This window comes from Drosophila novamexicana, unplaced genomic scaffold (genome assembly GCF_003285875.2).
Source record: "Drosophila novamexicana strain 15010-1031.04,08,12 unplaced genomic scaffold, DnovRS2.1 tig00000770-arrow-pilon, whole genome shotgun sequence".
Taxonomy (NCBI): domain Eukaryota; kingdom Metazoa; phylum Arthropoda; class Insecta; order Diptera; family Drosophilidae; genus Drosophila; species Drosophila novamexicana.
Window position 1 is genome coordinate 1,335,001 of NW_020824821.1, and position 62,109 is coordinate 1,397,109.

The following is a 62,109-nucleotide window of genomic DNA, read 5'->3' on the forward strand; positions in this document are numbered from 1 at the left end:
CAGCATCTTGACTTACACGACCCAAACCCAAGGCTCGTATCCTGCACACCCTTGCTCCTTGGCCGTGCCGGGCAATGATCGTAATTGTTCAGTCAGTCGACACGCCCAGCCCAAGGGGGAGGCAGGGCAGGGCTGGGCTAGGCGTCGACGCTACCATTGTTGTGCATATCCTTAGATCGTCGTACTACAATCGCAGCCTTGTTCTTTGCTCAGCTCTTTGCACTAATGAGGGTCCTTCGGTGAAGTCCTTCTGCCATTGACACATTTTGCGCCGCTTTCCTTTTGTGTTGTTTTTTGTCAAATATTTTTGTCGTTACTCGAGGCAAATCTTGAGTCTCTTTCAAAGCGCATAAATATTTATGCAATGAAGTAAAAATTTTAAAGTTCGTGAGTCGTCAGGCAGGGTTCGCATACAATAAATGATTTTCACATTTTGTTTGCGGGCCGACAACAAGTCGCATTTGTTCTGCATGGGGCTTTGAACCTTCAGCTTGCCTTAATTTTCCTTGAATGGATTTGAGTTTTATGATTTTTGCAGTCTGACTTAGTTTAAGATATGCAAATACTGTTCCTCGCACTTTTCCGCCTTAAACACATTGTCTAAAGGCTTTCTGTTTCGGGTAATCATGAAGTGTTTTGAATAAATCCAAAATGAATTATATGTTAAAAAGGCATCGACTTGAGCTGAGATGCAGTTCGGTTCGTTTCAATCTTAAACTTGTACGAATTGTTTCATTCCAAGCATTTCAGTGGAAACAGAAACCGGAAAATTCTTGCTAAGGCTGGATTAAGGTATTTCCTTTAGTTTTCCATATCGAGGTGTGTATATATGTATATATATAGGTAAAAAGAGTATTGTGGATTTGTGGAACTGTTTTTAACAGGCAGTATATAAAAACTATGTCTATACATTTATCCATATGTAATGTTGATCGCAGGAAGAAACTAGAGATTCGAAATCAAACCAAGTTTATTTCAAAACATCGATAACTCGCAGCATTCCCACAAAATCGATATAAATCGATTTCGACCTCCTGGTATTTTGATCAAATCTCGGAACTAATAAGAGCTAGAGACATCAAATTTATTATAGACAAATACATATTGTAGACAAATACAGAATATTTTACTTCGTGGATTTCTATCCCCGTTCCAACCAATATTAACCCTTTCGGAGACAGCTTTGATATTTTCATTTGAATGCCATATTTTTGTCAAAAAAGGTTGCAGCCAAGGCTCCATAAGTATATGTGTACTTGATCAGTATCAACAGCCTATCCTATCCTATTCTCCTTTTAATAGATTTGTGCTTTTCCTGTTTCCCTCCCGCTCCAACAGCTTATCGAAGTCCAAATTCAATTGGGAATTTCGGGTTGTAACTCGCCCTTTGGGACAGTTCTTAATTAACTATAATTAATACAGAATTACTAACTAATTGAGTTCCTACAATTTGACAAATGCCGCGGCACGAAAAACAAACGCAGCAAAAGCGAACACCAATGATCCTGTCTGGATGCTCCGCAGGATATCCCTGTCACTTAATTGTGCGACACTTTATTGGATTTTAAAAAGAGGACAGCAAATGTGAAAGGGGAGGGGAGGATGGAACCCGTTGCCAATGCCCGCATGCACATTGATATCCTGCAACAGGGGGTAATTAAATTTGCCGAGGAGCAAACGCGCCCAGGCCCGATGACGCACTGGTTGAGCGTGGAACATGGCGTGGGGCAAATGGATTTGATTGAATTAAGGCGCTGGGCAAAAAAGGCAGCTTAAATGCCGCCAATGATGCTGCTGCTGCCTGACGACAGGATATACGCCGCCTGCGGGGCGTCCTGCAAGGGCCAAACGATGCGCGAACAGCGCGAACCAATTGCGTTCTGGGGCACAGCCGACGCCTCCAACAGGCTTGCTCCAGCTCCTCTCTCACGCTCTCTCTGTCTCTCTCCGTGTGTGTGTGTATTCGTCCTTATGCTGCTTTTGTCCTTTTTGATGTTGCCTGCCTGGCCGCATGCTGCTCCCCTGCGGCGGCTTCGCTCAAATTTTGGGGGTGTATCAATTTCAATTCATTGCCATTTGCCATTCGGGGGTGGATTTTCGATATATAAATTGTTGTTTCAAGCTCTTGTTGCTGTTCACACTTAAGTGGGTGGCCTTTGTGCCGTAAATGGGGGGAGGGGGTTCGCTTCCTGTAACAAAAACAATAAAAATCCATCGGCCTGCCATATGCTTGACTCTAATAGCATTTGGCCTGGCCTCCGCCCACGTTTGCTACTTTTGCCACTTTATTTGCGGCTGCGACAACTTAATTGTATTAAGTAGGCTGTAATACGCAGCATCATCATATGATTTTATTATTAATTTATGGGCCTTCAACATTTACTATGACGATTAAATTTAATTGAATTCTCTGGCCCACTAATCGATGTATTATTTATGGGAAAGTTTGGGACATTATGGGCGTATAGAAATTTACTTGTCACAAGAAATGTTATAATCAAATAACTGGCAAATCGCTTGAACATGAAGTTAAAGGTTCGAATTTCCGCAAAAACTGAAGACAGAAAATGCAAAATAATAAGCAAATAAATGTTTTGCAGCAATTTATTAGATGTACCCTATGTTTCTATATCTACCAATTGCTTCTATGGTACCTATATGATATGGATGGGATTTTGTTTATATATAAGCAGCTTGGTAGAGTCTCGTTAATGTCAAGTTGGTTTGGGTTATATTGGTAAAAAGAAAAAGACTTTTTATTGAAGATGTTCATTATCGACCAACTATTTCTTCAGGCAGCTATATAACACAGTAATCCGATTTCATATAAGAATTACATTTTTGATCAATTGTTCCAACAGGCAACTATATGACTACGATATATAAATACAGTCCAAAGTCCGACCTGTGCCTGGATTTATTTACCTAGGAAGTCAGATATGACCATATCAACTAGGTGGTTGCTACGGATCAAGAATATATGCGTTGCATATTTCCTAACAAATTGTAAATGCCCTCAGCAAGAGTATAAAGAGCATGATCTAGTTAGGCTATCGCTAAAACAGTCTTCAAAGATTTAAGAGAGTCTTTCTAATAAATTATGATATATATACAAAATTCGAATATATATATATCTTTTAACTTATGGTATTACATATATATATATATATTATATATATATATATATATATATATATATCTTTTAACTTATGGTATTACATATACAATATGTATACATTACATCTTGTAACTTTATGATATTTCACGCTTGCTCTCTGATTTATTGCGCACCTCCTGGAAAATATTTTGACTGGATCATCTATTACTTTAGCCACATTATAGCTCTGCTGCCCACATTTAGCACTCACAATGCGCAGGCTTAACGATTACAAATTGGTAAATAAAAAACAAACAAAACAATTACAACAAACATTAAACGACGTAACGCCCCGCACATAAAAAATAAATAAAACTGAGGGAAGAGAATTCAATAAAAACTAAAACCTTAAACGAAAACAGGTGTTTTTCAATTCACACAATTCCTGATAAATACGATCGAAGGTTGAGTAACAAAAACAAACATATTTCAAATATATATGTGCAGCAAGCACGAGTCCCGGTCCCGAGTGCCTCGACTGATGTCTGTTAATTAATTTGGCCAAAAAGGGCAGCAGCAGCAGCAGCCGGAGCTTGAGTCTTGGCCAGGTGAAGGATCATGGTGCTGTCCGTCTTTGTTAAATATGGCAGGCAATATTTTAAACTTAATTAATCAAGCGTGCGATCCGCCTGCTCACGCGTTCCCCTCTCTCACTCTCACCCATGATTGATGTGCCCAGTTAAAGCCAAGTCCATCTTTAGGCCATAATTGGCAGCGTTTAACGGGGCGGACAGACGGCGTGCGTTTAGTAGCTTTATTAGGCCCACAGAGCAAGCGTCTCTCGCTATCAACTGGTAGCGCGCCCTTATCGCACCCTCACGAAAAGGGCCCTGAACCGAACGCTGACAAGATAAGGCGACAAATTGGCTAGAATGCGGTTCCGGCTGCTCGTTCCGACCCGGGAACGGGCGCGCATGCGCCGTATGTGTCGTGTACGCTTGTTTGTAATGTGACACCTTCGTGTGAAAATTTATAGCCCCCGACAGGCCCAGCTTGTAGGCTATAAATAAATAAATATATATATATAAATATATTTATATATTGTATACTACCGCAGGCCCACATACCAAATACCAGATAGGCTAGTATATGGCAAATTGTGATAATTCATCAAAGGCAAAAGCGCACACACACGCACTCATCAAAACAAGTCGGCAAGCTGACGAAAAGAATACCTGACTACAAGATGACCTGTAATTAGATATGAATGGTGGCAGATATGGAATATGGCATGAGCGGATGTAGGTATTCCATGTTTTATATAATTTCAATTAGTGTAAGCCTTACAAGAATTTATATACCAAATTTAAAGAATCTAGCTGCTATAGTTCCCGAGTTAACCTAGGCTGTGGATAGTAGGTAAGGGCATGCCTAGGTTTTCCACGTTTTATGTAATGTATGTTGTTCTAAGGCTTACGAGAACTGACATAACAAATTTTCTAACTAACATACGAAATTTAATGACTTATTATTGTTCTCCAGTTCACATAGGCTGATGTATGGAAAACAAGATCGGGTGTAGGTATTCCATGTTTTATGTAATTTTAATTTGCGTGAGGATTACAAGAACTTACATACCAAATTTGCAGGATCTAGTTCCTATAGTTTCTGAGTTAACATAAGCTGATTCATAGGAAAGGTATCCATATCATATACAATTTCTAATAGGGCATGAATTATTTAAACTTGCACGCCTAATTTTCTGGCCTGACCCTTACTCTTATAGTTCCCGAGCTTACATGGACTCCATAAAAATTGCATATGACTAGATAAAAAGAATCCTTGTCTACCTGTTACGTAAAGCATCTCAACATAATGTTTGCCTTTTATTCCCGTTTTGTACATGTACAGGGTATAAAAAATAAACAATCTAATAGACAACCCGTCGTCATTGACGTATTACAAGACGTCATGCAAGCTTTGTGCGTTGCCAAGGGATAATACTGCCCTCTCTGTTTATACCATATTTATGTAAAATATGCCCTGACAGAGACACTCCATAAAGTAAGACTTATGCGGCGTAGCGAATTTCTAGACCCAAAACAATATCAACTTGTCGGAGATGTGGGGGGGGAGGTGTGTGATTAAGTGACTTACAGGCCCTGCGAAAGCTGATGACAAATTGGGGAGCGCAGAGCAGAGCCTGCAGATTGGTTGCATTGTGTTTTTGTTTTTTTTCCTTACTAATTTTTAAATTGGTTGCGTAGACCACTTGAACGCAGTCGGAATCGGAGCACTTAACCCAATAAGTAGCCTATTATGAATTATGAAAGTGTAGCAAAGCTTGCTTCTCCAGATGCTCTGTAAAAAAAGCGAAAGAAACGAAAGCAAAATTTTGAGTCTGTAGAGTGGCAAGCCAAAAGAAATAGTGAAAGGAAAATCTAGCTCAAGTCTTGTGATCTATTTATGATGAGGAAAACTGTAGGCAACCCAAATTTACAAAAATATAAAACTAACCCGCTTATGGAATGCTCTTAAAATTGAGATACTTTTTGTTAATAATAAATTAAATTAAGCTGGCAGCACTTTTTCCCAATGATGTTTATTTTTCTTTAATTATTTCAGTTTTAAAAATTTAACTTCCCCATATATAATGCCCCATTCAATTAACGTAGCGAATTGCGCTTTTCATCTAACTTGTCATAATCAACAAATTTCAGCTCAATTTTTGCGCATTTTGCGGCTTTTTGCTTATATGGGATATATTACCCCCAACAACAACAACAATAATAATAATCAAAAGGCCACCCTCATTTTGACTAATTTATTTGATTTTGTTGATATGTAAGCGGGAATTGTCGTCTCATAGCGACTTTTTGTTTAATCAAAAGCAATTGTTCATTTCAAGTTGTTTCAATTATTCATGTATCTATACCCTGTAGATGTAGTCGCTAAGTAAGACAGGGTAGTATGCGTAGCATGGGGGTCTTTGACTATCAATGGTCACATCTCGCTGTCGGAGGCTTTAAAAGGCACTTGAATACCCTACACAAATCCAATAGAATTAAAAGTTAAAATATTCCCTGCTGTTACCTCGTATATATACATATTTAAAGATACAAACTAGCTTTAGGCTACTTCAGAGCTGCCTGCAGGGTATCTGCTAGTCGAGCAGATGCCAGATTTTTGGTTTTGCATGCGTTGATTGCAATTGTTGCGGTTTTGTTTCGTCTGCGTTTATGCGGTTGCTTTGGCAATGCAAACGATTTGCTCCGAGCTAGGCAAATGAGTTGGAAAACGATTCAAAGTGCATGGAATATCATTTTTGTGGATTTGAAAAATCATTCGACTTGTCACTGGACACTTCATTAATATTGTCACTGTCTATGAAATGAATTAATAAAAGAAGTCGAGGTAAAAACCTTCAGGCACCACAAAGTGTAACTAATTTAGGGGACCATAACACTTAAGCCGGCCGAAAGACATGACAAAAATTGAATGCAGCGCGACAGCAAGAACTTCGGGAAAATATTATGATTAAAGTTAAGATGAGCCGGCGATGAAACCAACACTACTACGTTATACTCTACCTTTAGAAAAAAGAAGAACATTACGAAATGTATCTTTCGTAGATACTAAAAAATTACACCTTGTGTGTTAGCTTTGAATTGATTAGTAAAAGTTACTTCTTATTAATATAATTTTTTATGTTATTTGAAAGTCTCTTAAAGTTAATAATAGCATATCTAACAGCATATATATATACTTTACATAATGTTTCAAGTAAACGCATATGTTAATGGCTTTAGCATAACCGTATATCATCCGTACGTTAACAATTATATGCCTTTTAACATTACATAGGTCTGTTAATAAGAGCTCCTCATTATAACATTATAAGTTATTAACATTTTAAAGTCTCTTAACATTCATAAGTGTGTCAATAACACCAAAAACCATTCTATTTTATATGACACACAAATTTTAACTTATATCAGATAAATATAGCTATAGGAGAAATATCATGATTTTTCTGTTCAAACCAAATTCATGCTCGCATTCAGAACTGTTTTTCCAGTAAATATCAAAACATTTGGATATAAGTACACACTACAAAACTGATTGCAAATCCATAATAAACTAACCAGATTGAAGAGCATTTCATAAGAGCAACAAATAAACGAGCAAATGAAAGAAAAAATATGTCATTAATTTACGCATAAAGTTTTATAATTTATGACAATACGAGGTGTAGCTGGAGCGCCGGCGCACCACTGCCGGGGAGAGAAAGAAAGACAGGTAGACAAAAAGGTAGAGAGAGAGCCAAAATATGGCTAGCAAATGAAGTCGAGAGTCTGGCTAAAACCGGGTCTCGGACTTTGGCTTTCAGATTCTACGGAGCTGACGTGCGCTGCAGCGCGGCTTTTATAATTATGTCTACGCATAAAAATCACATAAATTTGTGCATAAATGCAGCAACAACAAGAAAAACAACAACAACGAGCCCAACATAATAAATGATGGCGCTTAAAATTTTCAACATCTCTTTGGGGACAAAACGTTCGAAATTTGAAGCAGACGCCAAAAAAAAAATAAATAAATAAAAAGAATCTGGTCAAGTGCTGCCCCTGCCACTTCGTACTGCCCCAACGTCTCTTATGAATGAATTAATGCATTTTTTTTAGGTCTTTTTTCGTTTCTTAATATATTTTCCCTGCGAGTTTTGGCCACATAAAAAGTGGCCCGTTGCGCCATTGCGCTTAAGTCTTTTTGTGCGTCAATAATAAATATCGAAAAAATATAGATTTTTTGTTATTTTTCGTGCATCTTATAAACGGTTGGTGTTTGTATTATTTATGATTGTATTTCGATTTAAAACGACAGGCGCCATAAGACGCCAGTTTATATCGTTCGTCCAGACATTATGATCTTAAGTCACTCAAAATGATGATGAGCTTCGCCAAAAACAACAAAACAACAAAAAAAAACATCGGTTGATGCTCATGTAATGCTGCAAGATTGATGGCGACTAACACTGCGACCAGAACTCTGGCTCAGTTGGTGGTCTTTGTTGTTATAGCTCTAATAGTTTTCTTGTGGGTATTATCTGGAATGTTGGAGTGTTTAAAAAGATGTTGCTTGTTTTTAAGACTCTTTAACTTGCGAACTTCATAATTAAGTTAGAGGTCAGGTTCATTATGCTACATAAATTTACTCAGGATATCTTTATGCTAGAATATTTATATAAATTTTATGTCTATCTAATTACTTGTCTTTAAACATTACATAAATTATTTAAAAACAGCGAATTTTGCTTAAAATCAAAATTTTTTATTAACTATTGAGAGGTTTTTGACACACCTGAGTATTAATATTATAACTTATTACCATTTTAGAAGTTCTTAACACTCCCAAGTATGTTTATTAGAGCGTGCCCTACTTAACATTATACATCACTAACAGTTTCGAGTGTCTTAACATTCCTAAGTATGTTAAAAAGGAAGCCGTACTTCACTTTATAAAATATTAACATTTTAACATTTAAAATTCCTAAGAATATTAATAAAAGCGTGCCTTCCTTAACATTATAATCCATTAACAGTTATGAGGGTGTTAGCATTCCTGAGTATATAAACAAGAGAGCCGATTACTTAACATTGTAGCTTATTCACATATTCAAGTTTTGTAACATTCTTATGCGAGCGTGGCTTACTTGGCATTATAACCCATTAACAGTTATGAGTCTCTCAACATTCCCAAGTATGTAAACAAGGGAGTTGCTTACTAAACGTTATAGCTTATTAACATTTAAGAATTCCTTTAACTTACCAAGTTAGTAAATCGACATTCTTATATCATAACTTATAAACATTTTTAAGATTCACAACATGTCTTTGTATATGTATAACAGCGCCTTTTTCTTAACATTATAACATATAAGCATTTTAGAGTTTCTTTACATTCCTAAGTAACAGCATCGTTTACTTAACGGTATAACCTGTTTTAGTGTTTCTAAACAGTTCTATGTATGTTAATGTGAGAGCTCTTTGTTTAACATGTTAGAGTTACTCAACATTCCTAATTATGTTAATAACAGCATCGGTTACTTAACATTATAACTAATAATGTATGTTGTTTTCATTTAAAGTTGAGCTTCAGCTTATCCATATAAATTGATATAAAGCTAATTAAAATGCTGCCAAATTCGTGCATTCCAACTATTTCATAAAAGCATCCATTGGTCTTTATAGATGGGACTGTGCCACCCGGCAGTTGCTTGATTCTCACGCACAGTGTCCATTCGATATGATGATTCATTTGTTGGCCAAGTGCAATGCTTCATTTATATATTTTTCGCTCATCTTTCGTTTTTTATATGTTCAACTCGCACCGAAAACTCCACTCAGTTTTGACATTTATATTTATTTCAACGTGCGCCCGTCTGAGTCCTCAATGCGTTTTGAGTTATAGCCAATGGACACGCGAAGGTGGCCAAAACGTAACTCCTACACACACACACACACACTCACACATATTCGGGATGGATATGGGTTGGGAGCCATTGCGATGGATGGTTGTGGATGAGCGTGCCGCTGGCGCTGGTTCCTTCTATCCAAGGAATGCCAGCGCCAGCCTCAAATAAAGTAAAATTAATAATATCGCACGTTCTTCTTTTTGTTGTTGTTGCTTCAATTTTTATTGTTGTCTTTTTTTCGCTTTGAGCAGAAATAAATGTCAAAAAGCAAAGCAGCAAAAGTCTTTCTGCAGACCGGGGGCTACATTTTCAGTTCTTCCTGGTTACCGCCTCCTTCTCTCAGATGCGTGCGAGTCCAACTTAAGCGTATGTGGACTGAAAGTTTTTATATGAAAAATTACACAGATTAATGATAAATAACGTAACTCAAACTGAAAGCTATAAAAAATAGTGTGGAGGCCAGCAAAGTGGCCATAAAGAAGTTGTGGGAGCCACAACTGCTGTGTGCTCTCCGGACCCAGGACCATAAACTAAATTGGGGATTAATAGACCGAGGTTAGGAACAGGATACACAAACAGAAAAGGCGAATTCAAAAGGGGCCAGTAGCTGTTTAAAATAAAGAGTAAATAGAGTAAATTTAGTTTAATAATAATAGGTAAAGCCTATCCGACTTTCTTATATTCATAAATGTTGGCTTAAATATATTTGTTTAGGCTTTTTAGACCTGAGCTACCTCCCAAAATAATATATGGAATGGTTTTACTTAACATAAAAACAAATCTAAAAGAAAAAGCTTTTAATTTAAAAAAACAATATTCAAATGCAATAAAAAAAGGTTCAATCATAGAGCAGGAAATTTAAACATTTTAAAAATTTTATAAAAATTTAGAGAAACAAATAATTAAACAATATTAAAATGCAATAAAAGCGGGTCAATCATAGAGTAGGGCATTAAAACCTTTAAGATAAATAATAAAAATTAAAAGAAATACATTAAATAGAGATTTTACCGTACACAATAACTCTGCTGATCCTGAAAAGCTCTTCAAAATGAAAAGCCCAACAATTAGTTTTTTTTTTTAAGTAACCTTGACAGCTGCGCTGCTACTACAAATGATCAAATATTGTATTTTTAAATTTAATAAATATAAAAATGTATAAATACCTTTACGCAAGCCCCCTCCCCTCTCCTTCTCCTTCTCCTCTCCCCTCACCCAGCCGAAAACGCTCGTGCAATGACGCAAATCGCAGCGTGTGATCAACGGAAATGGTGAAACAGCGAAATTTCACGCCTTCTTAAGCAGCGTTTTATTAAAAAGAGTATTTTAGAAGGCGCATAGAGCTCGACTGGAACACAGGAGCACGGCCCATGGCAACATACACACACACACCCAAAAGTGAAGAGTCAAATCAAAGCAACGGCTCGGGCCACCCGCGGGGGTTGTGCCCCGGCAACGGTCAGTGGCGGTCTCTAAACATGACATCTGTGATACTTTTTGCGCTGACAAACCGACAAGCAAAAGGCAACAACAGGAACAGCAGCAACAACAACAACAACGGCGACAGTGTAATAATAGTTGCCAAAAGCAATTAGACAAACTAATAAAGGGAAACGCATAGAAAGCCGCATATACACACACACAAACAACACACGCACGCAGGCACCGAGAACAAGAGAGAAAGAGAGCAGCTCACAAGAGAGAACGAGCGAGCGAGCGCGAGGCTGTGCCTTGCGTAGGCTCAATGCCAAACCCCCAATGGCGTTTGCTGAAAAGCAGCGCTGCAGGCACGAGTGCAGAAACGAGCGAGAGTGCAAGAGGGAGAGCTAGCAAATGCGAGAGCGCAAAAGCAGCGCGTGAGAGCGAGTGCAGCAGCAGCAGCAGTCGTTGCGTTGTTTTTTTTATCTGGTTCACCTGGGGCGAGGCTGAAAAGTGCTAAAGCGAAGAAGCCAAGAAAAAATTACAAAAATTCCCGAGCTGTGCCCTAGGCAAAAAAGTGTTGCTTTGTATATTATGTATACATATGTATTTATATGTGCGTATGTGTGTATGTATAATGAATGCCTTTCATCATTTTGATTTCATTCAAAGTTCAACGCATGCATGTAATTGCGTTTAGAAGTGCGTGTACTTGTATTTCGCTCTCCCTCTCTCGCTCTCACCCGCTTTTGTTCGATCTATTGTCGGTTTTTTGCCGTTACAAATATGTTTTCAAAGCAAAGTCATGCTCGATCACAATAGCTATAGACACACACACCAAAATCTCAAGCATTATACACTCCCGACCCTTTCTAATGCTCAAAAATTAGTTTTCTGGAGTGGCTCGGATTGTTGATACGCCTCACTTGGCAGTGAAGTGAGTGGAAGCTAGTTTTATAGATTAAAAAAAGTATTGGATGAGCTTGCTTGCGGGAGGTCCCGGTATACTTCAGAGAATGCGTTTTCCCTTAAAATAACACTAAAACGTTTTTAATTAATACGTTTTCCGCTTTCTATTTTATTCAATTCTGACTTATGAAATTTTAATGCCCCAACAGGTTCTCCTTTGTCATGGATAAAAGCCTTACAGTGAAAGTCCAGCTCTAATTGTTCAGCTCAGAAAGATTTTCGCTTAAAGGAGACGTCAAAGAAATGACGAAGCCACAATAAAACATACAGAAATACCTCTATTAACTAATATCTATGCTTCTTCACACTTTAGCTCAACATTTTATGTAAGTGCTCACACTTTTTTTATAATTTTACATATTCTGGTCAATCCGAATGATATGGCCAGAAATTATATGATTCAGTCAATTTTTGGATTAATTTTTTAAGTTCAAGGAATAGTTTAGCATACTTTTTCTACATTCTTCGAAAACGAATTTTGGACCTAAGGAAACTGTTCCTTATTGCCGGGTTTACGGAACAGACTTTAAAGAGACCTCCACATCCAAAATATTGTTCCCATTGCTCACTCAATTAATTATTAAGTCGTAACTACGCCCTATTTCAACATTTATTAGATATAATTAGTTATAATTCCCTTACGAATTGCCCATAGATTCCATTGTCGACACTCCCACACAGACTTTCAAGCCTTGCCCCATTACAAGCTGTAATAATTTTAATTAAATGCATCAAAGCGAGACCAAGAAAAAACAAAGGTACGAACAAGAGAGACAAGCTGACAAGATGGTGGAAGCGGGGTGGGGGCTGCAAGGAAATAAATCCAAAATGAGTTGCAAACAAATTACGCCGCAGAAATGAGCTCCAGCGGTGACAAATTACAGGGAAACAAAAGCAACGATGAGAAATGATGACAGGCGCAGCGCAACGGTAAAAATGACACACGGAGACGACAATAAAGGAGTGACTGAGAGGGCGCGAGCGAGAGGGAGACCACAACAGGGCTGGACACACAAAAAGGGCTGCAAAGCTGCAAAAATTCGGGACATGCTGTGTTTGCGCTAGTGTTGGCCTATTTAGCTTGTTTTACGATAGATTTGGCTTTCCGGCTTCTATTTTTGGCTTTTTCAAATGATTTTAAAATAAACAAGTAAGAGGTTCTAGTCGGGAGCTCCCGACTAGGGAATAGCATTACAGAATACAGCATTTACCATGCTGTTAGAATGCGAAGCAGACGCGCATGAATGTGTGTGTGTACATGTATACAGAAATTCTTAAAGCTGCTGCCCCATCCAATTGCGCAGTTGCATATAACTTTATTTTATTCTTAACCGATCTTTATGAAATTTTCTACACTATATCTTATTGTACCATAGAATATTTGTGTATTCTTGAAAAGTCAATTGCATTTAAATTGTGGCTTAAATTGGTTGGCAATAAAAGTTTTGTTATTAACTTGATTTATAGCTCTGTGGTGGTAACGGGGAGGTGGCGATAGGTATGAAATGAAAGAAACTTGACATATATATAATATTCTAGAAGCAACATATCATGTTTGGTGACTCAAGCTCCTATTATTTACCCAATTTGCTCAAAAAATATGATGTCTATATCGATTTTTATCGATCGATTTCAAACTAAGTAAGTTATCGATTATCGGAAACAAACTTGATCTGCGCAGGCACTAGGAGCATCTACATAAAAAATTTCAAGTCTCTAGCTCTTATAGGTTCTGAGATTCTTGCGTTCATACATACGGACGGAGGGACGGACAGACAGACGGACATGGCTAGATCGACTCGGCTATTGATGCTGATCAAGAATATATATACTTTATGGGGTCGGAGATGCTTCTTTCTGCCTGTTACATACATTTGCATTTTGCACAAACACAATATACCCATTTTTAATGGGTTCAGGGTATAAAAAGAAGACCAACGAAATAAATCAAGGCTAAACGTAAAAATTCTATCGCTTGAGAATTTTAAATACTTATTTAAGAATTTTTCAATACTTGTTAAATTACCTCGCGAATTTATGCACATAGACAATGCCATAAAGTATAAAATACTTTAAATATATTAAAAAAAAAAAAAAATTTGTAAAAATATAAGCAAAAAGGGGAAACACCTAAACGCCATTTTTGCTATTCTAAAAATATTATTTATCATTTTTAGCCATTTTTTCAGCTAGAACTAGAGTATTTTGCAGCTGGCTGGCAAAACGTGCTGCCTTTTCGTACAATTCACAGAACTTGGCGAACTTTGATTGCATAATTTGTGAATGGACACGGGGCGTTGGGAGGGTGTCGCAGCAGACCAGCTGCTTTTGGCTTGGGCTCCTTTTAAGGAAACAAACCTAAACAATTGGTCCGCACTTCCGTTCGCACCTTTGGCACGCGTTGTCTGTGTTGGGCCCGTTGTAAGGCCCCGCTAACTGTGCCTGTTTCCGCCCTTGCCATCATCATAAAAATCAGGTCTATTTGAGGCCAAACGCATGTCCTTCTAATGCATTCGTACTTGACCTATTTTACCCGCCCCCGCTGACTCGGTTTATGCCTCATGCCTCATGCCTCGTGCCTCATGCCGTGCTTTTCATTTTCTCCTGCTGTCTTTCAGGCCACTTTCCTGGCCTCGGCCGCTTGTTGAGCTGTTTTTGGTTATTGGGTTTTACGCTCGGATTTACATCTGTTTGCATTTTGGCTCGGCGAACCGAGTCCGATTCCTTTCAGTTTTTGCGCACAAATGGGCGATTTGTTTTCCATTTTCGATTTTATGTTGCTTCTCATTATGTTGCTACATTTTTCATTATAATTTCTCGGGGTTTCTCGCATTTGCGCCCTATTATAGAGTCATTTCAATGTGTTAACTCTATTAGCAGATGGCTTTTCCTATTACAGCACAGGACACATCGACAACTCTACCGAATGTCGGGGCTCTTTTGTTTGTTCAAAGGAATCACTGATTTTGACTAATTTTGAATAGATTGTGTGCGGAATCATGCATCGAACTACGCCTAAGAAGTTAAATTGGGGCATTGTATTATTTATTTATTTAGCATTTATTAATAATAATTATTAATTAATTTAATATTGCTTATTATCTAGTATTTATTATTTTTTTTTAAACCTTTTTATTATTTAATGTTCCTTATTTATTTATATAATATTTATTATGTATAATTAATAATTTAGTTATTTTTGATTTTTGATTTATTATTTAATTTTTATTATTTCTTATTAAATTTTTATTTTTTATTATCGATTAATGAAATGCTATATTCGTTTTGATTTGTCATTAGGAAAAGAGTTTGTGAGATTCTCCCAAATCAGCTGAGAATTTCAAACAATTTTAAAGTTGAAACTTTAATCTTTCTATATAACTTTAATCTTTCTATAAGCCAAGCTCTGAATCGTATCCTTCGCAAATATGATTTACAAATATTATTTTACATTTTAAAACATAATTTAATTGTTTTACTAATATATAGAATTAGTTTGAGTTCATCTAAAAGACACAGTTACTCGAGCTACCCAATGAAAGATAGTCGCTGGTTCGACTCTATTTTGAGGTTCAGTTACTAGGGTAACTTTACGACAGAAATTCTTTGGTTCGACTCTATTTAGAGTCGATCTAAAGGACAGAATTAATAGAGCAACCGTAAAACAAAATTTATGGTTCGACTCTATTTTGAGTCCATCTAAAGGACTCAGTTACTAAAGCTACCTTGTAAAAGAAAGCCGCTGGCTCGACTGCTTGTTGAGGCTCAGTTACTAGAGTAACTCTACAAAAAAAGTCGCTGGTTCGGCTCCCAGCTTAAAAGGACAGCCAAATATTCGATAATAATAAAACAAAAAGGATCCAATCGGGGCACACATATATCATGAATTCATTTCTATTGTTGGTCATACCAATTCCCCCTTGTGCTTAACCTATGACTTTTGACAGTTCTCTAATTCAAAACTTCGTAAACTTATGCGGTTTTATATGGTTAATAGTTCCTTTGACAAGCACTGAGCTGCAACTAATGCCACACAGCACACACACACACGAATTTCTCGCTATTTGTTTTCAGGATCGTCGCGAGGTCTTTGTATTTTGTTTTTTTCGCACTCCAGAGTGAGGGCCCCAGAGAGGTCATAAAAAGCGAATGCAAACAAACAAAAGCGCAGCAGCACGCAGTAGTTTAGAGACTTCTCTCCGTACTCCTCTCTCTCTCTCCTCTTCTCTCTCTCTCTCTTTCTCTGCTCTGTTGTTATTATTGAAATGTTATGCGTGCGGAACAATGGACCCACTACCAGGTCCGATTTGGACGACATCGTCGTTGACGTACTTTTTGTTGGGCCGGTAAGTGAACAATTGGCCCCGGCCCAGGCTCAAGGCCTGTGGTACACTCTTTTAGTTCTGATTTACATTTCCGCTTCATTAACTGCACACACATCAACTAAATGGGTATAACATGGACTACACTCAGAGAAAATGCCATACGAAACGCTAAAATTGATGATTTCCTATTGACTCCAAAGTATGCCTAAATTAAGTGTGCGCCATCCTTGAACTAAGCACAAAATAGAGTCTGTTCTAATGAAATTATATTTTGCCAGATTATGGTTTTTATTTGTCTTAGATTTTGGAACTTAAGGTTTCTTTAAACACAAATCTCATTCTAAAGTAAGAAAATACGTAATGCAAGAATTTGTATACTTGAATTAAGCGTTGAAATATTCAGACGAAAAGTAATCATTTCATAGACGAACTTCTCTATTTGTGTCTGGAATTTCGAAACCTTTTAGGTTAAAAAAATCTTGATCTCATGTTAAGAAATACTTATTTCAAAATTTGTGTCTTAAAAAAAGGAAAAAATATTTTCAAACAAAAATTCAACCTTAGGTTGAGCTTTGCATTTGTGTCTCGAATTTTGGAACTTGGGTATTCTTAAAAAAATTTCTTTCTTAAGTTAAAAAATAATTATTACAAGAATTTGTGTACTTGAAATAAGAGTAATATATTTTCAAATGAATTATAATCAAGGGGTCTAGAATTTGGGAGCTTTGCTGTTTTCAAAACTAAAAACTTGTTAAAAAATACTTATTACAAGGATTTGTGTACTTGAAATATGCCTTAAATTATTCAAAGAATATATAATTATTCCGTGGAATAAGTTTTGAATTTGTGTTTAGAGCTTACGGACTTTAGTTTCAAGAAATTCGCATTCTTAAGTTAAGAAATACCTATTTCAAGAGTTGTTATACTTAAATTAAGAGTAAATCATTTTCAATAGAAATGGAATCCTCTAGAATTATGAAACCTTGTAGGGTTTAAAATAAAAATCTTACTTTACTAACTAACTACTTAACTTAAGTCCGATTGGGAGCGTAGTTTTCTCCCAGTGTATACGCTTTACTGCCAGTTCAATCGAATTTTGCGTTGGTTTTTTTATTTGGCGCGCAAAAGATCCTTAAACCAATACGTTTTTGGCATTAATATAAAAAGGGCGTGAGTTTTGTGCCCAACGCAAACTGCGCAGTTCGCGTCATTTTATGTATACTTTTAACTTTTTTTATTAATACTTTTTACCCAATCTGTGGTACTTTTACAAATTACAGAAAACTCATTAGTGTTCATTTTGGGTTATTTATTTTCAGACCTTTCGTTATTTATGGCAGCGCTTGCAACACCCGCAGCACAGGCGGCACCACCTCCCCCCTCCCACACACACACCCCCAACAGTTACAGGCATGAATCTCATTTTTATTTTCTGATTCATTAAATCTTGACATAGCTTTTAGACACAAAGCCCTCCGTGCCCTCATCTCTTGCTTTAATTGTGTGTTCCTCAAGGAAAGCTAAAGGCATGCAATTTTTATATGTATAGTTAACAACTTTATAGAAAATGCTTTTCCTAGACACCAAAGTCTCAAAAGTTTGTTAATGCTTGGCCGATTTTTATAGTCGGTAGCCTGATTTTGTTCATGACTTGAGCTACGCTTAAATATATAAATATAAATGTTGAATATGTAGAACAATTATTGTGCAAATATCATATGTGATACATCATATATCATAACACATATATATCATAGATATATGTGATATGTGATGAAAAACTATTTTTATAATTTAGAATCTTAAGACGTTACTGTTAATCATATTTGTTAGTCAAATTTATGAAAGAAAGTATTCAATACAGCTATAAAGAAACTTTAGAGTCTCAAAACATTACTTTACTATACATATATATATATAGCTAAAGTCCCAAGACACTTCTTTTAAAATTACTTTTTAAACTTACTTTTATTACTTTGTATATGTGTGTGCTGGTATGTAAAAATGTAAACAAATTATTTTGAATAATTTTAATGATAATCCTAACCCGAAAACTTAATTAAAACTTCCAAAACTGCACAAAAAATAACAACAATTTTTATAATGAATGCAAATTTATTTATAGAATGTGCTCTACTTTTATTTTTATTATTATATTCAATTATATTATTATTTAATTTAAATGTAATTCATCTTCCACTTCAACTAGTTAAACTTTGAATATTAGCAATATTTCAACAAAAGAAAACCAATTTAGTAAATTGCCGCATCATTTATGCATATTTTGCAAATACTTCTTGAGCATTTTTGCCACTTTGTAAATTATAAATTAATATTTTTTTATTTTGTTGTGTTATTGTTATTTTGTTAATTATTGTTTGGTTTGCCGCTGTGAAGATTGTTGGCAAAATTGTTTTGCTATTGCAGCTCATTAATTTGGCGCTCGTTTCGAGCTTTCTACGTACATTTTCTACAACAATTTACTCGTGTTTCCACACAATTTTCCACACAGTTTACGCGGTGCATTTTCCAGCACAGCTACAAAAACAACAACAACAATGAAAATTGCTTCACACTGTGCTGCATAAATTAATGAAAATACTGATGCGAGACCAAGAAGCAGAAAGGGTTCGCCATGTTGTCGCTGCAAAGCAAAAAATAATAAAATAATTTATGATTAAGCTGGAAAATGCACTGAAAATTCCGCTGGCAACCACAAAGACATGACAAATGTGTGCATTAACATGAAATTAAAAAGAGAAGGCAAATGTGCTGCGGTTGTTAACTCAGTTGGAGTGGATTTTGGACTTAAGGAAATGAGAATAAGCAGCTTTAACTGTTTTCTATAACTGAAAGTCCAGGGAATGATTCACACAGGACACTATGTGCACCTCAAGCTGTACTCTACATAAAATATAAAATAATTGAAGTATTATATGGATTTGTCCTTCAAAATGCATATTATATATATAAACTTGTGGGTAGCTCCTATCCTTCCTCTACTTTAAAGTTGGGATGCATTGAAAGTCTCTATCGCAAACATTGTCTGGTAATTTTTGTCCGCTTAAGAGAGGGTACACATGGTTTTAGAGTCTTTATATTGACTTAAGAGAAAATGTGAGCGGTGCCTGCCCAAGAGGTGTGTCCGTTAGGAGAGTTTTTGCTGTATCACTTGTTCCGACAATGCCTGCCCTTGGGAAATACTATTTGGGGTAACGAAATCACAAACTACATTTTACCGACATATAAAGTGAGTTTGAAATTGTTTGAATGAAGAAAGTTGAAATCAAAATATTTTAAAGATTTTCCATTCAGGTGGGATGGATTTTGCGAAAATGGGTTTTTCGCCAATTTTCCGCAATTGCGGGTGGAATTCTCGAAATTTTTATTAAGTTGTAAGCTGTATGTAAATTTTTGAAAATAAATTAGAAGCCAAATGGCAACCAAAAAACATGTGAAAGGAATCTTCCACAGCTTCAGATTCTTGATCAAAGCCAAGCCATTATATTCACGAACTTCTATATATCTTTTTATATCAATATATAATACAACAATCGGTCGAAACAATGCAACGAAATGAAAAACTTTTGTTTCTCTTTGAAAAACTTTTGTTTCTCGACCAAACAGCGCAATTACGAGCTGTACTAAGCTCCAAATATATTGTCCATTGCCTTGGAGGGAATACAAAGTAATTTAGAAGTTGGAGTTTCTAGGAGTACAATTTTGTATAGTAAGAGTCAAGAAATATATCGATCATTTTTCTTACTAAATTAACTCTTTCTTATTTCAAAGATTATGCGAGTAGCAATTTAACATTTTTTTAACCTTTTGATTAAAATATTTAAATTGAGGTACATAGTTAAAGATTTATTCTTACCTGAGTTATTACTGCTGCCATAATCTAGCCTGAGCTTCGAGCCCGGAGACTTGTTGTGTATTTTCAATCATATTTTCGATTTCTATATGGAGAGGCATGATGGAATATGCAATTGACCAGCAAAATCTATTAAAAGCTGGTCAACCACAAAACTAATTAAAAGCTGAAAGCTTGGCATAAATGTGGCCATATTCAAAAGACTGAAACAGCAAAATGGCTGCCAAAACGGAAATGAGTTTTGTGTAACCGCAAAGCAGATGCACTCGATGATGATGATGATGATAAACTGGCTGATGATGATGAGCGTAATTAATAGCACTAATTAAAAAAGCAGAAAGCAGGGCAAAATTGCATTTGCATTGATAAAGGCAAAGTCGAAATTTCAACGGCTCCTGCCACATAAAAGCCAATTAATTATTTTTATGGCTACTCAAGCAACTGCAGCAAAAGGGCGCTGCCCGAAAAAGAAGCCCCAACAGAAGCCAACACACACAACATCGAGCGTGTGTGCTTGTGTGTGTGTGTGTGTCTGAGTGTGAGTGTGTTTTGCAGAAGGGTCCAGGGCCGAGGCTCTGTCTGGATAATAAAAAATTATGGCCACGATTTGGCGCACTCAAGGAAAAATGCGCCACTGACCAAGCCAAATGCATGCACAGAAAACAAATGGGCTAAAAGTGCACAAGTGCAAAAGTGGTTCATATGTGACTAGCAGAGACCCTGTAAATGGCACCAAAACCTAAACTGTAAACGGCACCTAAACTAAACTTGGAATAACAAGCTTATCAAAAAAGTTAATTCAGAAATTGAAAGCAAACACGCTTTTCTGTAGTATTCAAAAAATCATACATCTGTAGCTTTTAAAGTCCTTGAGCTCAGATAGATTTAACACTATTATGGAACTGGAAAAAAAAAAAGTTCTTGTGTCCTTTAAGTTATAGGCTTTTATTATTAGCAAAATTTCTTAAGATCTTTATCTATCTTTCTCAAAATGAAAAGTTCGTACTTAGCTTAAGAGTATTCGAACTTTGCACCGAGTACAAATACTTGGTTGAACTTTTCTGTTACATGCCAATTGCTGAACGCAACAATACCTTTGCTATGCAATCTTAACTAGAGGGTATCAAAAAGTCCAACCTCGTGCAATGCTCACAAAAAGATGGCGCCTTGCTGTGTACAAAATTGATCAGAGGATTCCCTGCCGTTTGAACTATGACGCGATATGTCATCATATTTCCTCCAATGCAGTCTCTCGGCCACACTCTTGGCTCTCGTTCTGGCCCATATGTCCTGTGTCCTGGCCGATGATTGTTGTTGCTCCTTGTTGTTGTTGCTGCCGTTGTTGTTGGTGTTGTTGTTGCCATGCATATTTCTCACTTTGTCAAAAGGCTTTCCATGCACTGCGCAAGACCACAAATCCAGTTGCTCAGTTGATTTGCGTGTCCTCCTCCTGCCGACTGCCTCCTCGTGCTGCACTCTCCTTGTCGTGTTTAGCTCGTATTTAGCATTTGGGCAAAACATTTATTGCCTCGGCTACCGCAAAATCAATTTTCCACATAACTTTTATTCGAGTTGTTGTGGCGCTTTTTGGCAACTGTGTCCAACGGTGGCCCCTTTCGGCCATCTCCGCCGATTTTATGGCCATCTCTCCGGCAATTTTATTGGCCAACTCTGCCCTTCGCTTTGACTAATGGCCGCTTCGTGCTGCTGCCCAGCCCCTGCTGTCGGCGTCTCTTTTTGGCCGCTTCTTTTATATTTGCATTATTTGTTTTGTCATCTTTTTGGCAGCACTGCTCCTCAGCATTTTGGCTATGATTTATTAGACCAAACTCGCCTGAAGGCAAGAAATCAAATTTTGGAACCACTTGGCAAAAAAGAGCGGAAAAATGGATATAAAATTGTGGAAAGACTCAAGAACATATTTGTATTTTAAGTACTAGAACTTTATGGGTACCTAAATAAAACTATTTTTCCTGACTGATTGACTGACTGACTGATTGATAATGTCTATTGTAAAAGGTACACTATTAAAACATTATTTCTACATGTGTTCAATCATTTTTCCTGACTGATTGACTGGCTGACTGATCGATATCGTACGCACAGATAAAACCGAAGGAGCTGTATTTTTTTAAAAGATGTGCACTTTTCTTGAGATGTATACTTTATAAACGATTAGAACATTAAATTGACTGATTGACTGACTGATGAATGATTAACTCTCAGCGAATACCGTAAAAGCTAGGCAGCCGAGTTTTTAACAATATTTATTTCTTCAGATGTATTGCAAGAAGTACAGTATTAGAACATTATATCTATATATGTAAAACTATTTTTACTAAATGATTGGCTGATCAACGCTCAGCGCGTACCGTAAGAGCTAGGCAGCTGAATTTTTCACAATATCTATCTCCTGTAATGTTAATTCATAGTAATTTGGAAAATTTCATGCTACTCTGAATATTTTCAGCCGACAATGTGAAAGATGGGCGGAAAGTGTTTCCATAAGACTTTATTGCTTTTTATCCAATTTAGCATCAAGCTCAGTTTCAAAGATCCTTAAGAAAATTCGTTGGAGACGTGGCCCAAACTTTTCGCAAAACCCAAACTCGCCTGAAAATTGGGTGGAAAACTGTTGGTTCAAAATCATATGAAATTTAATTAAAAAATACTTTTGGCCGGCTTAAGTTAACTTATCTAAATTTATGACTAGTTAGAAAGCCTCACGGCTCGATAGGAAAATAATTCTCATAATCCTCTTACTACAAAACCCAACTACGCTTGGTTTCTCTTTGTTTTCGCGTCCATCAGTTCATTAAAAAACTTCATTATCCCATGCTATAAAGCAAATCAATTTTGATTTACAAATAGACATATATCAATATGTTCGGGCCCCCCAAATGGCGCAGGCGCATCGTCTAGATGCTTGAGGGGGGGCGTGTGGGGAGGGGGGAAGCGCTCTGCCAGACCTGGCCAACGAAACGTTCCATCATTCCAAAGTGTTGATGATGGAAAGTGTCCCACTGTGCACAACAGAAAAACAACGCGGATGCGGCCAATGTGTCTACAATGGAACTTCGAGCAGAATAGAGAGAATAAAACAACAACAACAACAACAACAATAACAACAACAATAAGCGCTAATAATGCTTAATCAATGTTACACTTTACAATAAAGAAACGAAAAATAGATGAGAAATAAAATATGGCAGCGAGGGTTGTAGCTAGCCCCCAACAAAAAAATAGAAGAAAAAAAAAACAAAAAACTCAAATGCTGAACTTCATTTGTGCCATGATTTATGGTTATTTCATAACCAAAAAAAAAAAAGAGCCCAAGAAAAACCCACTTCAGAACACAATTCACACTTGCGAACAAGTGGAGGCCCAGGCAACTGTAATTGAAATCGCCAGAGAATTAGAGATAGAACGAGAGAGAGAGAGAGAGAGAGAGAGAGAGAGAGAGAGAGAGAGGGATGATCTAAATCGAGTTGTGCATTGAACAATTCGTTTTACGAAAACAATGCGCTAAATTTGTTGCGCACAAATTTTTGTTTGAGTGTATATTCAATAATCATTTATCATGTGCATTCCGATTTCTTGATTATAAACAACCAAACATTGTTAAAGTTCATTAGCTGCAAATGGGAAATCGTTAAGAGTACAGCTAATTATAATTTCCCATATGTTTAGCAGCCATAATTGTGGGGCCAACTATGTTCTATAGCTTAGCTGATGTCACATGCCAACTTTCAATAGAAGGCTTTTAATTCGCCTCTAATAAGGCGGGCTTAAAATTCGCTGTGCTGTTAGGCCCTGTTCTTACGCTTACTTGAGCCTCACAGCACGCAGCTTTTGTCTGTGTTAATGTCAAATGCGTTTGCGTCAAGTTTTTTTTGTTGGGCGCTTTGTTAAAGCACGCGCTTCTTGGATAACTCAACAGGAGACGCCGTCGCGGCCGTCGCGCATCGTCGCAGCTGCGCCCAAGATCTTGAAGCCAGCAGCAGCAGCAGCAGCAGCAGCAGCGGGCCACATGTCAATCCACAGCCACTCATCACGCCTGAAGATTTTCATAGCCCATAATTGAGGTTAGGAGGCATACGTGTTGCCCAAAAAAAAAATCAAATCAAATAAAAAAAAAGTGCGCCCAGCACGAGTTAAGATTTAATTTAGTGAAAATAATTTGTTTAGTCGTTCCGCAAAATTGCATAATTGTCAATGGTTGGCCACTCGGCTCGAAGGACCTCAACTTCTCTATGTCCTTAATGAGCGCACGACGCCAGTTGGCCGCTGCTTATTATGTACTCTGTTCAGAGTGTGAAATGGGGTATATTCGGTTTTATTTGCGCTATGTCTGTGCGTTCTATTGTAGCTGCAGACTAAAAACTTGTATAATGTATGGTTTATAAGACCTTGGCCACGCCCTTTAGAGGTCATGCGACCTGCCCTAATCTATATGAGTCATAGTCCTCTAGCTGCAGTTACTTAACTTGGCAATTCGATTGTATTTGTATAGTATATATATATTATATATAATCGTTATCAGTTCAAGGAAATGGGCCGTAACAATAAAAAATTTAATAATTTAATATTGGTAAATATTAATTTGTTTATTTTTACTCTGGTTTTGGTTGGTTGGCATTTTTTAAGTTTTTTTTTAGCTACTTAAAATCGTTTTGCACCCTTTTGGCTGCTACGCCATAAACAGGGTATTTTGCAGTCGTTTGCAAGCGTTTCGCGTCTTTCCGTTTGCCTTGTGGCTGCGTCCCACGTGCGTTCGGCATCCGCTGCGCCATTTTGAGGCAACGCGCACAACACATTTGCATATTGGAAAATTATAGCCTGCGCGGGCACAGCCAACGCCTGTCCAGCTTTATATATACACAGATATATACATACATGCATGTGTATGTCAATGGGTGTGTGTGTGTGTGTGTGTGTGTGAGTGTGTAGTTGCTTCTGGCTTTTGTGGTTGCGGTTGCGCAGAAGGCGACGCGCGTGGCTGCATGGTGCCGCAATGGGAGGGCGCCGCTGTCGACGATGACGACGACCCCCAAGCGACCTCCAGCGGTGCGAGGACTTGACTCTTGGCAGGCGAACAGACGGACAGAAGGACTGGCGGGGACAGACGGACGGGCCAAAAAGAGTGCACAAAAAAATGCCAACAATGCGGCAACGTTTCGACTCTGATGAGCTGTAAAACACGCGTTTTCATAATGTTATTAAAGGCCAGTCAATGGCTGAGAGGGCGGCGAAACGGGTGCAGCTCAACGGCCATTTGACATGCCAAAAAACACTTCTGTCACAGCAGCAGCAGCAGCAGCAGCAGCAGCGGCAGCGACAGCGACAGCGGCAGCGGCTGCTGCGGCGCATCCCTAGGTGGTATCCAGAGGAACCAGTCCGAAGCGTGACTCCGCGTACTCGTAAATTGTGCACCGCATGCGCTTTGGCAATTATTTAGCCATAATAAACTTGATACCGATGCGCGATCTATGATTAAAGATTGGCTTTTGCGCCAGCGCACAGTAGCTTCAATTATTTTATTTAAAATGAAGCTTAATGTTTATTGAACAGCACAGCAAACGGCGGCAAGTCAAAGGAGCTAAAAAAATGGAGTAAAAGCAGCTTAAATGGCCACAACATGTTAGTCTCTATCAAAGTACTTGGTGTATTTGTAATAATTGTGTCAAATGATTTTCTCGAAAATTACCATTTTAAATCTAATATGCCGCTGCGTAGCTATGTGTCAGTGCTGCCACCTAGTTGAAATAAAGTAAAGCACGTCCAATTTGTGTTCCCTAAATTTGGTCACACTTATTGTGCTCAAAATAAAAACCGCGTAATGAGCAGCAAACAAGCAATTTAAGCACAAAAAAAAATGATGTCAGTTACTATGCACTATTAATGATAAAATTAATCAAGCATTATATAAAATTTTAAATTGATATTAGAAAGAAATTTGTCACCCAGGTTGAGGGAAATTGGAATTTAGATACATGTGTGTACACACTGCATACTGAAATTAAATATTTTCTGCAGATGTTTGTCAAATATTAAATACACGTATTAACGAAAAAACAATATAAGGTCAAATAAGGGTGAATTTCTTGTTTAAGAAACACCAATCGGCCAGCTGCATTTTTAAAGTAAAGTAGCGTAGCGCTCAAAGTCCTCTGCGGCGCAACTGTTGAGCTCTCAAGCCATCAGCTCAGTGTGGTGAATACAGCAAGAGACTACAGCTGCTGATGAATGAACATGCAGTAGTGAGGTGTAAAACATAGCAAAACGTAAAAATTTCCTCGTTTCTGGCAAAAAACGACAACAAAACAAATGCAATTAACAATAAACGAAGTGCAAACAGTGATGTGAAAGCAAAATTGATAACAACGGGAAGACCACAAAGTGATTGTGCATAAAATAGTGATACAATTAGGACCGGTAAATGCCAAGTAAAAAAAAAGCAGCCACAATGGAAGGCAAAGTAGTAGTAGAAGTATGTTGAATAAATTTGTAGTAGTGTGTAGTTGTACGAAACAGCGTGCAAGCCGAAACTGGCAAAACTGAAAAGAAGAAGAAGAAGCGAGACGAACACAAAAAGTACACAGACACAAGTGCAAATAGGTAAAAACAAAAAAACAAAAAATGTTAAAATAATTTGATGAAATAATTGTGCGTGAGACAAAGGAAAATCAAACGCCGGGCATGTTAAAGTCGCCAGCAAAGCAGCAGCTGACGGAGCAACAACAACTAGTGGAGGCAGGAGTGGGAGCAGGCGGAGCAGCAGCAGGAGCAGTGGGCAGCTGCATTTACCAGCAATAAGAATGTTGCTGGCGGCAGCCGGGCAACCAGCGCCCTATACCTACGACTCGAGCGCGTCGCGCAAGATTAACAATAACAACAACAACAATAGCAGCAGTAGCAACAACAACAACAACAATGTCAGCGCAGGCACGAGCACACCCACCCAAACAATTGGAGCAGCGGGCACGCTGGCGGCTCGTCCCACAACCGCCAGCAGCATAGCCAGCAATGCGGCCTGTGCGCTGATGAAAACGCTCTCAGTGCGCCTGCATCGCGGCACCGAATTCATCAAGGACACGGTGCAAAAGGCGCTGGTCTTGAATGCCTCGACGCCAGTTTTAGCACCGCCGGCAACAGAGGGAGGCAGCAGTCACAGTCATAGCCATAGCCTGAAACGCAAGCTGATTGGCGCCGGCGGCATCATGAGCTCCGTTACCGTCTCCAGCTCCGGCTCTGGCTCAGGCACCACCTCCAGCTCCAGCGCCAGCAGCAGTAGCAGCAGCAATCGCCAGCTTGTGCTCAGTCAGCCATATGTGGCGGCCACGGCTGCCTATTTGCGGCAGTTTACGGTGGCGCCATCCATGCTGCATCGCTCGGCAACGGCGCGCAAACGTAATGCCAGCACAGACAGCTTACTCATGGATCTGTGTCTATTCAAGCCCATACGGCCCATGCCCATAACACCCATCAAAATGTAAGCATTCTCTCAGTTTCACTTCAGCCATAACAATGTCTGTCCATTTTAGCAACAAAGCACGCGGCTTTGAACTGAAGCGACCCAAATTTATGCCGCCCGCTGCAAATGTGTACAGCGATGCCGATGACGACGACGAGGAGGAGTACGAAGAGGATCCAGCACACAAGGAGCAGGAGCAGGCACTTAAACCAAAGCTCAGGTAAGCTGTCGTAGTTTATGATTAAAGCACTCCAGCTCTAAGCATAGCGCCGGCTTCTCGCTCTTGCAGCACACTGACATTGCCACAACATGCCACCGCGTCCGCTTTTGTGCCACATGAGCCCACTCAACCACAGGGCCACACCAAGGACAGCAGCAACACACTAACCTCAGGCACAGGCTCAGGCGAAGTCACAGTCACAGCCAAGCCAAAGGCAGCGACCGCAAAGCGTCGACGCCGCGCACCGCTGCTAACGACCAAAAGACGTCGCAAAACAGGATCAGCAGCAGCAGCCGGAATAACTCCAGCAGCCAAGGTAGCCGGCACAGCTACTGCAGCGACTGCTGCAGCTGCAACTGCAGCGCCCAAGCGGAAGCGACGCAGGGGCAATTCCATATCGCCAATGCGCCACTCGCCGCCCATGACACGTCAGCGAGCGCGTCTACAGATCTCCAACAGCAGCAACTAAGCAGCAAACCCTACCCACATACCTATCTCTCTGTCTATGTGCACGGTTGGCCATTGGAACGACATCAAGGCTTGTTTTGTAATCCAATGCTCAAAATTGCTGTGTAACATAGAAAACAAACAAACACAAACACAAATCCTAAGTCTTTGGTTCTAGTTACTGTTTAATTCTAAGCGACGCGTTTCCATTGTTTTCCGTTTGCGTCAACGGAATCGAAGCAAGTGAAGCGCCAATTGGCAACAACAACAATAACAACGACAACAACAGGCAAATCCCAAGAAAATGTTTATCATAAGAGCTATTCGTACCCAACCCCTAAGCAGCAGAAACCAGAGCTGCGCATTTGCATTTGTTTATAGCTTACGGCCGAGACCAATTTGTTTATTCTTTAGTCGTTTACCCTATTTGTGTTCTTTGTCGCGTCTGATATCTAATTGTTAATTTAGCTTTAAATTTATCATATTTTATGTTTATAATTCTTGTAAATTTTTGTTTACTTTGGTCAGCAGTTGCCGAGGCAACTTCACTTGCTTCAACTAAATATGTCTTAAAATAATATAATATATATATTTAATAATAATAATATAAACTGGTCTTCAAGACTGATGAAAAACTAAACGAATATTACAAAGAAAAACCACTCATTTAAGGGCAACTGATACACAAAAAAAAAAGAAGAAGATAAACAAAAATAAAACCTTTAAGAATTTAAAAAACAAAAACAAAAGAAAAACAAAACTTAAAAAGTAAGCAACAAGTATTAAAAGGTAGTAAAAACTAAAAGCAAAACAAGTTAAGAAAAATGTAAAAAAAAAAAAAAAACACGAAAAGAATAGAAATCGTAATTTAAGCCATTCCTGATATTTTGTTTTAAATACATAGCTACATATATTGCTTATACGGCGATTTCTAATTTTTGTTAGGCTCTTAACAACTTTCTTTTCAGGATGCCTTTGAGGCCAAAAAAAAAAAAAAAAAAAAAACACCGACATGCAGTGAAAAACGCCACAACTAATTTTAATTTTCGTACAATTAACCAAGTTTGTTTGAATTTATAGCTTAGAAAACAAAGTAAACAATTCATTTACATATAAATAATAAAAACAAATATATATATACATAAACTATATAGTATATATATACAAATATTGATTATAGTGCATGCCGGTAAAATCAACTGTGTGTTGTGATATGAATTAATTTATAAAAAAGAAGAGATAACAAAAAAAGCTAAAAGACAGCAGAATTCGTGTTTTTGCTTTAAATAAAACAACTCTCTCCCAACCAAGATAAAAACAAAACAAAAAAATAAGTACTAAAATTAAAATACAATTAAATAATTTCTAAGCACTGAGATACCAACGAATCGGGCAAACAGCTAAACTGACAAACCATATTTTAAACTTAATGACACAGTTTCGATTGATTCCAAAAAAAATCAACAACAAAATACCGGTCTATGGATAATACGCAGAGCTAAATTTCTTAAAACACACAGCGAGTTGTATGCGTCAATAAAAACCATCTAAAATTATAAATGTATATAAAGTAGGTGGATTTTTCTATTTTGGAAATCGAAAACCCAGAAGTTTAGTTAAACTCTTATTCTATTATGTATTCTTGTGCCCTGAACTCAAAGGGTTTTGTTTAAATGCGTGTAACAGGCAGAGAGAAGCAGCTCCAAGCCCTGATCAGGATGACGAGCCGAGTTAATCCTTGTAAATCTGAAGGCGAAACTCTGAAAGCTCAAAAGCTCTTGACTTGAAATTCATTATATACATTCAAGAACATCAAAAAGAGCTATTACTTTTTCGATATCCTTTTCGATTTTGAAATTATCGATAAATATCGATTATAAGACATGGTTTTTTAAGCATAGCTCGAAGAATATCAGAGCTATACACATCAAACTTGTTATGTGCTCTCTCATAGACTAAACACAAATTTATAAATGTTTCACGTTGTGTATACCTCGCCCTGAAATTGTAAAAAAAAAACACATTTTTAAAGGCAGAGTCGGTTCATAAAGATCGGACTTTAAGCCCCTGAGTTAATCAAGAATAAATGTCCTAAACATAGTGTGAAACTTGTAAATGAATTTGGAAATTCCAGCTTCAAAACTGGTTGAATAATTGGCAGGAATTTCTTGAAGTGTAGTTTATTCCGAATCTCACTCGTCGAGCGTTACCATCTTTGTGGGCATCACATTCCACAAATCCTGCAGCTTGTAGCCCTCGGGTATGCGTTCCATGGCAAAGCCCAGCTCCTTGCAATAGATAGGGTCCGTCGTCGCATGCTCCGTGCCGGCCAGGGAGCCCGCGGCGAGATAGCTGTTCAGCTTGGTATTTATTTCGCGCTCGTGACCCTCGTTCAGCTCCTGATATTCCTCGACTTTGAATTGTGTCGCCTGAGCAGCTTCCTTGGCGGCGGCGGCCTGACGCTTGCGCGCGTCCAACGGATCGTAGTGGACGCCAAAATTCGGCTGCTCCGTGTAGATAGTGTGCAGGGAGCCCAGCTCCTTGAAGAGCCCATTAAGACGCTCGACGGGATCGATGCGAAAGCCCAACACATAGCCGCCGGCCGTCTCAGCCGTCTGGATGACAAGAGCCGGGCCATACTTGGACTCGCGTATGCGCAGCTGGAAGTGTTCCAATATGAAAGATGTCGCTCGGTAAAGTGCTGAGCACAGGACTCACGGCCTCGATCTGCAGATAAGGCAGGCTCAGATTGAAGGTCTCATTGGCATCCGCAAACCAGACCAGGCGGATGTTGGTCACAACAAAGCTGCCCAGATTGCCCTGATCACTGGACAAATTCCAGACGCCCTGCACCTGGCTGTACACCTGCTCCTCCGGCATTATAATCAGCTGACCCGCCTGCACAATGGCACCGCGCAGCTTCAGATCCCTGTAGAGAAAGGTGCGCTGATACAAGCTGTGAAATAAAAAAGAATTGAGTGTGGAAACGTTTGCTAAATCCCTCACTTGACGCACTGATGCACATCGAAAACGCTGGCAAAGATCGGCTGATCCCTGCGCGCCGTCTCGCCGGATACGTCCGTGAACAGAAACTCAAATCGCGTTTCGTTTCTTATGGCCAGAATGTACAGCGCCTGGCTGGGTATGCGGCCCTTGGTGTGCATGTGCACCAGGCGCGTGTTGGTGGTGCCTATGCGAGCATAGCCTATGGCTATGGATTGAGCAATCAATAGGTTATATATATCCAAGAGAGTCTCCCCTCGGCTTGGTGATTAACACACAGCGAAAACCGTAAGAGCTAGGAAGAAATGTAAAGCTTCCTTTTGCACAGGGAGTGGATGGGATTTTGGAAAATTCAATCTGCAAATGACGTCACGAGCCTGCGTGACATTTGTGTAAAAGCTTCGGACAGACAAACGTAAAGTTGCTGGTTCAAATGCAGCGGGCATCAATTTTGGAAAAGTGTTTCCACCCCCAGCTCTTGCGACTTGGGCTGTGCTAACAACATCAATCGTCAGTCAGTCGGTCGATCAGTCAGAGCTTACTATACATAGAGCCGGAAAAGTGAGGTCGCTGGTTCAAATCCAGCAGGCATCCATTTTGGAAAAGCGTAAATCACGTTTCCACCCCCAGCTCTTGCGGTTTGGGCTGTGCTTACATCATCAATCAATCAGTCAGTCAATCAGTTGGTCAATCTGTCACAGCTAGGATTCCTTGAGAAACCTACACAAATTGAACTTCTTGTGGACCAGCGAATGCCAAATGATGCGCAGATTGGTCACCAGTAGTCGGCCCGTATCGCCAGGATTGCCCTTGCTGTCCTCTATATGGTAAATCGTATCCAATATTTTCTCGCCGCCGCGAAGACGCGTTTGGCTGTAAAAGTAATTGCGGGCTATGATTGATGATTAATTAATTTAATCGACCAACTCACAGTTGTGGGGTATCAAATTTGACTTCTTTATCCTCCCAGAGCAGACTCTGCGGCAGTGCATCCGTTTTGCTCAGAGTTTTCAGCATTTTCCCACAGCGAATCTCAGGTGTTTGTTGTGCTTTGCGCACCTAGCAGGTGTTGCTAGGCAACCTTTGAACTTAACACAGTTGACTTGAGGTTGACGGGTTGTCGATCTATATATATATATATAAAAAGTCAATCCTAAGTTAAAGAATATTAATTTAAGAATATTTTTAACTAAAAAGATGTTTTATTTATTATTGCAAACATTATTCATTTAACATTATTTTGTTTGCTTTTTAATTGATTATTATTGATTTTTTTTTGTGAATGAAAAGCTCATATACAAACTGAATACCGCTCGATTTGAGCCAGCAACCTCACGCTTGTCGGTCCACTCTTTTATAGATGATCCCAAGCGGTAAATTTCACGCAGAATATTTATCTTGATATACTCACATTTATCGTTAATTAGTGAAAATAATAATTTTAATGATGGTGATGATAATAATAATAATGATGATGATGATAATAATAATAATGATGATGATGATAATAATAATAATAACAAGTAAGAGGGTCTAGTCGGGAGCTCCCGACTAGGGAATACCCTGAACCCTCTTCGTCCAACATCAAATGCATATATATACTCTATTTTAGAAGCTATATGTCAAGTTTGGTGACTCTAGCTCTTATTATTTACCAAAATTGCCCAAAAAACAGGATATCGATATCGATTTTTATCGATTGCTTGGAAACGGAGTAAGTTATCGATTATCGGAAATAAACTCGATCTGCGCGGGAGCTAGGAGCATCTACATCTAAAATTTCAAGTCAAGTTTCAAGTCCTTGCGTTCATATACGGACAGACGGACAGACAGACGGACATGGCTAGATCGTCTCGGGTATTGTTGCTGATCAAGAATATATATATACTTTATGGGGTCGGAGATGCTTCCTTCTGCCTGTTACATACATTTGGATTTTGCACAAATACAATATGACCTTTTTACCCATTTTTAATGGGTTCAGGGTATAATAATAGTAAGAGTAGACTTTGTTTTGTTTTTTTATATTAATAATACATATATATTTGACTACAATTTAGATTATTATAAAAAAAACTTATGCTTCGTTTGGTGAACAAGTTTTTTGGTCAAAATGCCGCTAACTCAACTGGTTTTCTTTTCTTTTCTTTTTCGTTCTTCCCGCAGCTTCAAAGTCCTTAAGACTATATTTTAGCCAGGCTAATTAATGGAAATGTTTTTGTTTTTTTTTTTTTTTTGTTGTTTTTGTGTTTAGAATATTGACAAACATTCGGCTTAAACGTTAGAAACATTTAAACAGAGACAAGGCAAATGTCGCATACGAAAATGAAATAATTAATAATATTTACAGTAGGCCACACTAATTGGAGTAACTGCTTCCAGATTCACATGATGATCTGGGGCTCGGGCACGCTAGCCGCAATGCTCTTGTGCGGCAGCACCTGGCCGCCGTTCACGTACAGCTCGTCCTTAACGATAACATCCTCGCCCAGTACGGTGATGCCCTCGATGCGCACCCAGCGCCCGACGGTGCTGCGCCAGCCCACAATGCAGGAGTCCAGCCAGGAGTGCGAGCGTACAATGGCACCTTTCAGTATGGTCGAACGCTTGATGCAAACGCCATCTTCGATGACCACATCGGGCCCAATGGTTACATTTGGTCCGATGCGACAGCCCTCGCCAATCTTGGCCGACGGATCGACCAGCACATTGCCAACGACGCCGGATCCTGTGTACAGCTTGGTCGATTGCTTCTGTCGCAGCGAGCTGAGGTAGAGGCACATACCTGCAGCAGAAAGGAAATAATATAAAACAAGTAAGTGTGTTATAGTCGGAAGTGCCCGACTAGAAGATTACCCTGCTCTAAGCTAACACAAATGCCCTATATGACTTTTTGGATAATCTCCATTAATCTTGATAATTTCCATTATCCGATCTTTATGAAATTTAAAGGACTTTTGTCTGACATTTAAAAAGTGGGCATGACTGCTTTTAAAAATAAGTTCTATTTATGGGAGATTTGGGGAAGACAACGTGAAATATTAAAGGAGATATCGAAGTTAATGATAAAATATACGAGCATGTATATTCCATATTTACAGTCTCTAAATTTTGTTGTTTTCGTAACAGTTTTAGTTTTAGATCGACTCAACTTGCTGCCCTGAACACACCCCCACGCGGCATCCGTTTATCAGCTAATAGAGCTCATTAGAAACGTTCTATCATGCATTTGGTCTATCATTGGCTGCCGCCGATTCCAAGAAATCAGATAAAAGTTGGTGTTGGGCACAACAAATGATTAGACACTTCGCAGTTCTGCTGATAAGGCCAAACGGAAGATAGCTGACGACTATGATTCAGGTTCAGAGGGAACGCACCGGTAAGAAAGTCTTTGGGTTGTCCAATATCCATCCAGAAACCGTTCAGTTCCATGGCATAGAGCTCCTGCTGCAGCGCCATGTCCGGAAACACTTCCTTCTCAATAGACGTGGGCTTCACCTCGATGCGGTCCAGCACGGTGGGATTGAATATGTAAATGCCCGCGTTGATTTTGTTGCTGACAAACTCTTGCGGTTTCTCAATGAAATTCTTAATGCAGCCGAGCTCATCGTAGAGCACAACACCATATTTGGAGGGCTCCTCGACTTTGGTCACCACAATGGTGCCTTGTTTGCCATGATTGCGATGGAACTGCATTAGCTGCTTGAACGGGAAATCACAAATAACATCCGAGTTAAGGACAAAGAATGGTTCCGCACTGGCTGTCAATAGTGGCTTGGCCAGCGCCAGGGGGCCGGCTGTGCCCAGGGGTTCGCTTTCATGTGAAAAGATCAACTCGACGCCCAATTTGTCCGCTTCCACTTTCAGTTCCTGCTCCATTTGCTCGGCCCGATAGCTGACCGCCAATATGACCTACATTCGAGAGAAACTTGTTTATGTAACTTTTGTGGCCGCCGCGGAAACTCTCACTTGACGACAGCCCGCATCGACGAGCGCCTCCAGCTGATGCAGCAATATGGGCTTGTTGGCGAACTCCACCAGGGGCTTGGGTGTGCTCAGCGTCAGCGGACGCAGTCGTGTGCCATAGCCGCCCACCAGGATGAGTGCCCGGGCGCCGCTGCCGGCAGCTATATTGGGTGAGCCGCACATTGCAATCGTGGTAACTGGGACACGTCACAGAATCAACAGAAATTAGTCAGCACACAGCGTTGTGTGCGGATCGCGACAATCGTTGACTGGAGAGGCAAAATTTAAGCTTGCTGATGTTTGACTCTACAATTGTAATTAATGCTACTTTACCTGTTGTTGTTGCTGTCGCTGCTGCTGTTGCTGCTGCTGTTGTTGATAAGCCGCTTGTTGTTGGCTTTTTATTGTTGTTGTTGGCGCGTTCTTATTGGGAGCGTCGCTGCTTGCACGTAGAATAGGGTGTGCGTGTGTGTTATGTGTGTGCTTAACTATGTCATGCAGTATTTTGTTTGCTTATATACAACTTGAATTTGATTAGGTATAAAACTACGCAAATGTTTTAGCTGTGCGCGGGCTGTTTTTTTCTTGTAAATAATACAAGTTACAATAATTAGGGTTGATGATAATTTATCGTTTTCCACCACACGAAACGATACGATATATGTAAACAGAGAAGACATTGTCACGCATAACTGCAACTGCTGCTACCAGCTAGTGCTGGTATCGCAACACATTGTGCAAGACTAATCTATGTCGATGTATCGATTATTCATAGTCAGTTTAATGATATTTTACTTTGCGCATTTTGGTAACACCGTTTTCGTGAACAGTGTGACCTGTGCTGTTGACAGCAGAGTCGGAGTCGGAGTTTTGTTACGTGTGGAAATTAATAAGAGAAAACTGTGAAAATTGTGCAAATCATTCTAAACAAATAGCCAAAAGGTAAGTGAAACATTAATGCATAGCTTTCGTGTCCAAAACGGTTATGTAAATGCAGTATATATGACATATTGCGATCACTCAGCAAAATTTTGCTCCTTGGTGCTCCGCTGGCCACTCAAACGAGACACACACACACAGATTGCATATACATACACGCACTCACATTTGTGTATTTCGTCGAATCAGCAGCAGCGAGTGGCCTGTCTCACACAGACAGAAAACAAAATGTCGACCATTTGCATTTTTTATTGCTTTTTAGACCATTTTGGAAACGTTTCGGTGCATTTATTGATTTCAACAAGTACTTGATAAAACATTTTGTCAACCTGTGCAAGAGAATTTGCAAAAAAAAACGCCGAATCCCAGTGCAATAGAGTGCGCGACCATAAAACTGTGTGTGAGGTAAAGCAAACGATATTGATTTTTACAATAGCTATTGGTTAAAAACGACAAGAAAGTTGTCTGCTGCTCTTTTGCATTCAGAGTTATAACGTCTATTTAGCTGGTAGATATTGTATTCTAAGTTATCCATATTATAATTTGGGTAATAGGGACGTGTTCGTCAACGTTCTTAACTTGGTTGGCAACGCTGATCGGCGCAGTTAGTGTAGGGTGCCCTACCAAGTGACTGTGTGTTGTGTGTGTATATAAAGACATTTGTTCAATTCTATTTCTTATTATCTGTATATATGTATTACACATAATCTAATAATCTATATGAATGCTTCATTTTTTTCTGACTGATGCGCAGCATCTTATTAAGTTTTTACTTTCTCTTTTATTTATGCTCAGCGGCTAAATGTGCGTGTGTGTGATGTGTGCCTCCCTCAATGCAGTCACGTTGAATTTCATGCGCACCGTATTTTATTTTATTTGTATTTAATTTTGGCCTCTTGTCAGCTTTTTATATGGCTTTCAGTTTGCATTGTGCTGCGCTGTTTGTATATATATATATATATGTGTGTGTGTTCGTTCGTTTGTAAGTAGTTGTGTAGCTTTTATGGTCACATTGCATTGAGTTGCGCTGAAGGTTTGTTCTGGTGATTGGCAACTCGTGTTCAATTTTTGCAAGTAATGCTCTGCAGCAGAAGCAATGATCGGCATTTGAATTAAATATACTTACACATACTTATGAAATACATACGCGATTTAAAGCTGTTCATGAATTGGGATAATACGACTGAAAACCCTGCGATAGCCAAACCCAAGGTCATATATAAATGTTTTTTAAGTGCTGGGAATATCGATAACTGAACTTATCGGACTTGGCCATAAATTAATGAATATACATGCAGTCATAGCATAATCATATGAACCAAGTGGCAACGCTACCGTGTCGCATAACTCAACCTTGAAAGTTGATTAACCTGCAAAAGGAAAATATTTTGACCCCAAACACACGCCAGAGCAGTCAATTGCCTGGCCACCGCCGCCGCTTACGGGGGGCATATACATAATTTGATTTCCGTTTTCGAGAGTGAGGAGCTGCTACCGTCCTTTAATACGCTTCCACTGCGGCAATTTGGTGGTGTAGACGCCTTCCTTTTTTTTTCAGTGCAGCGAATAAAAACAAAATCCTGTTGTTTACGTGTGTGTGTGTGTGTTGTGTTGTATGTCTGACGGCGGCTTTGTATGCACAGCGAGTGTGTGTGTGAGGGTAAGCGCGTTGGTATTGATGCGTTTCATTTGCTTTACTCTTTCTACACTGTTTCGCCCCCTCAAAAATCCAAAACACAACTCGAACTTGCTCTGCGCTTTGTCTGCCCATCGCCTGGCTGAGTTAGCTAGGTGTGCATGTGTGTATGTATATTTATTTGTGTATAAGTGCGCCTTTGTACATTGAACTCGGGTGCCAGGCCAAGTGTTCTGTCCTATTCCTGGAGACGTCTCGAGTTGCAGGTCTGTCACGTTCTGCATTCGTATTTTTTATTTTTTTCTGCTGTCAGGCTTGTGACATTCGTTTTATGATCTTTTCTTTTTAGTTAGGGGAAATTGAAATATAAACTTTGTCCCTATCGATCGAAAAGGTTTCTTGATAAATTAAGAAAATAACAAATTTTATTTAATTATTACGTACCGAATACCGAATAGAGTGTTAGCTATTCGTATTTCGCTTCGGTGTAGTTTTGCTATCCTTTTTTCCTCCACTTCTTTGGTTTTGTTTTTGGCAGCCAGCGTTTGATTTTTCTTTTCTTTCTTTTTTTTTTGTTGTTCTCTTATTTGTTCGGCGCGTCCCTTAGCAACTGGTCGCTGGCTGCCATGAAGTTCCGTGCCAAGATGTTGGACGTGCTCTATATGCGCGAGTTCCAGGCTATTGCCGCGACGTTGGCCAAGCTGGCCAAGGATTGCGTCATGATATTGGGCCAGGAGCGCATGCATTTCATTGTGAACGAGGAGCATTGCTCGACCTCATCGCCGCTCGTGTGGGTCAGCATTGGTTCCAAAGATTATTTTCCGGAATACAAAATGACGCCAGCACGTCCAGACGAGGACTTCATAGTGCTGGTCATGTCTGCGATGCATCTAAGTCGCGCTTTGGCCGTGCTGCGCTCCGGCACCAGCAGCAGCGTGCACAGCTGCAAGTTGAAATTGAAGCAGATACAATTTCCCTGCATCTCGGTGATTGCCTCTGTGGTGTCGCCTAGTTCCGCCGAGCCGCGCGAAGTGGTGCACGATGTGCCCGTCACCGTAGTCCCGGCGAGCGATTGGCCCTCGTTTGTCCTGCCCAAGGTGCCGAGCACACAGCTTGTGCTGGGTGTGCCCTCGCTGCGTCTTCTGCGCAGTCTGATAGACAAGCTAAAGAACATATCGCCCAGTCTCATATTCCATGGCAGCGCCACAGGCGAACTGAATCTGGTGGCCGAGTCCGAAATGGCCACAATCACAACTCGCTTTAGTCGCCTGCTGCTGCACAAGGTCAACCAGCCGCAGTCGTCGTCGGCGGCGGCCTCGGCATTGGAGGTGTCCTGCTCTGTGGACACACGCAAGGCATCCGCGTTCTTTAATGCTCTCCAGCTGCCCAACGAGGAGATCATGATTGGCATCGATAACGAGCGCTGCATCTGCTTGCAGCTGGATATTCGCAGCCAAGTAGTCCTACATTCAATTTTGCCAGCTGTTTGCATTTAGCGGTAAAAATAAACATAATATTAAGCGAAAATAAACTGTAATCGATATGCATATTTGCGCGTGAGCTATATATCGATATGCAAATGGCAGCAAATCATCGATAAGCGAAAGTTTATTTGTGTTTGTTTTCTTTTATATTACTTTTTCTTTATTTTTGCTCTCTGTGCTGGCTGTTCGCCCCAATTTGGCTGCGCAGGCCGTGGCCTCTTTTTGCTGCGAAGCGGCAGCAGCAACGGCAACGCTGACTGAGCGGAGCGGAGCACTCGCTATGTTGAGCTGTTGCATTGCCTGTTATGTATGTGTGTGTGTTGTTGTTGTTGTTCGCTTGCATATTTATTGTTTTTTTGTTACTGGTTTTACAACCTCATCTGTTTGCTCACTCGCAATTGCCAGCCAGTTGCATTTCAAGCGTGTTGTTGCATTTGCAGGTGAGTAGCTTTTCAAGTAGGCCAGCAGCGACGTCGACTGCGCTGGGTGGGTCGCTCAATATAGCGCTTACTGCGAATTGAACACAGGTCAACAGCCATTTTCGTAACGCTTCTCATTTTATCAATGGCTGCAAAATATAAAAAAAAAATCATTGAAATGTTATCTATCTTCGAATTAATAAGTGGCTGTCGTTTCATCAGTCCCTATCTGGCTGACTGAGTGCCCTACGTGGCTGCTCTTTTTATTACGTTTTATAAAAAAAAACTACTTGTCTGTGAGTGTGTTTGTGTAGGCGGGTCACTAGCCAGAGACCCTATCAGAAGATTAGTCACAAGTTATACGTACTTGTGTGTGTGCGTGTGTTAAACTGCAATAAACAGCTGTTTGTGTAGCCCAAGAATAATGCTCGCACACATATACATACATAAATACTCTCTCGATCAGCTGATCAGGTCAATACAAATTTCACTCTAACGGGCGCAGTCACAGGTAAAGGGAAAAAATTTCAGCGAGTAGCGAGTCACATTCAACCCCAAAGCACCAGAGAGCGCTGCTACCCTCTCTTCTCAGTCGCAGCCATTTTGAGTGAAAATAAATTTCGTTGGCAGTGTAGAAAATGGTTTTTATTTCTCTTGTAATATTATCTTCATTTATTTAAAGTAAACCAACTTCAAATAGTATTAGAGAAGCGTTTTTATAAAGTGCAAAGAAAAGTACGTGAGTCGGTTTGTTGACCTCATTGCCATTTAGCGACAAGGGTTGAGTGACCTGCTTAACGGCCTGCTGAGTGCTTTTGTTGCCTGGTGTGAACTGGTTCAGTTGTCTCATCTATTTAAATTAGATATTGATATTAAATTGTCTTATATTGCAATTTATTCAACTTGATAAATAACGCTATATAAAGAATATTGAATTTAACGTATAATATCTGTATGTGTATGTGTGTGTATGTATGTGTATGTATGCTTTCAATGTGTTCTTGCCAGAAGCACTCACTCTCACTCATTTTGCGCTCATTCGCTCGCTCGCTCACTAGTTTCGTTTCGTTCACACGGGGTCGCCATTGACGTTGTCGCGGCTGATGCCATCGTCAGTCGTGAGTTGGCTTTGAGTGCGTGCACAGCTGAAAAATGATTCGTGCAAACGTTATTTTTTTTTTTATATACCTGTGTGCGAGTACATAATGTATAGGAAAGGTGCAGTACATATTTATATAATAAAAAATAGGTACATTCATAACTTATTACGTAGTAGTTTAAAACTATGCAAAATTTGGCTGAATCAATGTTTATGCATTCGTTTATTTCTAGCAGTTCTTTTGACTTCGCTTCTCTTGCGTTATGTACACACGTATACGTATATACGCTTGAGTGTGTATGCCTTTGTGTGTAAAAGATTGGGGCTGTGTGTGTGTGTTAGTGTAACGTCGTCATGTGTTTGCCCCTCGTGCGTTCTCTGTCATGCACAGGCCGAGGCAAGCGACAACTTTGACGTCGCTGACGCTGTCTGCGTCGATGCCCGTGCTCCCTTTTCGTATTTTTTTTTTTTTTTATACTGTAAATCGACGGTTAGTCGTCAGCAAAGGAAGCAGAAACAGGCTTAAAGGAAAAGTAAATAAGGAAAAACAGATTGAATTAAAATTTGTGTAGCTTTTAAGAAAACTTGTATTAACCTTTTTCTCTATGGTAATGGAGCAAATTTATTAGTTGTCCGTAATATTTAGAGAGAGAGAACCTTTGTGTGTATAACAGTTTACAGGGTGTGCGTGTGTGTAAGTGTGCGAATGCTTATATAGCACGTTTACAATTGTATAGCATTTTGTAAGTGCCCATCAATGACGTATGTATGTATTTACGCCTTGCAACAAGTTATTCTTTATATTTCAACAAAACTTACTAAAACTTTTAGCAAGCGTTACTCGAATATCGACTCTTGCCGCAGACCTTCCACTGCTTGGCAACCGCAACAATAACAATGGCAAGGTCTGCTGAATTGTTGCATACACTTAGCTTGCCAGGGCTACCATATAAATAGATACATATGTATGTACATACAAAAATTTCGAGTGCTTTATTGCGTTCTTTTAATGTTTCAACCTGGCTTTAGATGCGTCGCAGTCGCAGCGCGACACGAAAAATTTCCAATGCAATTTGCTTTACGGTTAAGTTGCCACAGTGACGACGGGCCCTTTGATTATTGTGTTGTCTCCCCTTCCACCCTGTAGAAAGCGCTGCTGCTGCACACACACACACACACACACACAAAACCCACTAACACACACCCCACTTTCGTAGCTTGTGCTCTCGCTCGCACACTCGGCGAGCGCTGCTGCGGCTGCTGCTCAGCTGTGCGTAGGCCACAAAAGCAGTTTCGTAATAGAAAATAGAAAAGCAGCAAGAAATACAAAATGAAAAAATAAATAATAAAACTTGATGGGGCAACACTGTTAACCGTCCGTTATGTTCACTGGCGTCATATGCTCGACTGAGTTTACACCAGTATGTGTGTGTGTGTGTGTGGATTTATACAAATAAAAAATACAATACGCCCTAGATAAAGTAAGCGGTAGCTGTTGGTGGGGTTGGGGGTATGGAAAAAGCTATATGGTAAGTGGGAAAAAATTCTTATCAATTATGTTTGCCATCAGGGTTGACAGAAGGTAATTACAATACACATGGCCTAAAGCGAAAGCTCGCTTAAGCGAGTAGCTACAGTTCTAATTTGACCCTCCAAACGAGCTGTCCGTTCATAGAGCTTTTACTGTATGTGTATTTATATATTGGTTCTACATAATTACAATGTACAACTCGAGGCCCTTTACATTTTTCAATTGCTGCTGATAGATAAAGCAGCAGCATTGACAAACCACATGCCATATGTTTGAGTTGCCACACGCAAGGAAAATGCTCGCAGCGCACACATACACACATATACACATATATATATACACACACACACATATACATACACACACACATACATATTATATGTATGATGTACATACATGACGGCGCTGCCATTTGCGGCCTCGCACATTTTTATTTTTTCGTGTCTGTTGTTTTTTGGTGTGAAAAACTGTGTTTGCAAGATAGAAAAAACTGGCGAAAAAAAAAGATAAGAAAAAAACAAATTCAAACAAATTTTCATGTCGACGGTGACTGCGTTGCTGGTTTCATTTAAAGCGGCCTTGAACTGAATTTGATTTTTTTTTTGTTTTTGATTAACAGTTGGGTTTGTTGGGTTTCATGTCAGATTTAAGTTGCTGGCAATGTAACGGCTAAATATGAGGGCGCACACACACGCATCGCACAAACTACGCATTTATTTTCTATAGTGTAGCGAAGACGACGCGACGTCGCTGCTGGCGTTGCAAAGGGCGCTGTTGACGTCGCTGCCGCCGCCAACACGTTTTGCTGCTGCTGCTACAATTGCCTTTTAGTTGTTTTGCTTTTATTTTTTGTTCGTCGCGTGTGCTTATTGTATTTTTATACGTATGTATGCGTGTGTGAGTGTGCGTGCGTATGTATTTGCGGGATCGTGCACTGCGTTCTCGCAGCGAAACAAGCATGACAAGTCAAACAAACGAGTCCGAACTCGTTGCCTGCTCGCTCGCACATACATAGGAAGAAGGGGCAGTCAGCCAACAGCAAAGCGCAGCGCTGCTTACGAAAACCAAAATATAAACAAAACGGCCGAGAACAGCTGATTAACAGCGCAGCATGTGCGCTCTTACTTTATGTAAGCTCATGTGCTGTGTGGTTGTCTGTGCGAGTAAGTGAGTGAGTGTGCTGTAAATAGTTTTCACTCAAAACAAGTCGCTCACAATCGTATGCGCGCTCGCTCACTCAGGCTCTCTTGCTTGGGCATATGCACGTGTTGGTGACTGCTGCTTCTGCTGCTGCAAACAGCTGTTAATTTATTTACATATTTGTGTGTGTTTACTGCGCACATATGTTGTTAAAATGTGCTCAACTGCGTCAGTCCGTGCGAGTGAGTGAGTGTGTGATTGTAATGGTGTCTGTGTCGGTCGCTGTTGATGGTGGTGTATTCTTTTGTGCTGCTCGCTGCTGGCTGCTTATCAATTTTCATTCCTGCTGCCTTTTTCATTATTTCTGCATGCATGCGTGTACCTGTCTGAAAGGGGCAGCAAATCTCTGACTACCCTTGGTGACAGCGGCCGGTTCCTTATTTAAGATTGCCTGCACACACACACACAACCCCTATGATCTTTTCCGTTAATTCTCCTTTGGCTATCCATGCATTCAGCGAACAAGTCAGCGTTCAAGTATATTTAAATTCGCCGCGCTTTGTTTTTTTTTTTTCGTTAAGTTGGCAACATAAAACATATTATCGATTGCCATAAAACACAACTGTAATCGCTTTGTGTGCAAACGACAGCAAATACAAAGCAGAAAAAAGAGATAATAATAAAAAACTTGTCTACTTCAAATTTACTAAATAAATTGTGTGCTTTCTTTTATTTTTACAATTACAGCACAAAACTCCTCAGCTCTGCCCGCAATAAACTGTTAACGCCGCGCACCAAGCAGAACTCGACAAAAAAAATTCCTCAAAACTGTAAAAGTGTGTGAAAATCAACCAATCAATAATATTACAGATCTATAACAAATTGTACCAAGGCGTTCTGCTATACTTGGCGCAGCAATCGATCAACAAGAAAGCAAACAAAAAGTGTGGTTTGCTTAATATTTAGCAAAACATTTTAGATTTAAGACATTATAATTGCAAACAATTCTCCGTGAAGTTGGCATGTTAAGTGTGCTCGATGCCAGTGCGGTTAAGTGTCGTCTATGGCCGAGTCCGTTAAAAGTCAAACGCTCTCTGCATTGACGGAGGGGCAGCACGACGGTAGTAAAACAACAACAACTGCAATAGCTACAGCAATAAATACAGCCACAGCCAATACGCACAGACGTTGCAATAGCTATAACAATAATAATAACAATAGCAAAAGCAATAATAACATCAACAAGAAACGAAATATAGCAGCGGCAACAACTGCTGCTGCTGCCACATCCACATCCACCGTAATTGTCGGCCCCGCACGTCGTTCGCGGAGCAAGGGTCGCAGCCTTACAACAGCAACTACAAATACAACAACAAGCAGCAGCAACTGCAAGAACAGCAAGAAATCGACAACTATCGCTGACGTTCCTCGACGCTCCACAGCATTTGGGGGCGTAACCAGCTCGCGTTCATCCATTAACACCGCCAACTCGTCAAACAACAACGCCAACGATTCGTCCTTATCGCCAGGCAGTCGGAAGCGTCAGCATCAACAGCAACAACAATACAACTCCCACAGCAACATCAGCAGCAACAACAACCAGCAACATCGCAACAACAGCCAATGTAAGTAAACGTGTCGAAAGCTAAAAAAGTCAAAAAGTCAATAGATTTAATCAAATATACCTCATATACCAATTGGTTTCGATAGCAATGCAAGCAGAGTCCAATCTATCGATAGGTGCGATTAATCCTAAATATAACGTATTTGTTATCTCGAACTACGTCCATCTCTAGTCTTGACTACTTTACAAACTATATAAACTATATTTGGAAAGTGCAGTTGGCAACACGCAACTTGGTGTATCTATAGAAAACTAACTGTTAAAATATATTTTAGAGTGACCAGTGTAATTTTGAAAAGTCGGACTTTAATTCATATTCATCGATAGTCGATAGTTAGTCGTGCCAATTACCAATCGATACCTAGTTATGCATTTATCGCAAACTTATCTGCGCTTAAAAAGTCAAAACACTTGTGAGTCTCTGTGCTGAAATTCAAAATTCGTAGGAATCGAGAGAGAGAGAGAGCGAGAGAGATAGAGGAATGTTGTTGCTTCTCAGTAGAGCATACTATTTTGTTTCTCAAAATTGAAAAGATCATAAGCAGCAGCAGCGCCACACCCTTCAAAAAATCAAAAATATTCTAAACTAAAAAAGACTAGAAACAGTTTTGCCAAGTTTTTTTTTTGGTTTCTCGAATCGTCAAATTTATAAGCAAGTTTTTTACCCCCCCTCACCCATCAATCACCCACCCCCCAACTTTAAGCCCCAAAACCAAAAATAAAACATACGCACAAACTCGCAACTAAAGCTCATCATGTCCTTTACAGCTGCGCCCGGTGGAGATCAGTACGTAGAGCTCAATTCGCCGCTGAAGAAGCGTCGAGTGCAGCAGCAGCAGCAGCAACAACAACAACAACAACAACAGCCTCCAACAGTAGCAGCTGCAGTTGCAGTTGCAGTCGCAGCCGTTGTCGGGGAGGTCGTCTCGCCAGCAGGCGGAGCAACTGCATCAGCCGAAGCCTCGCAGCAGAATACGCCGCGTCTGACCTCTGGCGGCGATTGTGTGGCCCAGCGCACGCGCTCCAAGACACTCACGCCCGAAGAGCTGCCTAGCACCAGCAGCGCTGCCGCAGCGCGCCACAACAGCAACAGCAGCAGCAGCAACAACTGCAGAAGCAGCAACAACCAGCAGTATAGTGAGAGCAGCTGCCAGCACGTGATTGGGGCGACGCCACAGCGTGGAGCAGCAGCTGCCCGCGCAGCAGCACGCAGCACAAGCAGCGGCGGCGGCAACAGCAGCAGCGGGGGCAACCTGCTCAACTATTACCGCAAGACGCGCAAGGTGAGCCATACGCGCGCCAAGCCAGCGGCAAAAACTGGAGCACATCAGCAACTACAGCAGGAGGATTTGATTGGCAAATTCGCGGAGACAAGCAACGCGCGACTGCAGGCCAGCAGCTCGGCGGTTATAGCAGCCGCTGCCGCCATTGACGCAGCTCGTCACGAGTCCAGCAGCAACAACAACGTCGCTGTGAAGCGTCTGGATAAGAAGAGCAACAGCAGCAACAAGTACACAAAGTACCGCAAAAGCTTACGCAACTATCAGCAACAGCTGCTCGCCAGAATTGACGCCACAGCGGACAAAATTGCCGGCGAGGACGACGCGCACGAGGAGCACAACGAGCATCCGTACGGCAGCTTGGTGGAGCAGCAACAACAAGCAGCCGAAGCCGCAGAAGACGAGCGGGAGGCGAACAACGTAGACGCTGCAAACGCGCACTTTGAGGAAGCCAGCGGCAACAACTCTGCCGACGAGGACGACGAGCAGGAGCAGGAACAGGAGCCGGACGAAGACGAAGATCAAGACCAGGAAGAGGAAGTGGAAGCCGAAGAGGAGGAGGTGGGTTTCTACGAGATAGTCAACTCGGCGGATTCATCGTACGAGGAAGACGCCCAAATTGTTGCCGAAGAGGACGAACTCAGCGAAGAGGAGGACGTCGACGACGAGGAGGACGACGATCTTGAAGAGGATTTCGACGAGGAAGAAGACGAGCTCTCAGAGGGTGAATTCGCTGAGCATATTATTGGTGAACTTGGTGGTGAGTTTTTTTTTGTTACTTATCAAAAAAAAAAAAAAAAAGAAGATATATACACCATCGAATATATACGTTCTGGCTAAAATTAACTGAAATTTGTATTATAAAATATTAGTTGGTTATTTGTTTAACAATTAGGTTTATGAAGGGTTTAAGTGTAAAAATCGGTTGATTATCAAATGAGTCAAATTTTGAAAATTCAACCGAATTGTCAGTAGATATATGAACTGGAATTTATAACGAGAAAAAATAGAAAAATTGATATTAGAGCAAAACGAAATTGCTTAGAAATATAGAGCCTCAACGTATACTCTGTTCATATGTAAAAAGAGGGTATATACATTTTTATTAATATTCGTCCGATTGGAATCCGTAAACCCAATTTTATCACCCTACTGATCTGATCAGTTGAAGGCAAAGTTCTAGTTTTTTTCAAATGCGATTTATCGATTTGCAGTCATGCTTCGCAAATTTTAGTTATCGATAACAATTGTTTACGAGCAACAGCTCCTCGCTATAAAACGTCCAAAGTAACCTTGTAAAGCAAGAAAATATTTGGCAGCGTAAAGTTTATACAGTTGAGCATCTGTTTTCATAAATTGTGTGATAAGTTTCTGTTTTCTTTTCTTTTCTTTTTTTTTTTTATTATTGTGTATCAAATAGGCCATATAATCTTGTTGGTGAATTCCAGTGTTATATCTTGAACATATATACCCAAAATTTTGTACATTTTGTTTGTGTAGATAACTTTTTTTGCTCTTTGGTTGACTTTACGAATCGCTTGCATTTTCCGTTTTGTATATAGTTAAAAACTGTGTAGTTTTATGTTTATCTATTGTGCTCTTTCTATTAAAACCCGAATGCTTTGTTTCTCTCATATTTTTCACCAAATTAACATACGACGGGCCAGTTCTACCACACCTTAAAATTAAGAAATACAAAAATAAAAAGTTATTTCGTGCTCGGCGTTTTTGTCAAGTGCGCGAATTTCTTATCAACAACTGAAACATTTTCTTGTACAACTGCCTTTTGCGCAGCGTCATGCAGAGTACATACACACATATATATACGTATTAAATTAATTATTTTGTTGATAAAAAAATATATATATATACATATATACGTGTATATTTTTCGCAATGGCAACGCACTTTAGCAAAATCCAGTTGCAACTTTTACGTCGCGCTGCTTAGATCGAAAAAAATTTAGAGAATTATGAAAATAAAATCAAGAAGTCTTCAGTTTGCCGAGTATTAGCCTTGCTGATATTTAGGGTATATATTGCTCTATGTGGAGACTTCGTAAAGAAGCGATCCGATCTAGTCGTTGACGACAACAGAAACAATATAACTCGAATAAATAACACCAACTTGATTACATCGAATAATATAGACGGAACGGCTATATCCACACTTCTACTGATTGATCAAGAATGTATTTCATAGCCATAATAATTATCTAGGATCTGTGGTGTGCGTACTTTTGCCTGCTGACTCATAACCAACTACCCACACCCAACTCCACCCCTGCAAACCCCTGTGTGCTGTGCTATCATCAGTCAGAAAGCAGGGCTTACATTTAAATATACAACAACATATGTAAATATATCTGTCCATTGTTCACCCGTCAGTTAATATTCAGTTCCTCATCTACTACAAAATCGCATTCCGATGAAAAAACGCCCATTAATTTCGACCGCACATTTATTTTATTTGTATTTTTATTCAATTTATTTTAATTACTTATTTATGCATCACACATTAACTTTTAAGTGATGTACGTGGCCAGTGTGTACACATTTTATTTTTATTTATTTATTACCGTTTTCTGTGGGGTGCCAAAACAGTGTTGAAAAATGAAACCGTTTTTATTCTTTATCGATATTTCATTTTGCACGTTGCTGTTGTTGCAAATTAATTTAAATAATAGTGTTAATGCCAGAGTATATATATATATATATATATTTATATATATATATATATAACAATTTTACTGTATATATAAATATCTGTGTGTATATATATATTTATATATATATGTACATATATACATATAAATATAGACATATATGTAACACATATTTCATTGCTGATGCCTTGTGTTGTTGATGATGATGATGTTGTTGTTTTTGTGCAAGCAAAAAAAAAAGTATATTATATATATCATGTAGACATATATAATGAAGGCATATATACGCGCAAGCAGTGGCGCCGTCGCAGAGCAGGGCAGCAATATGGGCAGAAGAGCGTAAGGGAGACAGAGAGAGAAAGAGAAATGTTTAAGTAGCAGCAGCAGCAGCGGCAGCAGCACCACCAACAACAACAACGACAACAACAGCTATTAGCAGCAGCAACAACAAAAGTGCAGCAACAACGAAAAGCGATGGGGCAGCAACAGCAGCAACAGCCTTATGAACAGCAGCAACTGTAGCAGCAACAGCAACAGCAACATGTTGCTGCAGTGTCTTGAGCTTGCGTGTGTATGTGTGTGTGTGTGCGCGCGCGTGTGTGTTCTTATAAACAAACATACATACATATGCGTACAGCAACAAAATAAATTAGTTTAGTGACGAGCAGCAGCAGCAGCAACAGCAGCAGCAAGCAGCAGCAGCAACATCATCATTGTCAGCGACTGAGCGTCCCAAACCCGCCTGCTCCCCTTCTCCAGCACACAACAGACCTGTCCCACTTATCCATAAGCCTGTGCATTTTACCATTTCCCAAAAGCAACAACAACAACAACAACTAACGTAGTAGAGTAGCTGCAAGCAAAATAACAAACTATAAACTAAAAAAAATCAAAGCTGTTTAACTGTTGTCTCCCACTACTCTACCCCCCTCTCTACTTGCCGCCCAACGACAACAAACGCACAACACAAAAGCAACAACAACAACCGCAACAAAAGGTGCGCCACACTCAAAACGCAGCAGCAGCAACAACAGCAGCGGCAACAAACATACAACAACAACAACTCAGAACAACAGCAACAGCAAAGCGAACAAAAACACGCTGGCAACATATTCATCATCAGCTGCGCTTCCGACAGCGTCGGCAACAACGCCAGCAGCAGCCGCAGTCGCTGCAGCAACAGCAACTGGAATAACAACAACAACAACGTCCGGCTATCAGCGTGCCGCCCCCCCTGGCCACGGGCACGGGGCGGCACGTGGAACACGCAGCAATAGCGCTGCTGTTGGCATTGTTGATTACAGCGTGCTAGCCGCGCCACCAACAGCAGCAGTTGCCGCCACACATATGGCAACGCCCTATGCACCGGCACAGCAGCAACAGTCGTTGCCACATCCGCAACAGTTGCTGCCTGCCCATCAGTTTGCGACTGCTCATTTGTCTTCCTTTGTGACGCCAACAGCGCCAGCAGCAGCGCAACATTATCAAGCGGCAGCATATTTTACAGCCGCACAGCAGCAACATCATCCACAACACCAACACCATCAGCAGCACCAACAGCAACAACAGCAACATCACCATCAGCAGCAGCAACGACAGCAGCCGCATTATTATCATAGTTCAGCTGCTGCTGTCGCTGTGCTCAATCTGCATCAGCAACACCCACAGCAACAACAACAACAACCACATCACTATAATTCCACAGGGACGCAACAGCCACGCACAGCGCCGCCGCCGCCCATTATCTATCAGCAGCAACGTTACACAGCAGCAACATTTGTGCCGCCGCCAACGGCTGCACAGCAGCAACACACGGCCTACGCACAGCAACAACAACAACAACAACAACAACAGCAGCAGCATTCTTCACTGCGCCGCAGTTCACGTGGCAAAACGGGTTCCTGTGTAAGTTCCGCAGCAGCCGCACAGCAGCAACAGCAGCAGCACCATCTGCAACATCCATTGGCAGCAGCTGTTGTTGTTGCGCCCGGCAACGCGGCTGCTGCTGCTGCACCACAGCCACAGCCGCCGCCAAGCCATTATCAATATCATCATCAGCAATTGGGCGGCAATACGGTGGTTGTTGCTGTGCGTCAGCAACAACAACAACAGCAGCAACACGCGGCTCTACAGCAGCAACATCAGCAACTGCATCAGCAGGCGCTACAACACCAGCAACAACAACAACAGCGTGCCACAATTGTTCAGCCTGGTTTTCTGTTCAGCTACCGTAGCAATCATAGCCAGCCGCCACAGCAGCAGCAACAGCTGCCCAAAGCGACGCACAGCAGTGGTAAGTCGTGTGGACGGACACGGAGAAGAGCTCGGAGTTGGAGTGTGGAGAATGAGGCAAAAGCGGAGGAGCGGCCAGCAAAGCGGGACTCCGATTGCGACCATCATAATTCAATCAAATCAATCAATCAATCACATTTGCTTGAAACAGTTTTCCATATTTTTTTTTCCTCAATCTCTTTCTACATATGTATATCTATTTTTTTTGTAAACCCACAAACATACGCACGCAAGCACTTTACGTTCTACTTTTGGGTTAGGTTAAGGCAGAGTGTAGGCGTGGTCCGCGTTTTGTACAGTTTGTGTATATATATGTATATATACTTGGTCACGGTGTCTCGGAATTGTGTTGGTGCATAAATTATTAACTGGTGTTGGGTTATCAATCAATCAAATCTAGTTTAACTGCATAAAACAGACGTGCCCAGTTAACAGAAAAAAATAAGAAAAAAAACTATCGATAACAGCAGTTTCTTTTTTTATTAACACGGAACATCCTTATTATTTTGTTTGGGCATCGATAACTGTTTTGTGCACAATCGAAAGTTCAATTTTAAATCATATGCATCATTGACCCTTCACCCTTGCCCCTATGTAACCATTCTGCTGCCGTCGCGCGCGTCGCTTTGCTCGCGGTGTCTGCCCCTGCTTCCTACACCACCCATCCAGCCAAAAAAAAAAAAAAAAAAAACAACCGAAACGAAACGAAGAAAAAGCAGTTATAATAACTTTGCATTTCTCTCTCTTTCTCTCGCTCGCGCGCTCTGTTAAACAAAAAAAAACATTTAAATTCAGCAGCTTCGGATGCTTTAACATATAGTTTGATGGCACAACAGCAACAACAACATCAAGCGCCAAATGGACCGCCGCATGCAGGTGGACAGCAAGTGACGTCAGGTAAAAACTCAGCCATACAACAACAAGCACACGCGCATCTTACTCATACACACAACCAAAGACACACACGCATACATACATACACACTTTTTATTTGATTTCCTAATTTACACTTCTCACACACACACACACGGCACACAGGGTGATTCCGGTTGACAGTTGACTGCTGTTAACATTTGACTGCTGTGATCATATCTTTGTTTGCCAAGACTCTGTTAACCATTGATAAATAGCGCTATGTTAGTTCTAACATTTTTTGTTTGTTGAATTTTTGTTTTCTATTTACTTCTCCCTCTCTCTTTCTCCCTTTCTCACTATAACTTCGTTTGTCTGTACGTTTACATTTGGAGTAGTTTCCTCTTTAACAGCAACAGCAGCAGAGACAATTTATGTTAATTACAAATTTTTGTCTCTCTCTCGCACACAGGTACTAATTCGGCCAATCTCAGCATTGTCGCAGCCGCATTGAGCGCCGCACGCGACTCCGCAGTCAACGTCAACGTTAGCAGCGCAGTGGGCGCCAACAGCAGCAGCAGCGCTGGCGGCGGCGGCAGCGGCAACATTGCCACAGCCAGCGGCAGCAGCAACAATGTAACTACAACAACATCCTCGACAGCAGCAGCTGCTGCTGCATCCGCCGCTGCCCAATCGTCAACAGCAACAGGCGCGACGGCTGCCACAACAGGTGCTGCTGCTGCTGTGAATGCTGCGGCCGCAGCTGCTGCTGCTGCTGCAGCGGCAGCGGATTCCGAAAGTGATGACAGCGAGGTGGGACGTCTGCAGGCGCTGCTGGAGGCACGCGGCCTGCCGCCGCATCTATTTGGGGCGTTGGGGCCACGCATGACCCACATCCTGCATCGGACCATTGGCAACAGCAGCACTTCAAAGGCGAATCAGCTGCTGCAAGGTCTGCAGTCGCACGATGAATCCCAGCAGCTGCAGGCAGCCATCGAGATGTGTCAAATGCTGGTCATGGGCAATGAGGATACGCTCGCCGGCTTTCCCGTCAAGCAGGTTGTACCGGCTCTCATCCAGCTGCTGCGCATGGAGCATAATTTCGATATCATGAACAATGCCTGCCGCGCTCTGGCCTACATGCTGGAGGCACTGCCTCGGTCCGCCGGCACAGTCGTGGAGGCGGTGCCCGTCTTTCTGGAGAAACTACAGGTCATTCAGTGCATGGACGTGGCCGAACAGAGTCTAACCGCACTCGAGATACTCTCGCGCCGTCACAACAAGGCCATTCTGCAGGCGAACGGGATCAGCGCCTGCCTGACGTATTTGGACTTCTTCTCGATTGTGGCGCAGCGTGCCGCCTTGTCCATTACGGCCAATTGCTGCCAGAACATGCACGCCGAGGAGTTTCATTTCGTGTCCGAGAGTCTGCCCCAGCTGGCCCGACTGTTGTCGCAGCAGGACAAAAAGTGTGTGGACAGCGTTTGCACTGCCTTCTGGCGTCTGGTCGAGAGTTTCCCACACGATGGCAAACGACTGCAGCAGATCGCCAGCCCCGATCTGCTCAAGAACTGCCAGCAGCTGCTGGTGGTGACGCCGGCCATACTCAATACGGGCACCTTCACCAATGTGGTGCGCATGCTGAGCCTTATGTGCGCCGCCTGCCCGGATCTGGCCATATCGCTGCTGCGCAACGATATAGCCTCCACGCTGCTCTATCTGCTCACCGGAAATGCAGAGCCGGCGGAGGCCAGTGCCAATCATGTGGATCTGGTGACACGTCCGCCGCTTGAACTGCTCGAGCTGACCTGTTTGATTGGCGAGCTAATGCCACGCCTGCCACTGGATGGCATCTTTGCGGTGGACGCTTTACTAGATCGGCCCACACTCAATACCCAGGACCAGGTGCAGTGGCAATGGCGGGACGATCGCGGAGCCTGGCACAATTATTCGACAATCGATTCGCGTCTAATTGAGGCAGCGCACCAGAGCAGCGAAGATGAGATTAGCCTGAGCACATTGGGACGCACCTATACGGTCGACTTTCATGCCATGCAACAGATCAACGAGGACACGGGCACCACTAGACCCGTCCAGCGCAAACTCAATCCCAATTATGTGGCACCAGGCACCGCAACAGCAGCCGTTTCCGGTGGGCAGGATTTGAGCACAACTGGAGCAGCAGCGGGGGTTGCAACCACATCCACAGCAGCAGCAGCTACTCCCACCAACAACAACAACAATAACAACTCGTCGCATCTGGCGGTAAAGCGACGTCCCTCGTTGGACGCCAGGATCGCATGCCTGAAGGAGGAGCGCGGTCTGGCCGCCGATTTTATCAAGCACATCTTTAACGTGCTGTACGAGGTGTACAGCTCGTCGGCGGGTCCCAATGTGCGCTATAAATGCCTGCGCGCACTGCTGCGCATGGTCTACTATGCGACGCCGGAGCTGCTACGCCAGGTCCTCAAGTATCAGCTGGTATCCAGCCATATTGCCGGCATGCTGGGCAGCAATGATTTGCGCATCGTGGTCGGCGCTCTGCAAATGGCTGAGATTCTGATGCGCCAGCTGCCCGATGTGTTTGGTACGCATTTCCGGCGCGAGGGCGTCATCTATCAGTTCACACAGTTAACCGATCCCAGCAATCCCATATGCGCCAATCCCTCGCCCAAGCCGCTGAGCACCAGCGCCACGCCGACGGCAAATGCTGGCGGATCACAAAGCGCGCCCGCCTCGGCGAACAGCCTGCAGGTGAATCCCTTCTTTATGGACAATGTGAGCGCCGGTTCGGCCGGCCCAACTGGTGGTGGTGGCGGCGGCGGCGGCTCCAGCAGCGCCAATGCCACGCCCAGCAGCTCCAAGCATCAATCGTACAGCGTGAAGAGTTTCTCGCATGCCATGAACGCGCTCACTGCCAGCGCCAATGCGGTGGTCAAGCAGCAGCATCCATCGCACCACCAGCCACATGGACATCAGCAGCAACAGCAGGCGGCTGCTTTGGACGCAACTGGAGTCGCTGCTGGCTACAACTACAGCAGCTCGGCGCCTTGCTCCTCTGGAGCCACCGGCTCAGTGGCGCCAGCGCCCGCTGCCTACTTTGTGGCCGCGACAGCAACTGCTGATCCACGCCAGTATCTGAATTTCCAGCAACCAGCTGCGCCGCTCGACCTGCTACCCAACACTGCAGCACAGCAGCATCAGTTGCCTCCCACACAGATCGTCTATAGCAATGTACCGGGCGCCACCAACTATCAGCAGCAGCAACAGCAGACTCCGCAGCAGCAGCAGCAGCAGATGACTGTGGCCGTTGCTTCCACCAGCGCCGCAGCTGCCAACAACAACAGCAACAATTGCTCCTCTTCGGCGCTGCAGCATAAAATGACGGACATGCTGAAGCGCAAGGCGCCACCGAAGCGCAAATCCCAGAGCAGCGGACGCGCCAAATCCAGGCAGGAGGATGCCGCCGCAGCAGCTGCGGCCGCCAGCTCGGCCAGTTCCGCCATGCACGAGCTGCTCAGCCGTGCCACGAGTAAGTGTTCCATTTCTCAACATATTTTCGCAGTCCAATTAAATTTCTCTCCCACTCCCTTCGCTAGGCCTGGGCAGCAACACGGGTGGCCGCAGCACGCCCAGCTCTGGTTCTGGCTCTGTCTCCGGTTCAGGCGCCGGCTCTGGCACCGGCTCAAGCAATTCCAAGTCTCGCTTTAGCGCCGGCAACACGAACAACACGACGAGCAGCTCCTCGACCAAATCTTCATTTCTGGCCTCGCTAAATCCGGCACGCTGGGGTCGCCAGGCGGCGCATCATCATCAGCAGCAATCCACCGGATCACACCACGGACTTACCAAAGATGGCAGCAACACTACCAACAGCAGCAGCGGCAGCGCTGGCGGCGGCGGCAGCTCCTCAACTGGCGGCGTCTCCGCGTCGGGCCTGACCTATACGGGCTCCGGTTCCGGAGGCATGAATGCTGCCGCCGTGGCGGCCAGCATTAGCAAGAGCATCTCTCATGCCAATCTGATGGCGGCCGCCAATCGGGAGCGCGCCCGCCAATGGGTGCGCGAGCAGGCCATCGATTTTGTCAAACGCTACACGGAGCAGGAGGCGCGCCGCAGCAAGGCACGCGAAAGCGACGCCGGCAACAGTGCCGCGGGCGGAGCAGCGCTTGGTGGAGCCGGTGGCTCCAACTGCGCAGCATCGGCTGCCTCGGCAAGCACATCGCTGGCCAGCACCAGCGTCCTGGAACGTCTGTCAAGCATTCTGCTCAAGCTCAATGGCAGCTATCACGACTGCCTGGATGCGCTGCTCGAGCTGAAGACCATACTGCTGGAGAGCGACATCTCGCCGTTCGAGGTGAATCACTCTGGTCTGATCAAGGCCATGCTCAACTACATGACCAGCGAATCGGGTCTGGTGGAGCGCGATGCGCGTCTGCGCAGTTTTATGCACGTCTTTGCCGGGCTGCCGCTGGAGCCGTTGCTTCAGAATGTGGGCCAGCTGCCGGCCATCGAGCCGCTCGCCTTTGGCGCCTTTGTGGCCAAGCTGAATGGCTGTGTCACTCAGCTGGAACAGTTTCCGGTCAAGGTGCACGACTTCCAGGCCGGACCCGGCGGGCGCACCAATCAGAGCGCGCTGCGCTTCTTCAATACGCATCAGCTGAAGGTGAGTTTCGAGTTAATCCGGAGCTAATCCTCACCTACTAATTGTGTTCTGTTTCTGCTACAGTGCAATCTGCAGCGTCATCCTCAGTGCAGCAATCTGCGTCAATGGAAGGGCGGCACCGTCAAAATCGATCCCCTGGCCATGGTACAGGCCATCGAACGGTATCTGGTGGTGCGCGGATATGGCGGCATACGCGCCGACTCAGACGATGACAGCGAGGAGGATATGGACGATAATGTCGCCGCCGTCGTGATGACTCAGTCGGGTTTCAAGCACAAGCTACAGTTTCTCATTGGCGAGCATGTGCTGCCCTACAACATGACCGTCTACCAGGCGGTCAAACAGTTTTCGCCGCTGGTCAACGAGCAGCACGAGACGGACAACGAGTCCGAGATGCTGTTAGGTAAGTGTGCAGCTAGGAGGGTGGGACATAATAAAGGATATGGCAACAATTGCTGATACTCATCCAAATCCGCAGGCAACAGCAGCATTTGGGTGCAGCAGCACACCATCTACTATCGTCCCGTCGAGGAGGAGCTGCTCGCCGCCGGCGGCTCTGGTGCCAACAGCTCCTGTAGCAGCAGCAGCGGCAGTCAGGCCCACAAACAGCTGGCTCACAGCAGCAGCAGCGGCACGTCCAGCGCTGCCAATTCTAACTCATCGCATTCGGCGGCCGGCTCGAGCGGAACTGCTGCCGGCGGCAAGAAGTCGCACAAGTCGAGCAGCAAATTCATGCGCAAGAAGACGGAACTGTGGCACGAGGGTATTGCGCCGCCGGTGCTGTCGCCGCTGAAGCCATTCCTGTGCAGTAGCTTGCCCGGGGATGTGGTCACCGTGCAGGACGCCTCCCTGGATGCGCTGTGCATGTTACGCGTCATTTATGCACTGAATCGCCACTGGGAGCATCTCTACGGGTGTGTGGTGCGTCAGAATATCATTGCCAATGCGGAGTTTGTGCATCCGAAGATCACGGCCAAGGCGAATCGTCAGCTGCAGGATCCGTTGGTCATCATGACGGGCAATCTGCCTCAATGGCTGCCACAGATTGGCATGGCCTGCCCGTTCCTCTTCCCCTTCGAGACGCGCCATTTACTGTTCTACGCCACCAGCTTTGATCGGGATCGTGCACTGCAGCGCCTTCTGGACACCACGCCGGATCTGAACTCGGCCGAATCGTCGGAGCGTGTGGCGCCGCGTCTGGATAGACGCAAACGGGCCATTTCACGCGCCGAGCTACTCAAGCAGGCCGAGCACATACTCCAGGACTTTGGTAACTCCAAAGCGCTGCTGGAGATCCAGTACGAGAATGAGGTGAGTTGGTGGGGGTGGATGCAGCTGGGTCATAGGAGCGTCTATATTAATTATACCTCTCTCTCAGGTGGGCACTGGCCTGGGACCCACGCTGGAGTTCTATGCTCTGGTCTCTGCCGAGCTACAGCGCACCGATCTGGGCCTGTGGAATGGCAGCGACAGCTATCGCCATAACTCATCCAACATAGCAGATGTAGTCAAATCCAGTGGCGCCGTGCTGCACATCGAGGACGCACTGGAGCCCAACAGCGAGACCACTGTGCTGACCACTGTCGTCAGCAGCAGCACCACCACCAACAACAGCGCCTCGCAAACCACAACGAACGCACATCTGACTCGCAGCAGCAGTCGCAGCAATGCGCTGCGCCATCAGCAGCAGCAACAGTTGCTGGCGGAGCACAGCTCCTCCAGCTCGAATGATAACGCTTTAAACATGATCATCGCACAGCAGTTTAGTGATATGGCCGCCACTGAGGGTGGCGCCAACAACTCCCCCCAAGTGCTCGAGCAGCAGACGATGACGACGACAACTACAACAGCAGCTGGAACGGTCACAGCAACAACAACAACAATACAGACTGCATCCACCATCAGCTATGTGCACACGGCGCACGGCCTGTTCCCATTGCCGCTGGGCAAATCGTCCAAACTGCCACAAATGACCAAGGCCAAGTCCAAGTTCAAGTTCCTGGGCAAGTTTATGGCCAAGGCGGTTATGGACAGTCGCATGGTAAGTCAACCGGCTATTACCCGGCGCCTAACCCTCTCCAGTATCATATAAAAAAATATAATAAAATATACTTTGTGCTCCTTCAGTTGGATTTGCCATTCTCTCTGCCCTTCTATCGCTGGCTGGTCAGCGAGGAGCTCTCAATTGGACTGTCCGATTTGATGCGCGTGGCGCCCGAGGTGCAGAGCACGCTGGTGCGTCTACAGGATGTGGTGCGCCAGCGCGAGGATATCCAAACGGATGCCAATCTGGATGCCATGGAGAAGAAGGAAAAGGTGAGCATCCGTCAATTCTCTGGCAACAATCGCAATAAACCAAACGTATATATTTTTCGCCTTCTGCAGATGGAGCAACTGGATTTGGATGGCTGCCCCATTGCCGACTTGGGCCTGGACTTTGTATTGCCCGGACATGCCAATATTGAGCTGTGTCGCGGCGGACGCGATACGCCCGTAACCGTGCACAACTTGCATCAGTACATCTCGCTGGTCACCTACTGGTTCCTCGTCGAGGGAGTCCAGAAGCAGTTCGAGGCGCTGCGCGAGGGTATGAATATAATCTCTAATACACATACCCAAAAGCCCCCTTCTATATTCGCATGTCTTGTTGCAGGCTTTGACTCCATTTTTCCGATACAACGCCTGCGCATGTTTTATCCGGAGGAGTTGGAGTGCGTGTTTTGCGGCTCGGGCAGCGAACAGCATCAGCGCTGGGATCTCAAGATGCTGCAGGACAGCTGCCGCACCGATCATGGCTTCCATCAGGAATCGCAAGCCATTCAATTTCTATACGAGATTCTCGTCTCCTACAATCGTGATGAGCAGCGAGCGTTCCTACAGTTTGTGACAGGTTCGCCTCGTTTGCCAACTGGCGGCTTCAAGTCGCTGACCCCGCCGCTGACCATTGTGCGCAAGACCTTGGATGGGAATCAGAATCCCAATGATTATCTACCATCTGTGATGACCTGTGTCAACTATCTCAAGTTGCCGGACTATTCCAGTCGTGATGTGATGCGACAGAAGCTGAAAGTGGCTGCCAACGAGGGCAGCATGTCCTTCCATCTGTCTTAAAAAGAACGACAAAAGCAAATATTAACTAAACGAAACGTTATATACACACACACACACACACACACGATTACACTATATATATAGTACTATCTATCTGTAGTATCTGATGATAGTATCTGATGATAGTATCTCTGTGAAACACTGCAGTAACCGGACCCAAACAACAACAAAAACGACCTTCAAATGTTTGCGCACCTCTGCAATTTCTCTCTTTCTCTTTTACACACTCGCACATCCAAGTACACACACACACACACACTCTACAAATGGCCAAATTTCGATATATCATATATATATTATATATATTTTGTAATATTCTCAAATTTGCAAAAAACAATGAAAATGTAACAAAAAAAAAAGGAGACACTGGCTTCACTTTTGCGTGTGTGCAGCCTGTTGTTAAAACCACTCACATCCCCCCCCCACACACACACACACACACGCCTCCTTTCTGCACAAGTGGTTGCATTCACACACGCACACACATCCACTAAACAGACTAAACAAAAAGGCCAACAATTAAAATGCTATTAAATAAATTAATTAGTAAAGCGCATAAATTGCAAGAAAACGAAACAAATTGTTGTTTACAAACATGAAAAATGGAAAATCGAGTTTTCGTTTCGTTCCACCTAAATTTGTTTAGTTTGAAGATATTTGGATATCGGGTTTGTTCAAATTTTTGAATTAATCAATCGAAATTATGCTATTAAGTTTTTGTTATGTTGCGGGCGCTTCGAATGTTTTTATTTTATGTGTATATTCTCTATAAGCATTCAAATGGAAACGCTTATTTATGCTATACGTACACATATATATGCTATATATCACTGTGGCAATCTGATAGTGCGGCAATTTAGTTTGATTTCCCCTCAAAACTTATATATACATATGTAGAAACGAAATGAATTCAAAGCAAAATAAACGTATAAATAATAAAAAGAACGCCCACCCTTGAAATTTAAATTTATTAATAAAACATTTATATATAATATATATAGAAATATGCATAATTATAATTATAAAATTAAAAGAACATACACTTATGTATCTAACAAACCGCGCTTAAGCAATTCTTCTGCAAGCTGTGCAAACTTGAATGAAATAGCCAACAAAGCCGGAGAAAGAAAGGGCAAAACGAACAGCAATTGGAAAGGAAAGCCCAGGAAGAACTGGGAATTCGCTAGCGTTTAGAGTTCACATTATATAAACGATATCTATATAAACATACGTATAAATAAATCAAATATATATTGAATAACTGTAATTGTAATTGTATTGTATTTAAAAGCACACACGCATATACGATTCTTGAGTTTGTTAAAACAACATAAATAAATGGAATTACAAAACCGGGATACAGTCGATGTGAACACACACACATATACATATACATATATAATTGAGCATATTAAGCGATTTATCAACTTTTGCAGTACTGATCATAATAATAATAATAATGATTTACAATTATAATAATTATACAAATATTAAGGATTACCGCGTCAAGTTATAAAAACAAAAAGCTAGCATTAAATTATCATATAAACTTTACAAAATAGTTACAGCAACAACAACAATTGCTCTTTAACAATGAAATCGTCAAAAGCAAGCAAATAAAACGTGAAATAAAAACGATATATAAGATAAAATCCGTATTTTTTTTTATGTTATGGGTATTTATCTAAAAAGGATATTAATTGCAAAATCCTTCGTGACTTGGACGTTTCAAGGTCGATCACGATGTTCTTTAGCCAACCGATAGTCCTTATCCTGCCAATCCAGAATGTGACAAAAATAAGGACGAACATCCTCCAAGGAGCCAAGTTATAAGAACATTTGGCTGTACACAAATTAGGCTATAAATTTTTACAAGCTCAAAAAGGTATATCCTTCCGAGATCCTTGAGAGATCCCAAGATATGACCATAAAAATAATGTCCTTTTTATACCCTGAATCCATTAAAAAAGGGTATAAGGGTATACCCTTTATGAATATACCCTGAATGCCATAACGCCAGGCGGGAGCTATGAGGGATTTATAAATTGTTACTTTATTTTTCAAAGATAGCGCATTTCTACAGTTCAGAAGCCGTCTTAGTT

General features: G+C 41.9%; 5 protein-coding genes across 5 annotated transcripts; 3 read left to right on the forward strand and 2 right to left on the reverse strand.

Annotated features, from left to right (window-relative positions):
- Positions 1-26,238: 26,238 nt before the first annotated feature.
- On the forward strand, positions 26,239-29,008 carry LOC115763833 (uncharacterized protein DDB_G0280205). The gene is made up of 3 exons (XM_030706593.1): positions 26,239-27,651; positions 27,704-27,853; positions 27,923-29,008. Exons 1-3 carry the CDS (start codon positions 26,978-26,980, stop codon positions 28,320-28,322), a joined length of 1,224 nt encoding a protein of 407 aa, XP_030562453.1. The 5' UTR covers positions 26,239-26,977; the 3' UTR covers positions 28,323-29,008.
- Positions 29,009-29,627: 619 nt separating this feature from the next.
- LOC115763885 (Bardet-Biedl syndrome 5 protein homolog) lies at positions 29,628-32,320 on the reverse strand. The gene is made up of 5 exons (XM_030706662.1): positions 32,235-32,320; positions 32,028-32,176; positions 31,316-31,511; positions 31,019-31,256; positions 29,628-30,960 (listed from the first exon to the last, which is right to left on the reverse strand). The coding sequence occupies exons 1-5, from the start codon at positions 32,318-32,320 to the stop codon at positions 30,493-30,495; spliced, it is 1,137 nt and encodes a 378-aa protein (XP_030562522.1). The 3' UTR covers positions 29,628-30,492.
- A 1,204-nt stretch (positions 32,321-33,524) lies between these two features.
- Positions 33,525-35,850, reverse strand: LOC115763749 (mannose-1-phosphate guanyltransferase beta). Its single transcript, XM_030706454.1, has 4 exons — positions 35,603-35,850; positions 35,273-35,538; positions 34,681-35,215; positions 33,525-34,088 (listed from the first exon to the last, which is right to left on the reverse strand). The coding sequence occupies exons 2-4, from the start codon at positions 35,450-35,452 to the stop codon at positions 33,688-33,690; spliced, it is 1,116 nt and encodes a 371-aa protein (XP_030562314.1). The 5' UTR covers positions 35,453-35,538; positions 35,603-35,850; the 3' UTR covers positions 33,525-33,687.
- Positions 35,851-35,982: 132 nt separating this feature from the next.
- On the forward strand, positions 35,983-39,450 carry LOC115763750 (checkpoint protein HUS1). The gene is made up of 2 exons (XM_030706455.1): positions 35,983-36,211; positions 38,452-39,450. The coding sequence occupies exon 2, from the start codon at positions 38,471-38,473 to the stop codon at positions 39,338-39,340; it is 870 nt and encodes a 289-aa protein (XP_030562315.1). The 5' UTR covers positions 35,983-36,211; positions 38,452-38,470; the 3' UTR covers positions 39,341-39,450.
- A 6,322-nt stretch (positions 39,451-45,772) lies between these two features.
- LOC115763886 (E3 ubiquitin-protein ligase TRIP12) lies at positions 45,773-57,474 on the forward strand. The gene is made up of 10 exons (XM_030706663.1): positions 45,773-47,181; positions 52,177-52,275; positions 52,703-52,847; positions 53,040-54,420; positions 54,502-55,161; positions 55,213-55,452; positions 55,513-55,762; positions 56,196-56,896; positions 56,960-57,294; positions 57,375-57,474. The coding sequence occupies exons 1-10, from the start codon at positions 45,897-45,899 to the stop codon at positions 57,472-57,474; spliced, it is 5,196 nt and encodes a 1,731-aa protein (XP_030562523.1). The 5' UTR covers positions 45,773-45,896.
- The last annotated feature ends 4,635 nt before the right edge of the window (positions 57,475-62,109 follow it).

Coding starts and splice junctions, on each gene's coding strand:
- LOC115763750 (XM_030706455.1), top strand. CDS start 38,471: ATGAAGTTCCGTGCCAAGATGTTGGACGTGCTCTATATGCGCGAGTTC.
- LOC115763749 (XM_030706454.1), bottom strand. CDS start 35,452: ATGTGCGGCTCACCCAATATAGCTGCCGGCAGCGGCGCCCGGGCACTC. Junction 35,216..35,272: donor TCGATGCGGGCTGTCGTCAA/GTGAGAGTTTCC, acceptor TCTCGAATGTAG/GTCATATTGGCGGTCAGCTA. Junction 34,089..34,680: donor ACCCAAAGACTTTCTTACCG/GTGCGTTCCCTC, acceptor TTTCTGCTGCAG/GTATGTGCCTCTACCTCAGC.
- LOC115763886 (XM_030706663.1), top strand. CDS start 45,897: ATGTCCTTTACAGCTGCGCCCGGTGGAGATCAGTACGTAGAGCTCAAT. Junction 55,453..55,512: donor AGTTGCCTCCCACACAGATC/GTCTATAGCAAT, acceptor CAGACTCCGCAG/CAGCAGCAGCAGCAGATGAC. Junction 56,897..56,959: donor TCAATACGCATCAGCTGAAG/GTGAGTTTCGAG, acceptor TTTCTGCTACAG/TGCAATCTGCAGCGTCATCC.
- LOC115763885 (XM_030706662.1), bottom strand. CDS start 32,320: ATGCTGAAAACTCTGAGCAAAACGGATGCACTGCCGCAGAGTCTGCTC. Junction 31,512..32,027: donor CCACAAGAAGTTCAATTTGT/GTAGGTTTCTCA, acceptor CTCAATCCATAG/CCATAGGCTATGCTCGCATA. Junction 31,257..31,315: donor AGCGTTTTCGATGTGCATCA/GTGCGTCAAGTG, acceptor TTTATTTCACAG/CTTGTATCAGCGCACCTTTC.
- LOC115763833 (XM_030706593.1), top strand. CDS start 26,978: ATGTTGCTGGCGGCAGCCGGGCAACCAGCGCCCTATACCTACGACTCG. Junction 27,652..27,703: donor CCCATAACACCCATCAAAAT/GTAAGCATTCTC, acceptor TGTCCATTTTAG/CAACAAAGCACGCGGCTTTG. Junction 27,854..27,922: donor GCACTTAAACCAAAGCTCAG/GTAAGCTGTCGT, acceptor TCGCTCTTGCAG/CACACTGACATTGCCACAAC.